This window comes from Rhea pennata, chromosome 28 (genome assembly GCF_028389875.1).
Source record: "Rhea pennata isolate bPtePen1 chromosome 28, bPtePen1.pri, whole genome shotgun sequence".
NCBI classification, from domain to species: Eukaryota; Metazoa; Chordata; class Aves; order Rheiformes; family Rheidae; genus Rhea; species Rhea pennata.
The window spans coordinates 4,811,396-4,880,038 of NC_084690.1; the positions used below are offsets into that span (position 1 = coordinate 4,811,396).

Here is a 68,643-nt window from a genome sequence, read left to right on the forward strand (position 1 = left end):
AGGTTGCACGTACAGTTGGATACATAGCAACTGGATGGGGAAAAAAAATACATGCAGAAAAGAAAGAAGAGATGAAAAAAAAAAAACCTTTTATATCTCCAGGCTGCCTTCAGCAACAGCATTCCTAAATAGGAGAGGTTAAATATATTGCTGCCATTACACTCTACAAGGAACACATTCCATAAAAACGAAGGTGCCGTAAATTATACAAATATGATGCTAACAAGCCAGGAAATGCACTGCTAATGAGGTCAGCTATAGAACTCCCGCAGTGCTGCAAATCATGTGCCAATCCGGCGCAGGAGGTACAGGAGCAGCCCTGGGTCAGCATTTTCTGAGCGCATTTGTAACCCGCTGTTCAGCGAATAGTTTTACAGGTAGATAAAAATCCTCCCCCTCTCCTTGTTTATGTGTCAAATAACCAAGGCACCAGACAATCACGCTTTGCGTTAATGCACCTTGCTATTATGCCTATTGTTTGGTGGCACGGAGTGGAGAATTAGTCACTTGGATGTGCAAATATTGGTTACAGTTTGGAAGCATGCATGCTTTTGTGTTCCTATCAGGCTTGCTCCTAGAGGAATTATACATGCTGGCACCAGGGTTTTTCTTTTCCTTGTACGTACTGTATTTGCTAAAGCTCTTAAAAAAAATCACATAAACATGTTCACAGCGGCTGAGTTATTAGCTCATTCAGCCTTCCTCCCCTGTTAGGCGGTGGGACAATAAACACATTGAAATGTGGCATTTAGGAACCAAAACAAGAAACCTGCCTAAAGCCTGTGAGCTAGAGAAAGCAAGCGCAGAAGCTGTGGACCGTTTCACCCCAGAAGTGGTGGAGAAGCCCCCCGGCCGAAGCGCTGGCAGTGCGGTGCCGGCTCGGAGCAGGAGGAGCCGCGGGCGTGCGGCAGCCTGGACGCGCACCTGCAGCAGCGACCTTCCCACCGCAGCGACCCTCTCGATCGGAGCAGGGCAGGCACCGAGACGAGGCAGTTCTGCAGGTGCTGCAAAGCTCTGCTGCAAAGCCAGCAAAGAGCCTCGGGGCTGCCGAAAAGGTGGCAGAGCGGGTCCGGCCTGCAGAGCTCCTGCATGCCGTGAGTCCCTGCAGCATCTATCCCGGCTCCAGCCCCGCACTGAGCCCCTCCACGGCCTCAGGGCTCGTGGCCCAACGCCTTTCACATCGCAAAATGCCCAGAAATAGCATCTGTCTGTGCAGACCAAGCCCAGAGCAAGGTTATACCCACCGCCCTTGCACTAGCAAACCCTGCTGCGTCTCCTCAGGCGTTGCCTCTTTTTTCACACAATTCTGCTGGGAAGCAATATAGGGATTTGGTGCTTTTGTCCAGGACCTGGGGTGTCCCTGCACCACCCAAGTAGATGTGTTTCCTTGTGAGAAATTGGAAATAGCAATGCTGCAGGCTGAGCTGCTAAGCCCCTCGGCGCCCTGTCATTTCCCATGTGCTGCTGAAGTCTTCAAAAGGCCGTTGAATGGGTAAGAGCAGCCTCAGATGTGTCCCGTCCCCGCCGACAGCCGTGTGGTCCTGGAGCCAGCAGGAGATCGGCTGTTTGATGGCCAAAGGTGGAGGATCCTGAGCTGCAGGTTCAGCTCAGGCGAAGGGTGAAATAGGTGTTTTTGCCTTGTGTTTCTGTATGGTTTCTGTGGGTCCTCAATGCAGAAACTACAGCAAAAACCTTGTCCAAAAGCCTCCCAGCTTGGCAGAGTTATTTTCAAGTTTAGGAAGAAGGAGGCTCCTCAGCTCCTGGCCCAGGAAGAGGCTCTTAGCTCTGCGAGGCACCAGGCGAAGCGGCAGCTCGAGCGCGGCGAGGGTCCCCATCGCGGCCAGTAAAGACGGCAAAATCCCCAGTGCCGAGACGAGCTCCGTGGCAGAACGGCCTTTTCGGGTGGGCGTTTGGCTGTCGGAGAGCTGCCGCCCTACCCCCTGCTCCGCTCCTCGTGCGGACCCTGGAGCGGTGCCGGGAGTGGGCAGGATGACCCCGGACCGCTGCTCCGTACGGCCGCCGGCAGATCCTGCCCGAGCGAGCGGCACGCCGGCGCTGCCCGGAGCGCCGGCGCTCCCGAGGCAGGGGAGAGCTGAAAGCTGTTCTCTTGCTGCTCTTTCTTCTCATGCAAATAACTATTGCAACTCAAAATGCATTTCTATATTTAATAAGCTGGATATTTACGTTAACTAAATAGCAGCTAATTATGAAAACATACTTAAGAGTCTGAGCAATTAAGCAATAATATATTACATAGTTATTAAGCCTCCAATACACATGTCCTTAATAATCAAAATATTAATATGCAGCTACTCTTCTATTATACAGCAACTCTACTATTATACAGAGAGTGTCCTATTACTGCCAAATTAAATGCATAGTTAAGCGAATTTAGGACACTTAATTTAATGTGTTCCCAGGAGTTCGCTGTGGCTGGTTCTATGAGACAGGCCTCTGCCTAGGTAGCACGGGGCTCCTGCAACTGCTCCTCGCTCCGGAGCCGCCGGGGCTCCGTTAACCCCTGCTCGGCAGCAGCTCGCCGGGAACCAGCCGCTCCCCGGGGCCACGCTGCTAGCTACCGACTGAAGCTACCGACGTCGAGAACGAAAGAGCCGCATCGCCGTGGGTTTGCCGCCTTTCTAATGGACTGCAGTGGGAGTGAAATGAAGAGATGTTGTGAAGCAGAGCTAGAGAAGGTGTTCGGTGGAGAAAAAGCCAGTTGCAAGCAGGGAAGACAGTGGGCTGATGTCTATCTTGTCCAAAAAACATAGTTTCCATTTATCAGGCCATTGTCATGCCCAGTCCAGGAATTAAACTGATGGACACCCGCAATGCCATAGACTTGTGCTCTGTTTCTCCCCCTATAGAGACTATCAAGCTTTATCTGGACATACACTCATGGTAGGGTGAGTGGGCAGTAAATGCATATTTAAATTGTTATTGTTTAAAGACATGGGGGATATTTCCCCCTTGCACCTCCTGCTCTTTGCTCCATGGGAGCTGCTGTGTCCGTATGCTGGAGGGAGGGGGCGGCTGCCGGGTGCACGGAGCCCCTTGGGTGCCCTGCACCAGCACAGCACCAGATATTGCGTTTTTTTGTAAGGCTTTGTAATGAAAACCCACTACAATAGGCCTCATTCTTCATGACTTGACACATTTTCTGTTGTGGAAAGTGGGTGTGAAATGTAAACAGGGTTATTTGGTATCAATTTACACCTCATTGTGCATAAAAATAAATAAGGCAGGAAAGCAGAGCAATGGGAAAAGGTTTGAGGCATGCTGCATTTCCTTTAGCACTGCAACAGAGGGGGCAAGAAAGGAACGTGGGTTCCTTGACTGCGAGCCCCTTTTGGCTAAAATATCTCCAGCTTTAACACGTGAGCTTACCGAAATAATTCCCTTTAAAATATCTATAGCTACGTGGATGCGCCGCTGGCATTTAAGTCCCTGAGAGCTGGTGGGGGCTGCGGCGGGCGGGCTGGGCTGCCCCCGGCCCCGCCGCTGCTTTTAGGGTCTCATCTGCCGCGCCGCTCCCGGGGCGGATGGTTTGCGGGCTGAGGACGGCGTCCTGGTAAATCTGACGGGGTACGAGCAGCCCGATCGAGGCGGCCCTAGTGCAAACCGCCGGCACCGCGGCGCGGGGCGCTGGGCACGGCCGCCGCGGCCGCAGCTTCACCGCTGCGCGGCCCGCGCGAGCCCCCCTCGGAGGGGAGGCGAGGGGAGCGGAGCGGCACGGGCCCGGCGCGGCGTTGGGAATGCCCCTCGCCAAGCTGGCGTTGCTGCAGAGCCACGGGCCTTTCCGTGAAGCGGGGCAGCGCCCGGCCCTGTCCTGGCAGCAGGCTGGGGCCAGCGCTTCCCTGCTCGCTGCTGCCCCGGCACCCTCGTCTCCGCCCCCGCTGGGGAGTGAAAAAAAATAATAAATTTAAGAAAAGAAAAAGGGAGCAGCTATAAAATCTAGATACTAATAAAATGTTCCAGGAAGATGAATTCTTCCGGCATAATGGTGATCCCTGGTACTGAAATGTTCCACAAATACATTTTCATAGCCCCACTTGGTATTATTTGTAGATCTTTTTGCAACCCTTGTCAACAAATTCCTGATAAAAAGGAGACACTTTGCTGTGTGCTAAAGCTATGAATTTAAGAAGTGTCAACTGGTCCTTATTTATGGCGCAATCTTTGGCTTTCTCATTTTACTGATGTGGTTTGGTGCAGGCTCCCAGCTTGGGACGTGAACACCGGGGCTGTCGTGGGAGAGCGGCGACATCATGCTCCGCGGGGCTCGGAGCCGAGGGCCGTCGCTCCGTCCTGCGTGCATAAAGGCGGCTCTGTAAAGCCGGGGGTCTTGGGAAAACCTTTTTCCGGTACAAATCCGTGTACAGATCAACGACAGATTATGCAGTGTTCACGGCTGGAGGGGTGGGGACAGGAGCCACTAACCGAGCAAGTGCTCCGTCGGCTTGCGGGATGCTCCGGGGTGGCCGAGGGGGATGGCCGCGGCGCGGGGACGGGACGGGCGGGTTGGCATCGGCTCTGCAGCCTGTTCCGGCGCCTCGCGGAGGGGGATCGGGCTCTTCTGTCGATCGCTTTAGTGGCGAGACCCGTTTGGTCGAAATCCACGCTTTTCGAAAACGCCTCTAATCCGACAGAGTTTTGCTCCAGGGGAGAAGCGTTTTGCCCGGGCGCGGTGCCTTCGCGGCAGGAGCATCACCCGCGCCCTGCCGTGCTCCTCGCCCTTCCCCGAAAGGCGACGGGCTCTCGCGGTCTGCTGGGCCCCGGGGTGGGGGTCCACGCTCCTCCGGTCCCCCAGGGACCCGGGCAGCCCTGGACCCGGCCAGCGCGGCCCCCTTCCCCCTGCGCCTACGGGGACGCTTAGCTGTGCTGGGGGCAATTAGCTCCCAGTTTGCAGATCCTGTTCTAACTTTGGCACGTGTTGATAATTTAAGCTCTTTGCAGTGGCGCTTGGTTAACGCTGGAGCCTGCTCCCCACTGCCCGTACCTTTTGTTTGGGTGATTTACTGTTCCTCTGTGCCCCTCTGCCCCCTGAAATTCATAACAGCTTTCACGCAGCCATAGAGAGCTCGTAATTACAGCCGTGCCTGGTAGTGCCATTGGAGCTAAAGGGCCTGCTGGCACTTTCCTTTAACGGGAATCCAGCTCCCAGCTGGAAAGAAATTTGCCCTGTTGACGGGGTCTTTTTATTAGTTTGTTTGAGGCCTTATTAAAAAAATACTCTAGTTTTTGGCAGCGATGGTCCAGCGTACTCTACCTTTGAGTCTCCTGTTCTCGGAGTCTGAGTTTTCAAAGGAGTCTGGGGAGTTTGGTTCAGCGAGACCCGGACACTTCACCCCGCCAGAAAGCGCTGCCCTTGGGCTGTTACTGCACAGGACAGTGGTCCCATTTGTTTATTTTTTTTATAAGACTTATTTTTAATTATTCAAAGTTGCCCAGGCAAACGTGCAAGAAATCAGGTATAACCCAATAAAAGCAGTGCTGTTTGTGCTTGGCGATCCGCAGGGCTCTCTATCCACACCGCCGCCTTCTCTTTAGCTGCTTTTGTGTTTCTCAAAAAGACGTATTCTGCCTTTTCCAGTGGCCGATCGTGCTGGAGCGGCAGAAGCCTGGGGACCAGCGTCCCCGGCCAGCAGGATCTTGCAAAAAGCCCGGCGCAGCTGAGGGTTTCTCGGCTCTGGCTGGGCTGGGGGGAGGCAGCCAGCTGCCAGGCTGGACCCTCGGCTCTCGAAGTCCTGCAAAATCTGGAGGGGTCTCACCATGCCTCTGGGGCCTGGCAGGGCAAGGGGCACCCCTGCGGTCCCAGGGCAAACTGGGGATACTGGCAAGCAGAGGGGGTGCCAGAGAGGGAAGGGAGAGGAGGAAGTCAGGATAGAAAGGAAAGAAGAGTGGGAAAGCAGGCAACAAGGTGTTCCCGGAGCAGATGAAAGAGGTAGAGCTTGCGAAAACCTGCAGACTTTGTTTCCAGGCTCCCATTTCTGTCTGGGGACCTCGGTTGGCACTTGGGCAGCTCTTGGCGTCCATCAGGGGTGACGTGTCCCAAGCCCTGGAGAGCCCAAGGGGGCCGGGCAGCGGGGCTGCTCTACGACGAGCCTTCAGAGAAGCTCAGACGCCGTCGTGCTCAAAAAACTGTGTGTAATCTTTTGATTTTCATATGATGTTTTCCCTCAAGCAGAGAGAGAAGGAAGAGTATATGCTTTTAGTGAAGAAGAGCGGGGGAGAGATGAGCCGGGCTGGTTGGCGAACCTGACCCTTTCTCATCTCGTTGCAGCCAGGACCGGGGCCGTCGGCGTTCGGGCGCTCTCCGGTGACCCGAGTCTGCCTGCCTCCCTCGCAGTCCCGCTGCCAGCCGGGGGTTGCAGGCTCATGGGCCGAGGAACCCCTCCCAGTGAAAGCCCAAAGGGTTAACAGTAACTCTGGAGACACCGAGCCAGGGGACATGGAGGATCCAATTACCGGGAAGGATATGGAACCATGAGACAATTTCCAAAAATAGAGAGAAAGCCTGAAATAGTGGGTCATGAATCTCAAATGCAGAAAGCAGGTCCAGGATCACAGCAGGGGGACACATGCTTTTGATGTGCCAACTATGTTACAGTCAACCAGAGGAGCTCAAAATACAACGTGCAGATGGACTGTAATTCCCCTCATGTTCTGCATTGAGTTTCAAGGTGTAAATTCCCATCAAGAAACTGTCTGAAAGGAGAAGCTTGTCATTTGATCTCTGCACAACAAATTTACAAGAAGGAATTGCATAGGCATGGTGGCATCACCGTCACTGAGTCCGGAGAATTTCTTGGTAGCAGGTGACAGGCGAGAGCTCCTCTCCTCAGCGTGCGTTTGCATTGCAAAACGCGAGGGTGGATTTTAGCAGCGTGAGCCACGTTTCCTGGAAGTTTCACTGGACGAAGGCCGAGGGGACAGCGCCCGGGAGCTCCTTCGTGCCGTCTCACGTTCTTGGGCCGAAGCGAGCGCGGTGCCCTGACGGCAGCGAAGAGCGGCCTGTGCGGGCTTGCCTGTCCCCAGGATAGCGGGAGGCCGTGACCTGCTTGTGAGAACATCCCTCCTTCAACCAGCCCTGAGCACGCGACGGAAGTTGCTTCCCGGTGGCTCGGCAAAGTGTTGGTAACCGTGCGGGCAAGAGCCCACACGCAGGTCTAAGTTGCACGAGACACAAGCGCTCAGGAAATTTTCTAAGGAATCCTGTTCAATCCTGCTAGAGGTTTCATAGGCAGAGTCCTAAAGCGCCATGTAATTTAGGTTAAATAAGATGCAATATTTCCAGTAAAAACTAGCTACTGAGCTGATTTAGACTCTAATTCCAGGCAAGGCCAGATACGGTCTGCTCTGCAAAACAGATGATGAGGCTGCTGCAGTGTTTCTGTTAATTTTGCGTCAGTATTTTGTTTAAGCTGGGTAATGATCCTGCAGCATTTTGGGACGAGGTATGATTCAAAGCCTGATTCTAACCCCACTGCAGTCAATGGAAAGGATCTCTCGGACTCTGCTTTCCCCGTGTCTATGTGCATGCCAGTAAGATGAAGGGGGCTGTAGTATCTTTTACTTCTTACATTACCACTTCTGCTTGTGATTCCTTTTTGGTTTCTTCTTATTGCTCATTTTTTCCTCGTTTTTCATCTTTGTTTCTTTGAACTTCATGAGGAGGAGTCCTGCACAATGAGGAAACAGCCTGGTTCTTACCCCAGCAGGCCCAGGAGATCTGGTCTCTGTGGGGTCCTTCACGGTATGGACACATCTCCCAAACACTCTGGCATTCAGCTTTCCAGCTGCAGGCTGCAAATCATGGTGATTTCTTGCCTGTTTAGATTGCAAAGGCTTTGGGGATGATGTCTTGCTATGCATGTGTGCGCAGCACGGTGTGGTGTCTGGGCACTGTGCAATAAAACTAATCTATGATAAGTTTAGCATCCAGAGTCCCAGCTGGTGGATTACTTTAGCCCATCCCCACCTCTTTTTCAGGAGGAAAGAAATTAATAAAGGGAGACTTTTTGTCTATCTCTTTTGCACAAAAACTGAGTGTGTGCTCGCAAGGGAATGCGAGCTCCCGAATGGCTTTGTCCATCTGAAACTTCCCACTTAGGCTCCTGCTTCTGCAGCCTGTGACGGTCCCGGACTGCCCACTGGGCTGCTCCCTGCCTACCGGGCAGTACCTGGGCAGCCCAGAGCCCCCTTTCCTCGCCCGGCGGGGTTCGCCCTGTCAGCTCCGTCTGCCGCTGTCCCGCTCGGGGCATCTGTTAGAGCCATTCCTGACTTGGTGCATCAGGTTTCCTTTCTTTGGAAATGATGATGCAAGGGAGAAATGGTGAACACCCAACCTGGGGTTAGAAGACTGCCAGGGCTCACATCCAGACCTCGGGGCTGGAACGCTTTCCCTTGAGCCACGCTATATATATATATATATAAAATCAGATTTGTCTTCACGGGCCCCCAGGGTTTAGGAGCACACCAGCTGTGAGCCTGGTCCACGGCCAGGAATGGCTGTCCTGGAGCCCGGGGGTCCGCAGCGAGCTGGCAGAGGCCGGGATCGCCCGCTGCCCTACTCCACCGTGCCCTCCCGCTTCCCGGGGCGGTGCTGCCGGCGAGGCGCCGAGGGGAGAGCCAGCCCCGGGCCGCAGCCGCGGGAGGTGCTGCGGTCCAGCTGAAGCACCGGTTTGCAGAGCGGATGCAGGAGGTGAAGCTTTTGCCTCTGCAGAAACGGCAGCGAGCCCGGGGCCCTCTCCTCCCCGGAGGAGGTTTCGGTGGGATTTAGGCGCTGCTGCTCCCCGCGCTGCTGGTCCAGACACGGCAGTTACCTCAGCAGCCCAATTCCTGGGAACTGTAGTCCTGAATTACGCTCAAGGGTGCTATCTCACAACATTTGTAATACAGGTTTGAGACCGAAAGACCGTTCACTGGTGCTACCAGAGGGTTCTTTAGCCAAAATGCTTTGCTATTAAGATCTTGATCCTCTAAAAGGGTCAAATCTTCTCAACTTTGTCTATGTAGGTTGAGGAAAAACTGTTGAGATTAATGGTTTTGTGAATTCCTCTTTTGTTTGGAAATGTTGGTCTTTGTCAGTACTTGCAGTTCAAGGCGGTCTCTATGTGCTCAGTGTGGACTAAAGTATTTATTTACCTCTGCAGGGTTTTATTACTTCCACACACACATTCTTTATGGATTGGGACATCCTGAAAGCGAAGCTCCGCCTGTGCCAGAGCTAAACGCCCCATCCGACCAGCCGAGCTCGCAAGGTTTTCCCACTCCGGTAGCGGCCTCGGGGTCAGCTCACAAAAGAAGGTCACTGGAAAGACAAGCGATGTTTAGAAACTGATAACCACCCGGTTCTGCTGAAAGGGATTTGATTTCCCCATCTAAAAGGAGATCTTTGATTAGTGACTGATGGGGCAACTTCAAAAGCTAACGGGGTCTGGCCGAGATAAGCTTCAAACCCGGGCTGCTCCTCCCCAAAGCCTCTTTGATCTGGAATTAAAGCTAGAAATCTTGCAGGCTTTAGTGTGAGGTTTCCCGTGTTTTCAGTGACGTACCAGGCACAAGAGGATCCACCTGGCTTTCCTGTGGTCGAAGCGGGCGGGTTTCTGGAGGAGGCTCTCGTCCCTGGGCAGATGGTGCCCCTCGTGCAGCCCTGACCCCACCTGCAGACCCGTCGTTGAGGTGATGCAAACAGCAAACCCCCAGCTTGCCCCAAGCGGGGCCTGATCCTGCCCACGGCTCCTTCACGCGTGCACGGATGCCCTGGGCTCTGCGGGGCGGCTGGCCCTGCCCAGCCCACGTCGGACGGCAAATCTCACCGGCCTCCTCCGAGGTGCTACCCCAGGGCACCGGCGGACCCCCAGCAAGGAGCCCGGGCCGCTCCGCCGGCCGCGGCGCGTGGAGCAGCGAGCTGCCGGGGCCGCGAGCTGCGCGCCGGGCTCTGCGCTCGCGCCGCAAAGCGAGCCGGAGCGCGCGAGCACGCGGTAGCAGCACGCGCGCCGGGCGGGTGGGACGTGTCTCTGCTCATACCCACCCAGAAAGCAACCGCTGACAGGGGAATGCTAGTCCCCTCCTTGTTTTTAACCATAAAATCTGTCACACCTGGAAGTAATTAGAATGAACTTTTACTAATTCATAGCTAATTGCACAATTACTCTTCTATGAAAGATTCGGCTCTTGAAGACACTTCAACACATGAAATAAGTTTCTCCAAACCTGGCTGCGAGAAACAGTACGAAAACATTCGCCTGGATCCAAAACATTATTTTCTTTTCAAACTAAGTAATTCTTTCCGAATATATTTCAAAGTGCTCAGGTCTGACAGGGACGGTAATTTCCGCAGCAGAGCGCTGAGAAGGCCTGTGCTAATCCAGCTCAGCAGAAGCTTTTCCCTCGCGCGGCGCGAAGCCCCGGGGCAGCCCCTCGCTCGCCGGGCGCGGGGCGGAAGGCTGCACGCGCTGCCGCGCGCTCGGCGCTGCTCCTCCTCGGCGCGCCCTGGGCGCTTCTGCAGCGAAGGGGCTGCTCGGGCCGGCGCGGTCCCCCCCGCGGGATGAGCTCCCGCGGGCGGGCGGGAGGGCGCGGGGGGCGAAGGCCTCGCCGGCTTGCTGCCTCCCGCCCCGCCGGCGCGCTCCCACGGCCCCCTCGACGCCGTGCCTGCACCTCCTGCGTGCTTGCAAATGATGTTTACTATTTAATAAGATGTGATGAGACTGTTCTGATACTTCAAAGGCAGCTGACAGTTTTGTTAGAGATAATCAAGGAACTTTTGGACAATTACGGCGAAGGCTTTGACAGCGAGAAAACGCACAAGCCTTGTAACTGTAACCAGCACCAAAGTCAGAGAGTCTTCCCTGAAAACAACTTGAATATTCATTTTATCCGTTAAGCGTCACTTTTTTTATTTATTTATTTTCATTTCATGCTTTTTTGTGTCAGCTGTCTGCTTCCTTCGCGCCCAGGAGAGCTCTGCTCCTGCTACGAGCCGCGGATGCCTGCACCTGGCTGCGCTGCGGGCCCCGGGGTTCCCGGCGCCCGTCCGCACCCCGAGCTCTCCCGGGGCCGCGGGAAGCGGCGAGGGAGGGAGCGGCCCCATCTCCCAGCCTGGCGAGGCCTCGGGGGCAGAGGAGACGAAGGTCCAGCCTCTCAGGGCTTTGCCTCCAGCAGGGAGGAGTTTTGCTCCCCAGTGCCCCATGTCCTGCCTCAGTTTCCTTTTATTTATTGTTTTTAATGAGCCTGAGGAATTTGGTTCACATCAGTGCGTGCTCCTACAGCCACAGAAGAAGGACGGCGGGTTTGGCCGAGTCAGCAGAAAAATTCCCGCTAGGGAACTTCCTAGGGACTGGGCCGGACCCGGAGCGCGAAAAGTATCGTGAATTCAGCTCAGAGCTGCAAAACCGAAGCATCCCTTGAAAGGCTGTGACAAGCAGGTGAATCAGAGCGAAACCAGCTGAGCCCTTCCTCCGGGTCATCCGATACGCCGGTTTCCCCCGCGCTGAGTGATGCTTGGCTTCTAGACGCGTTGTCCAGCAGACGCCCGGGGCTCGTTCCCGGCCGACGTTCGGGGAGGAGGGTTTCGTTTAATCACAAACCCTCCATCGCTCGAGCAGGAAATTCGATAACGCGGCTGTAAAGCCAAAGCCGCTGGCGCGCTGAGGGTCCTGCGCGGCGGCGGGTCCCTACCACGGCACCGTGCAAACCTCCGGCGCGAGGAGGCTCCCGCCCCGCAGCCGGCGAAGCCAACGCGGCGGCCGCGCGCGCGGGAGGGAACGTCCCCGCTGCGTCAGCTCGCTCGCGCCGCGGAGGGTCGGGAGGAAGAGGAGGGGGCCGAAGGCCTGGCGGGCGGACGGGGCGAGCTTCCTCCCGCTGGCGCGGCCGCGCTGCCCGGAGGCGGGCGCGGGGGCGGCTGTGCCAGAACGGCTTCCCGAAGCATCCCGCTCCGGGTGTCAGAGAGGACAAGTTTTTTAATCATGTTAAAATGATTTATTTAAACGTCAAGCCGTGTCACCTCACTTCCTTTCATTTTTCAAACTGTTTGTGTTTTTTCTGGATGATAAATTTATCTTCAGACAGCCTCAATATGACTAATTAACTTTGAAATATAAGAACCAGATGTGTGAGCTGGAGAGGTTTCTGAGCGGCTGCCAGGCGGTTTTCTCCTCCCCCTCCTCCTCCTCCTCCTCTTCCTCCTCCTCCTCCTCCTCCTCCTCCTCCTCCTCCTCCTCCCCCCTTGGCATCCCTTCCGCGCTGCTCTGCGGATCCGCGCAGCGCCTGGAAACACCCGGAAAAGGCAGCTGCTAGCTAGGAAGCAGATCCGGCTCCTTTTCCCGCTCCTTCGCCCGCTCCCCGGTGGCTCCTTCGCTCGGACCTGCCCCGAGGCCGTTGCACGCGGACCGTGAGCTGCCCCCGCTCGCCCGCCGCGCGGCAGAAACCCGGGCAGGACGGGGCGCTCCCCTCTCCCGCCGAGGAGAGCCACCGCCAGCCGCTCGGAGAAGTGCAGCGTTTCTGTAGCAATTAATTAAGCAAACTTTCCCAACTTAATTTTTTTTTTTTGTTGGTTTTTTTGTCCCCTTGCCCTGCCGCGGGCTCTGGGGAGCGCAGAAGGGCAACAAAACCCGCTCCCGCCTGCGCCCGCGCGAGGCCCCCGCCGCTCTCGCCGCCGCCCGCTTTCGTGGTGGAAGAATGCACTTTTAATCAAAATTGCTTGTTTTAATTATGCTTTCTGAGCAGTGTTTCAAGACTGAAAAGCCCCGGACGGGAATTGCTGGGCTGGATCGCTGCTTCGCTGTGCGCGTCGCCCGAGCTGCTCCGAAGCGTCCACCGGCCTTGGCTCATTTTCTATAAAAGTTGTCCCAGCTTAAAACCTATTAAAAAAAAAAAAAAAAAGCAGATTTCAGTTTTAAACAATTTTTTATTTCAAATTTTATTTGCACATATATAACAATAAGAATAAAAACACCCACAAAGGTCAAAACTGAAACAAAACAATTGGATTGACCAGTTCTGACTTAGCACAAGGGCTTCTGAGAGCACAGCACGGGCTGAGATTTGCTCTTTTCCGTCCAGTTTAGCAGGGGAACTTTTGTTTTCTTGGAATCCTGAAGAAGGGAGAAGCATTTCCTGCTCAGATCCACATTTTTGGGAAGCTTATCTCAGCAGCGCCAACGGGCCTCCCTTGGGCTCAACCACTGCTGCTTGCGTGAGATCGATCAGATACCAGGGAGCGTTACAGGAAAGTCCTAAAATAGACTGATTAGTCAGAATAGCTTTTTACGGCTGCCGAGCGCCTGTGGAAAAGGGGGAAGAGTCCCGGGGTGGGGGGGACCGGCGCGGCCCCTCGCTCCGCTGCATCCCGGGCCGGCAGGAGAAGGAGGCGGCGGCGCCGGGACGGCACCTGCCGCCGAGCCCTGCCCCGTCCTCTCCGACGGGGAAATCAAAATAAAGCCTTTAAAACTGTGGTTTTTAAGCACCTTTTTTTTTTTTATTTTATTTTTTCATTTGAACAACCCTAAATTTATTCCAGGGAAGATTTCCAAAGTTACTTTGTCCGTGTTTTAAAGCAGAACGGTTGCCACCTTTGAGCAAGTATTCCTCCCCGCGGCGCGCTTGGTTCGCCCTGGCCGCTCCCGGAAACGGCAGGGAAGGGTGACGAGGCCGATTTTTTTAATTGCGGCTCTCCCGGGCTGACGGAGCGGCGTGCTCCCGCGCGCAGGCCGTCAGGAAGGTGCCGCGGGTCGAGCCGCGGTGCCGCCGCTCCGGCTCCGGTGCCGCCGGAGCGCGCGGAGCCCGGGAACGCCGCCCCCCGCCTCCCCCCGCTCCAGAAACCCCTTTCATGCTCCCTCGGCAGACTGACGCTTTGACAAGTTGCCACGAGTGACATCTGATTTGTACAAATTTCAAGACTAATAAATCTACCTGTCAAAGCGGAAACTTTAAAAGGAGCGAAGCCCAGCGGGTATAGTTTAACAGAGCTCAAGCTGATGAAACTGTAGGATGGAGAAATTATATCTGTCACAATCCACCCACATTAGTTCTGTAGCGATGTTGGCAACTGAAACAAACGTCTTTCACAGCCTCGGAAAAAAAATAAAAGGAAAAAAATAAAAGGAGACTGTTAATACTGGGAGTAACAAGTAACAGTTCTATTTGTAAACTAGCAAATTTATTTATTTAATTTCTGACTCGCTCGCAGGCGCGGGTGAGGGAGAGGCCCCCGCCGCTGGCGAGAGCCCCGGGGCCGGCGCGGTGCAGCAGCGGCGGGGACCGTCCCGCTCTCGCTGCCAACGGCTGCGGCGCTTCGCTCGAGCCGTTTCAGCGCGGGCTCTGGAGAGGAGCGATGCACCCGATGCACCCGATGCACCCGGGCAGGGACACAGCTGGATTTCCCAATTTCCCCCCTTTTTTTTTTTTTTTTTTTTTTGCATCTCCCATGAACATCCCACTCGTGCTTGCTTTCGGGGAGAGCAAGCAGCCACGGCTGAGGGCCTGCGGGGAGGTGGGACCGCGGAGGGGACGCGGGAACCAGCCTCGCTTCCAGACCCGCGTTTCAGTCCTGCTCTTGGAGAAGTCAGCTGGAGCTCTCCCATTGTGCAGAGTGGCATTTCCACTGTATGAAGTAATTACTACGCAGCTAGTAAATCCTCCTCCTCATCGCCCCGACCACCGGAGCGTTTTACAGGGCCGTGAATCTCGGGAAGGACGCTGAACCCTCAGCTCTGCAGCAGCCTCCTCCAGCACAGGAGCCGCGGTGAGATCGGCCTGGGCCATCCTTCATTTCAAACCAGTCTTATTTAGAGGTGGGCTTCCGGAGAGAACCAGTCAAGATATTTGTTTTCCCTTAGACACAGAGCTGCAGAAGCAAGTCGCGCGGCTTGCTTTCAGCGAGTTTGCAGAGAGTTTGGCCAAGCCAGTGAAGCTTGACGCTCCGGCCGGAGAAGGGCCCGTCCCGCGCCGGCGCGGGAGCCCGCGGCTCGGCCGCCCTCGGGGGCCGGCAAGGACGCGGCGGCCGGCGGCTCATCGGCTGCCCGAGACTCGCGGCCTCCGCTCGCCCCTGTGCGTTTCTCCCCGGCGCAGAGGGCTGCACCTGAACACAGCACTGCCCCGGCCGGCCCGGCCCGCGGGCACCTGCTCCCGGCAAGGGCCGCGTGGTTTAGAGGGGCCCGCTCGCCCCCGCACTCATCGCTGCAGACAAACGGCCTGCGCGCTTAATGATTTCAAGGTAAAGCTCTTTTATTGAGACAACACGGGGAACTTTTTTCAACCACAGCTGACATCACTGTAATAAATCACCATCATGTCTTGTGGGATTGAAAAAGCCAAAATACTGTCAGAACTGATTTTTCTGGCTACTCATGCCTCCAGAGCAAACCATGTGTTTTTAATCAACAAATCTTTGTTTTGCATTTCTAAGACCCTAGCACTCTTTAAATAGTTAGCATTTACCAGAGGGATATTTTGAATTCAGCATGCTGCTTCCTTACTGAAGAGATTAGGAAACAAGACACCGCGTTACAGACTCCCCGGGCTCGTCCGGGGCCTTCGGAAATTCGCTTTCGTTACGTCCGTGCCGCGCGGAGCAGCGCTCCCGCCTCGGTTAGACCTTTGCATCCCCCGGGATCGGGGCGCGGGGCAGCTCGGGGGCTGCTCCCGGGCTCGGCCGTCTCGCCGGCGGCCTCCGGGGCCGGGCGGCGGGGGGTTCCCACGCCGCGGCCCCCGCCCCGGCGCGCGCGGGCTCGTCCCGGCCTCGGCCCTGCCTTCGCAGTGACAGTAACAGCTGTAAAACTTTGCAGCCTGCTAAGACTGAAGTAGCCAGATAAAAGTCTGTGAGCTACCGACCCGCTGCTGGGGAGAGGCGGTTATCTAAATAAGACTTTTTTTTTAAAAAACCCATGATAATAATGATAATGCTAATAATAATAGCAAAAATATCTCTTTTCAGTCTGCTTCAAGATTCAGATCTTATCCCAAGCAAGAAAATAAATCTGAGCCCTGGAGAATGCACTGAAAATTAATATTGATTATTAGGAGTGATGGTGCCACCAGGAACAGCACTGCGACGTCTAGGGAGAGGATCCCTCCGGGCCAGGTATCAACCGCAACCGTGTTTAGGGTTCGTCCTGCGCTTTCTATCTCCAGAGCACGTTAACCTCTTCAGTACTAGCTTAACTAGTTAACTAGCTTAACCGGCAGCTTGGTCAGAGGCGAGCAGCGATGCCGCCGAGCTGCGTCACGCCGCGAAAACTCTCCTGCTGGCAGAGTCACGGGCCGGGTGCCGCCGCCGAGGGTCCCGCCGGGTCCCGCGACGCCGGGTCCCGCCGCCCCGCGGGCTGCGCCGGGCTCTCCGGGAGGCTGCGCCGAGTGCCCGACGTGCCGCTTAGCGCAGCGCAATGAAGTGCTGAAAGGGCTTTCAAAACTCACCGTGCTGAGGCAGAAATCTGTGGAAGATGTTTAATACTAATTCTATTAGGCATCTGAGTTAATGAATCACAACTGCAAGAAATCATGATAATCCAGAAGGCATTAGTGACAGATTAGCTTCAAAGCTACCATAAAAGTGCCATAATGCTTACCTAGTGGCGTGATTAATGCCGGCAGCGCATAATGGCATTAGGAGCGCGGGGCCGCGCGGCTCCAGCCCCAGCTCCGGCCGGAGCCCGGGGCGCCGGCACCGTGCCCTGCTGTGCCGTGCCATGCCGTGCTGTGCCACACCATGCCCTGCCGTGCTGTGCCACGCCGTGCACCCATGGGTGCTGCTCCAGCCTGGCGCCTCCCTACAGCCCCGGCCCCGGGGGAGCGCCGCTCCTCTCCCTCGCTTCCCTTCCCGGCCCTCCCCCCACTTTAATTTTAAGGTGTTGCCAAACCTCATGCAGACAGGCTCAAAAAACATGACTCCTGAAAGCTTCGAAACTGGAAGGTAAATGAAAATAGCCCTAAAGTTAATTGCGCGCTTAGCAAGCCAGGATTTTTCCGCTGAAGGCCGTCTCGTTCCTTGTGGGGGTCTTTGCCCGACTCCAAGCACCAGCAGGTGCCAATAGCGTCTCACGTCCCCTGGCCACCCGCGTCCCCCCAGGCCCCATGCACCCCCCTGGCTTCTTGCATCCCCACAGCCCCCCGGATGCCCCCAGCCCCCCATTAACAACATGAGCAGGCGATGCCATCCCACCAGGGAAAAAAAAATTAGAAAGAAAAGAAAGGGGGAACTTTTATTTTTTCTTAATGCGTTAAAAAAGAAGGGGAAGCCGGCGGCGGCGGCAAGAGCTGCTGAGCTGGGTCACGGGGCTGGGGGCGAGCGCTGCGCCGCCGTCCGGCCCCTCTGCGCCGCGGCCGCTGCTCGCGCCGACCCCGCGGCTCCCGCTTACGCGGCCCGGCACAAGCCGCCCGCTTTTCCACTGCCGGGAAACACACGCTGACGGGAAACAAACTCGCGCTCCCCACGGCTTGGCACGCCGCGGGGCCTTCCCCGTGTTTAATCAACGGGGAGCTAAACACGTTCAGTCTGTGATGGCTCGTTTGGAGAGGGAGCTTTGGGCCCTCGGTAGGTGCCAGATATAATAACTCTCCCCTTTTCTTTTCCGAGGCCTACTTTTATAATTTTGCTATTTTTCAATGTCAGACCCATCTTTTGAAGAAATTTTATTAGATTTCCTGCTAGACTTCAGCAAGGATTTTTCTTTCTTTGGCAGAAATATCAAGCAGAACCGGGGAAAAACTCAATCATAACCTTGGAACGAGGATTATTATTAGTTCGGATTTCTTTGTCCATCTGCGCAAACGCGTTATTCACGTGGCCGGCGGGTCGGCGGGCCCCTGGCCCCGGCAGAGCCGCTCTCGGGACGGCGGCCTCGGCGCGCGGCCGGATGCGGCGTGGAAGACGGGTAGAGGCGGCCGCGCTGCCCCCGGCGCTTCTCGGCGCTGCGAACGTCTCTCGCCCGCCCCGGCTCTGCGGCCACGCGCCCGCGCCGAGTCTCGAGCCGCGCGAAGCCGCCCGGCGGCCCCGGGCTCGGTGCCTCCCCGCCGAGCCCCGAGCAGGCGGCGGCCGCCCGGCTCGCAGCGCGGCTCTCGCCGCCGCGAGGCTTTTCGGGGCTCTCAGGGCTTTCCTTCTTCTTTCTTTCAGTGTTTGAGGTTAAGAAGTGTTGCTACAGTATTCAATAAATCGCTTGGCACGGCGTATGACAAAACAAGAAAATGTAATTCAGATTAAAGTCACCCTCTGGCTAAAATGATAGTTTATTAAATAAACTGCAGCACTGCCAATCAACTCTGCTGGCAAGCAATCCTTCGACATTAATCTCTTCTGATGTGATTTAGGGTACACCTGGGCCTTTGTAGAGTATCTCCCATAATTTCTTTCCCATCTCTCTGGATCAAGCTGCTGTGCTTGGCTCCGTTGACAAATTCCCCAAGTAATCCCTCAAAAGATTGGAGAAATGCTCCAAACGCTCCATTAAATTTATTTTCCGTGCTTTAAGAGCCCCAAAACTATGTCCAATAAATAAGTGTTCGCTGTGATTTATTGAAATGCTTCTCTGATTTAAAGTTATAGGAGGGGGAAATATGTCACCCCTGGGAACTTGAAGACCAGCCTTGCAAGTGAGACCAGATGTGCTGCCTCTGCGCCGGGCGGGAGCGGAGCCAAATGGGTAGAGGCTTCGGAGTGACAGTGCCTGAACCCGGCTTCCAAACCTGAACGCAAAAGCTCCCCAGCTGGGCTTTCCTTCCCCAAAAATTTATCGTGGGCGTAGTTATTGGGGGAACCATCAAAAGAGTAATTCTGGCCCTTGTTTTTGCCCAGGCCTTTTGATAAATATGATACTTAGAAATATGCCTCCCACAAGACAGAAAAGCCATAGAGTTAAAATGAAGTAATCTGTCAGTAAACTTGCTGGAATCAAAGCCAAAATGAAACCTGTAAAAGCAAAAGGAGAGGTGGGGAGGAAGAAAGCCTCTGCTCAGAAGCGTTTCGGGCGAGCTGGGGAGAAGGCAGAGCAAGGGCTGTCCTCCCTGCAGGTATTTTTATCTGCAGAGCTAAAAGCGACGATTTATTTTTAAAAGGGGCCCTATCCACGTTCGCTCCCCGGTGCAGGCGCGGGCTCCTCCTGCCCCGCTGAAGTCTCCGGCGGAGCGAGGTGGCTCCTTTCCGGCCCCTTTCCCACCGTTTTCCGGGGACCTCGGCCTCCGCCACCACGTCCCCGTCACCGGCGGCCGCGGCGGGTGTGCGCTCGGACGCACTTTGGCCGGAGGACGAGACTCGAAGCCGCATCTCCAGGAAGACTCAGGCCTTGCAGCACGTGCTGGGGGTCCCTGCGTGCTCTCCAGCACCCAAATCCAAAGAGAAAGCAAAGAATTCTGCAAAATTGAAACCTCCCGGTTTTGCAAAGGGCAGAAGTTGTGCGGTTTGGCCAGATGCAGCGAGTCTCGAGGCCTTTCCCAGGCCTCTGCCGGAGGTCGGAAAGCACCTGCGGGAAGCCGAGCGGCTGGCAAGCCCCCCGAGCTCCCCCGGGACGCCGGGCGGCACGACCTGCCTCGCGCCAAGCGGTCGGTCCTGCTACGCACGGAGGAGGTCGGGGGACGGGAGTGCCGAGTACCCCCGCAGCGCCGGGTACCGCCGTGGTAGGAGCACCGGGAACACGGGGCTGGCGCCGGCGGGACCCGCTGCGCCCAGCAGCCTGGAGCCTTTGCAGGAGGACGCGGGAGAAGCGCAGAACGCGGGAGAAGCTGGAGAACTGCTTTGCGGGCGGCGCGGGAGCATCCGCGCCCGCCCGGCGCAGCCGTGCCCGCGCACGGCGGCGGGAGCGCGGCGGCCCCCGGCGCCCGCAGGAGCGGCCCCGGGCCCTTTCCCGCGGCGGCAGCGGCGAGGAAAGGCGCGCGCGAGCGTGCATGTGCGCGGCTGTGACGAGAAACAGGATTCATGGTAATTTCCTGCCAGATGCCTGAGCTTCTCCAGCAGGCAGACATTTCACATGCTAAATATCAAAGCGTTCCCAGTAACAAATGTACTTCCTGCAGCTCCTCAGATCTGCCTCGGTGCCAGCAAGGCAGCGGCGGGACGCCGGGGCGAGCGGTGCGCCCGCTGCCGCCGCTCCGCTTCCCGGGCCGGCGGGCGCCGGAGCGGATCCGTGCGGCGGGACCCGGCGGGACGTCCTACCGGAGCGGCGGCAGCAGCGCCCGGCCGTGCCCCGACGGCGATCACCCCTGCCCCAGGCCCTATATGTACATATATATGTATATATATATGTGTGTATATATATATATATATATACACATTGAAGCGTGCAGGCTGTGTACCGGCATCCTCTCCTGGAGCCTGCTTGGGTTTTTTTACAGTTTTCCTTGCAATTCTTTTTAATGTTTTACAAAGTTGGTTCAAAATCTCAGCACATATAAAATCCCCCCAAACGGTGTGTTTGATTCGGTGCTGTCTTTCAAGCCGTTCTACGTGGCTTGCTAGTAGGGAAGTGGTGAAGTTCACTTGATTTAACATTTTTAGCATGTTTTAAGATCTGCGAGATGATCCCAGAGCTCTCCAAGTGGTCAGGAGCCATTGCCAGGCAGCGTGGTAACTCGCTCCTCATGTTCTTTACAAGGTATTTTTAACCTTGCAGCAAATCTCTCTCTCCCTCCTGTTCACGTCTTGTGGTGATAACAAATGCGGGAGCCTTGCAGGCTGACAGTTACTTTGCATGTGAGAAAATCATGCAAAGGACCCAAATAATCATAAATCAATATCAGCTGCACGTTGCCTATTATTTTCTATTTATTGTCTATTGGCCAAACAAGTGAATATTGACTTAGTCGGCGCAAAATGCCGATAACCGCAGACCTTGAAGGTCACAAGGACTGATACTGCTGAGGCGCAGGCTGCCGGGGCGCAGTTGTGCCCGAGGGTTTTGCAAGCCGGGACTCCAAACCGCCAGGCACCGGGGAAGGCCGTCGTCCTTGCAAACTTTTGCACGATGCCTCGTGCCGCGGCGCATCCCCAGTGCGGCGCATCCCCAACGCGGCGCATCCCGCATCGGCGGGGCGGGAGGAAGAGCGGGCACAGGCTGGCGCTTCGCCCCGGAGACCCCCCCGGCGGCCGGGGGCGGCTCTGCCGGCAGCGGCGGTGTCGCTCCGCGAGCCGGCCAGCTCCCGGTCACGGCTGTCGCTTCTCGTTAGAGCCCGCCGGCAGCCTAACGCGACTCAACTGACGCAGTCGGGGGTGACACACCAGCAGAAAGGCGCTGCAGAAACTTTACACCGTGTGGTTTCCTGCGCTGCGCCCGCTCCAGCTCTTTCCTGGAACTTTCGGGAGGCACAGCCGGCACACGAGTCAGGCCCCGAGGTGCTGAGCGGGGTCTGGGCTCGGGCTGGCGCCCTGCGCAGCACCGATGGGCTCGCGGGGCTTCTTCCGTGCGCGCGTGGCGGAGCCGGCGGGCGTCCGGGTGCAAACGCGCCGCAGCGGTCAAGCCAGCACCGGTGCAGCCAGGTGAATTTGAACCTTCACGTTTTCCAGGACACCGGGCGAGGAATGAAAACACAAGTTGCTGGCATTAACCTTAGGGATCTAAAGTGACGCTAAGAGCAATAATAACAGCCATCGCGTCCGGCGCTCTGCAAAGCAAGGTGCCGCGGGGACGCCGGCCCCTCGCCGGGGCCCTGGGCACGCGGCACCGGCGCTCGGCTCGGAGCCTCCGGTAGCGAGGACGGAGCAGCGCTGCCACTAAATCCCCAGTCTTTCTGGATCAATTTCTGTGGTATGTTTGTTGTTTTATTCGCCAAAAATACTTTCTAACTGCAAGTGTCGTAGGTAACGAGTGAGCACATCCGGCACTTTGGGGAGATCAATATCTTTGTGGTTGTAAATATCCCGGGAAATCGATGGGGGATGTAAAATGCATTCTGTCTATTTTCACTTTTAACATCTCTTTGTAATAAAAATGCTATTTTAATAAATGAAAATGGGGAGCTTCACTGCTGAGCCGCGCGTGCCTGGCCGTGGTGCGGCTTTTAGTCCCCGCCAGCCGCCAGCTCCCAGGGCGCAAGGAGCCGGGAAGAGGCCGAGCTGTCGCCATTCCCGGCTCCCGCTGCCAGGAGAAGCCGAGCGCATCCCACCGCTTCGGCGCCCCGGAGCCCTCGGCTGCGCGACTCGAACCTCCGCCTGGCTGCGGCGGCCGCGCAATGCCGAATCCCAGCACCCGGGTAACTGCAGGCAGAGCATCTCCTTCCCCGCTGACGAGGGCAACGTGTAAGGAAGAAACCACCAGAAGAGCAAATAAATAAAGAGCGCAGCTTTAATAACGGGGAAATTACCCAGCTTAAGTACACAATCGTCTCGCATTTTGCTAAACTTTATGACACACGATGACAAGTTAATAAATGAGATGTCTTACCAGCAGTAAAACAGCTGTTACCAGCCACCTTGTACGTCTGGGTAGCCCAGAGCCAAAGAACCCACCGAGCCAACTGCAAAGAAACTGGTTATTTCTGTTTGTCGAAATAGCCCGCGTAATAAATCACCGTTAATGATGCTGTCACTTATCAAAGGGAAAGCTCTTGTTGCAAAAGCCTTTGAAGTCCCGGCACCTATAATTTCCTACCTGTTCAAAGGTGCCTTTGTGGACGTGTCAGGCCTGGGGCTGGCGGGAGCCGGGAGGAACCGGGGGCTTCGTCACCGGCCCGCGGGGACGGGGAAGCGGCGGGCGCCCGCGCGCCCTGCACGGCCGCGGCTGAGCCGCTGGCCCGAGCTCGGCGCCCGGCGAGGACGACCTCGGCGCGAAGAGCAGCCGCGCACGGGCCCGCGGCGAGGCTGGGCGCAGCGGTCGCTGCCCGGGGCCCCATCCGTCTAGGAGGAACGTGTTTCTTTTCCGCAGACCTAGAGGGTTTCCCCCCCCCTTCTTATTGCCTCTTGAAAGAGGCAGCTCCTGCGCAGCTTTGTCGTTTCTCCCCCGCTGAAGACACTTTCTCCTTTCTTCTCATCCGCGGAGGCACCTCACCCGCCTCAGAGCGGCTGCTGCAGGAAGTCTTCACCTGTCACCTCTCCCCAAGTGACTGCAGAAAACAGCACGGAAAAGCTATAAATAATTAAGCCCCATCCAACACTGGTGCAGTGACTAAATATCAAAACCGCTTGAGCACTGCTAGCACCCGCTTGATAGCCGGGTGGAAAACTCGCCCGGCGCGGGAGGAGGGCGCGCGCGGCGAGGGACGCGGGCTGGGGCCGGGGCTCCCGGCCGGGCCCTGCCCCACCGCGCCGCACGAGCCCCCACGGCCCCGGCCCCGGCCCCGGCCCCAGCAGGCCCCCGAGGAGCGGGCCGGGCTGGCCGCTCGGAGCCCCGGCCGGGCGCCCGGCGCGTCGGCGGCACGGGAGGAACCTCGCGCGCTCCCATCGCTTCTCCCTATTAACATGCATGATCTGCTGATCAAATCCCACCGCTGTCTCGGGGCTTGTAAGAAGTTAACATCAAAGCCGTGCAAGGGAGGGAAAGGCAAGTGCTGGAGAGAGATGTCACATTAGTGTCTGGCTCTCCGAGAGCTTCTGCATTTCAAACCTTGTTCGTCAAGACTTCAACTTCATCGCCCCGCTTCCCCGGAGAAGAAAACACGCCACGGGCGCACGCAGAGACGCGTCGGAGGCCCGGATGGCGCCGGGAAGCTCCCGCCCCGGGGGGGGGGGTTGCAGCCCCCACCGAGCCGGGGCCGTGGGCGCTGCCCCGCAGCTGCTCCGGCTCCTCCGTTGCCAGCAGCGGAGCGGCGCAAGCTGACGGCAAAAATCCTGCCGCTGTCGGGGCATCGGCCTGGCTGACAGGGGTGAGATAGAAACTCTCCCCCTGGGCAGCTCCGTAATTGCTCGGGAGGGCGTCAGCTCAACGCGGCGTGATTAAATTCCCAAGCGAGCAACCGGGAAGATAATTAACTTTTGGAACAACTCACCTGCGAGAGGGAGTATCCAGCACTGAAGGTCTCGGTGGAGCGAGCGATACGGCTAAAAGCCGCGCTCCTGCTCCGGGAGGTGACCCCGGAGCGCGCGTGCCGGGAAGGGTCCTCGTGGGATTGCAAAGTGCTGATTTCCCTGAATCCAAGCGATCTGCAGGGGCACTCTGGGCTCCAGCTTTCCACAGAAGGCGCTGCCAGCCCCCCCGGCGCTCCCGGGGCGCTCGGAGCCGGGGCGGCTTTGCAGCACTTCGGGGGCCGCCCGCAGGCTCCCGGCCCTCCCTGGCCCCCGCTCCCGGGGCACCTGCCAGCCCGGGTGGCTGCTTTTATCAGCCCGGTCCCGGGGGGATTTACGGCCACGCGCCTTTGACACAGGCCTCTGATAAGCATGGGGAATATTTCCGTTCCAAGGCGCTGCGAGCCCCGAACGAAGAGGGTTTACGGGCAGCAGCGCTCCTGGGAGCGGCTGCTAAAACAAGACCGTAACCCTGCGCTGGAAGGCGCTGTAGACGCAGGGGAGCAGCGGGGAATATTTCCACTTCAGTCAGGGGCATCTCTGGGAGAGAACGCAGCCAGGGCTGTGCAGAATTTGTCAGAGGATTAGCTGGGCAGAGAGAGAGCGCAGGATTTTTCCCCTTCGTGCTCCCTCGGCTGTTATTCCAAATTAGGCTGTTCGTGTTCGGCTCGCAGGAGGGTAATGAAAACCAGAAGGGAGCAGCAGCAGGAGCCTGCCTGGGGGCAGGGGATGGGGACCGGGCGGCGGAAAACTCCTGGTGTGCGCCCGGCCGGCCAAGGGGCGCGGGACGCGCAGGGCGCCCACGGTTCCCGTGCCCCGCAGCGCCCGCGCCACGCACCCCGCTGCCCGGCCCGGCCCCCGGCTGCATCCCGCCGCATCCCGCCGCTGCATCCCGCAGCCTGGGGCTCGCAGGATGGCGCAGCACAGGGCCCATCTCAGCCCTGTGCCGGGGGCTCCCACGCCGGCTGGCCGGGGTCCTGGCTCCGGAGCAGCCGCCAAGGCCTGGCGCTCTCCCTGCAGCAGCCTCTGCTCACTGTCAACTGTTTCCAGCGTGATTTATTTGAGGTTTACGCTCCGATCTGTAATGCGAAACCGCCGAGCGCATTTCTTCCTCCTTGTAATTAAAGCCCCTGATGCTGAAGCGCACACCTGGTATAAACAACCATAAAAAAGAAAAGTGCGTGTGCAGCGCCAGCTCCGCTTTTAGGCACTGGGAACACAGCCTGACACTGGCGTGCCCTTCCTCGAGGCGGGCACCGGGCACCCTCAGGGAGGAAACGCCGGGAATCAGGCTCGGCAGAGCTGCCAGGGCCGAGCTGTGCTTTTCTTGAGATTTTTTGGGTGCTGTTTGGGCAGGAACGGGGTCCACGGCAGGAGGCCAGGGCTGCGCCGGCTGGCGAGCCGGTGCCGCGGCATGCAGCGCCGCGCCACCGCCGGAAGAGCGCGATTCCAGGGCTGAGCTCCAGGCTTTAAAGAAAAATGATTAAAAACTGGTGGGTCTGCACTTCCCAGCGGTTTGCAGAGTTATATAGCAATGGTTTTCCTGAACTTTATTCAAATGCCACGGGATGAAGCCAGAGCGAATTTGCAAACACGCTGGCGGCTGCTGGCGGGGGCGGGCGAGCTAAGCAGCGTGCGTTTCCCGCGGCAGGCGGGCGCCGCGAGCGTGCGGAGCTGGGCCTGCTCCCCGCTCCGCGCCGCCGGATCAGGCCCCGTCTCGCAGGAGCAGGCGGCTCTTTGCCCTCGTTTCCCTGCCCCGGAGGCTCCAGCAGAACCTCGTTCCCCTGGTGATTTTAAGCTTTCTTCTAATTTCCAGCCTGACTCTTCTTCGTGGCTAATTTATTCCCTTTGTCCTTGTGCCAACGTCGTCCTTTAACTTGCACAGCTCATCCCCCTGCCCGGCGCTCACCCCCCGCGGGTTTATAAAGAGCAGTCATTTCCCTGCTCAGCCGCTGCGTTTTCAGATAAACAGGCCAAATTCAGCAGGTTTTGGGGTCTCTTTCCCAGCAGCCGTGCTCCTGCCCCTCCGCTGCCTGTGCGACCGGCCGGCGCAAAGCCGGGCAGGAACGAGCTTGGACTACCCATGCGCTGAGCATGGGAAAGCCGCTGGCCTCCCCGCGCAGGCAGAAAGGCAGGATAAACAGGTTTGGGGGTGGCAGGGAGAGGGAAACGGGCACGTCGGCCCGGCCCGGCTCCGCGCGCTGCGGCACCGGGCAAAGCCCGGGTCCCGGGACTCGCCACAAGCCCTCCCGGGCTGCCCGAGCGCAGGCGAGAGCCCAGCCGCTGCCGCCCCCGCTCCATATTTCACCCGAGCGCTGATAACCGTTGGCCATGTCACCGTGGAAAGCCAAGAACTCAAAGCAATTTTAAATGAACTTTCAAAATGATGAACAAAGAGCCCTTGTCCATGTTATACTGCAAATAAATCACACCAAAATGATAGTTGTAATTCCCAAAAGTACACAGAGAATTGATTTTCCTATGACATTTATCATGATAAACCGGTGCAGCAGCATGCAGGCACATCTTAAGTTGCAGCTGGTCGACTCCCTCCCATTTATCTCCCGGCCCATCTTCCCCGGCCGCGTTTGCACGGTTGCACAAGCAATCATCGCTGCTAAGGACGACGGGCCGCGGGCTGCTTCCCGCTCGCCCTGGCGCGAAGCTCGCGCCAGGCTCGTCTCCTCGCGGCTGCAAGGCTCGACCTGCTGTCGTTGCTCACCTGGACTCCACGGGCACGGGCCGGGCTTCCCGAGCCGCCGGCGTGTGCCAGGGCGCCCAGATGCACCTGGATGTGACCAGTGGGTTCCTCTGCATCCCACAGCCTCGCTGCCCACTGCTGCCTTCGTTTCACCTCGGACCTCACTGCAAAGCCCAGAAACGGCCCCGATTCCCACGTGCGCCGACGGAGCAGCGGGAGCGCTGCGCTCCCGGGGAGAGCCGCGGGCGCACCGGGATGCTTTGGCACCGACCAACCCCCCTCCCGCAGCAGTTACGTGGGGCCAACGGTGCTTTCGAGTTGCAGTCGGGTTTCTCGGGCGCACCGCCGGGCGCCTGCGCGCTCGCCGCCCTCGTCCCGGCGTCACCTTCCCTCCTGTATTTGTCTTGCTGCTGCTGCTGCAGCGAAAATGTATTGGCTTTGCAGTTAGCGATTACACATCATCACATACCCAATTTATAACACCATACCCCAAAGAACAGATGTAATAAAGCCAGGCCAGGAAGCAGCGATGTTATAAAACAGAGCAGTCAGCTCAGAGGTCCTCGCCGGCGCGCGGGGAGACAAATCCCGCAGGCGCTGGGGCCGGTGGCCGGGGGCTCGGCCGCGCGCCGCACCGGGCGCCAGGCGCCGGCACTGCTCCGAGCAGCCCTCGGCGCCAGCACCGCCCTTCGAAAGGGCAAAACTCACGTTCAGGACGGCCTGAACGCAGGGTAATTAGAGGCCCTGGTGCGTCCGAAGGAGGCCGAGGATTCCCGGCACCCGGGGCTGAGCCGCTCGGGAGGGCTCTTGGCAGCGGTCGCCCCTCCGGGAGGCATTCGCTAGTAAAACGCTCCTGCAAAATGAATGGAAATAATGATACAGAAATGGCACCGGCCTTGAAATGTGTATTAGTGTAACATTAAACTGCTGTTACGGATTGAAGCATAAATCAGCACGAGGCCGGAGCCGGAGCCCGATGCTCCAGCAGGGCTGGAGCCGCCGGGGAGCGGAGCAGCCGGCCCTCAGCGCCGGGACGCCGCGTCCCCCTGGGGCCCGTCCGGCTCGCGAAGGGTCCGCGGAGGGGCCGGGTGCAGGGCATGTCCCACGTCCACGGCGAGGTGGGTGCCGGCTGCTCCGCGGCAGGGCCGAATCCCGGGATCCAGCTCCCATCTCCGGCTGGCTGCTCCTGCTCGGCAGCCCCGGTCCCTTCCCGAGCCGTGGCCTAAAGTCCCCGGCCGTTTTCCGAGGGTTTCTTACAGCAGGTCGCCTTGCTCCGCCGCGGCTCCGGGAGAGCTGCTGCCCTGCTGCAGCCGAGAGCTGGCCGGAACGGCTCGGTTCCACTTGGATCGGCTCGGCTCGGCTCGGCTCGGCTCGGCTCGGCGGGAGAAGCCGGGAGCGGGCGCCGGAGCCGAGCACCCCCAGCCGCTCCGGGCCCTCCGGCTCGCCCCAGCTGGCCGCAGCGCTGTCACTCCAGCTGCTGCGGAGCGGCGCGTTCCCGTTGCCAAGATATGGATTTGGTTTTAATAACAGTTAGTGCAAACATTGTAAATTTACTGCTGCTGGAGAGAGTTTTTGAAAACGTCCAGCTCTGGCTATAATTTTTCAATCGCACCAGCTGTTTGTGCTCTGTTCATACCTGACACACTGCTTTGAAATAGCAATCACTGTATTTATAAGAAGGGAAGGACTCATAAATATGTCAAGAGTGGAATATACAACGCCATATTTCACCATTTTCTATTTTAAAATTGTGAGTTATGGCTACAGAAATGTGGTCCCATTAAAGGTGATATGATGTATTTTGTGTCTTGCTCAGGAGCCCATCCATCACCGAGACAATAAAGAAAACCGCACTTACTTTTTTTCTCTGTCGTCTGTAATTTATGATGCCCAAAAAGCTGTAACCTTTTGGCAGGCTTTGCAGAAACTGCTGCACTGTTAGCAACTAAATAACCTTTTATAAGGTTTTAAATGTGTTGCTACAGTCTCAATGCACTTGCTGTATCGATTCAGAAGATCCTGCAAAAAAGGGGAAAGGAACATGATCTATAACAGGATCGATAACAGTATATAGATTGTTGAAAGATGCTTCTAATGATTTTTGCCAGCCGTCATCTTTCAGCGCGCTGCTCCCCATCTTTTAGGCTTGGGTCCTCGCTCAAATTAATGAACCTCGCCGGGCGCCTGGGAGCGCCGCGCCGGCGGCCGCCGGCCCCGGGTGCAGCCTGGCCGCGGGGCCCTGGGGGGCCGCGCGCGGAGATCCCCCCGCTCCGGCCGGGCGCCCGCCGCTGCCAGCTCTCCCCGCTTCAGCAAACGGCCCTTTTTTCCCCAAAATTGAGGGCTGGGTCCCGGCAGGGCACCTGGCCCTGGGGCGGCGGCGCCCTTGAAACGCCTCTCCCGGCTCCGACTCTCTGTCCCTATGTCCCCCCCCCAGAACAGCCGCCGAGCCGCTATTAACGTTAGACGTGAAACGAGAGGGCGAGTTATTAAACGTAAAATATGCGGAGCCCTGCTAGAACTGGCTGCGCAGTTCATAAACACGACGGCTTAATTTCATCCGCACCGCAACCGGCTGACGGAGCGTTACGCGGCGCGCTGCTAATTGCGGTTGTTAACGGAGCCGGAGAGCGGGCGGATTACGGAAGGGCTTTTACGGAAAGGCAGAGCCGCCTGCAAAGGGCAGCGCCGCCGCCGCCGCAAAACCCCTTCCAGCCGGGGCCGCGTCCCGGCTCCCGCCGGAGCAGCTGGGACCGCGCTGCGCGCCGCGCGCGGCGGCACCGCTTCAGCGCTGCGCCCTTTTCCTGGAGCACACGTGCTTTTTCCACCCAGCGTGTTATCCGGGAGTCACCGCGGTTATCTGGAGCGCGTCGCTCGCGCGCAGCAAATGCAGATTAATGTAGTCTTCACGTTGCGCCGGGGCACGAACGGGGAACGCTGACATCAGCCTGCAAGTGGAATTAGCTTTTGCATTATGTGGGGTGAGACCGAGGTGTTGAAACGCGCGGACGAGGCTTTCCAAGCTGCAGAGAACCGTCCTGGCAGCAGTGCAAAAACGCTGCCGGCCTCCAGAAGCCGGAGGGAAGCCGAGCGGGGCCTCGGCTCGCGCCGCCCTCCACAGCCCTGCCGTTCTGCCTCGCGCCGCCCCGCTTGCTGCAAGCTCATCTCGTCCGGAGGGGCGAAGGGCTGCTCCCCTCGCGCCGCCGCCCCACCACCGCGCAGCCCCCGGGGCGGCGGAGGCAGCGCCGGGGGGCGGCACCGGGCCCCGCTCCGCCACGGTTTGGGCCGAGAGGGTCGTGAATGAGGACGAAGGGAAAACAAATGATGCCAGAAGCAGGTGAAGGAAGTGTAGGAGCATTATGTATAATATTAAATTTAATGCTATTCCATTTTCCATCTCAGTTATTAAATTAACTGAGAACTATGCTTGCACTTAAAAGATTCCTGTCATATTTTATGCACACGACGATCTCAGAGTAATGCATGCTAGAAATATGTCATGTTAAATTACAGATACCAATAAACCTGACTTAAACTCAGCATTGATCATGTGTGGCGGATAAACTCCGCCGGGCCGGGTTCCCCCAGGGCCTCGCGCCCCGGGGAGGTGCTGCTCCCCGGAGCAGACGCCGCTGGGTCGGCAGCGGGTCCCCGTGCCCCGGGGTGGGCGTCGCGGCCGGGGGGGCTGGCGGCCGGCTGCGCTCGCGCTGCGGGCGGTGGTACGGCGCGCCGAGCTCCCCGGGGCTCCCCGCTTGCACCCACGACGTGCGCTGATGCGTTTTGGCTCCGGCGCTCAGGGGATTCCTCTTCCCGCCGCGCCCCCGTCGCTGGAGCAGAGCGGAGGAGCCGCGAGCCGGGGCTGCACAGGCGCCGAAACACGGCTGCGGGCAAAGCTGCTCCCCACCCGCCCCCCTCCCCGTGCGCACCCCGGCGGGAGCATCCCCGCTGCCCCCGGCTGCACGGGGCAACTTCGCCGAGGGTCTCCCGAGCGCCCGTGGGGCTCGCGAGGCCCCGCAGCGGTGCGACGCGAGGAACCGGGGTGCATGCCCCACGCCCCGCGCCCCACGCCCCACGCCCCACGCCCCACATCCTGCACCCCACGTCCCACACCCCACGTCCCGCGCCCTGCACCCCACGCCCCACGTCCCGCGCCCCACATCCCACGCCCCGCGCCCCGTGCCCCACGCCCTGCGTCCCGCACCCTGCGCCCCGCGCCCCCCGTCCCGCGCCCTGCACCCCACGCCCCGTGCCCCACATCCCACGCCCCGTGCCCCCCGTCCCGCGCCGAGTGGGGCGCCCCGGGCAGCAACGGGGCGCAGGCGCGCGTGCCGCGGGGCCGCTTCCTCCTGCTCCAGGTGGCCGCGATCCAGCGCGGGATTTACGGTGCCCTGACCCGGCGCTGTCGGAGGGAACAGGCAGATTAATGGGGTGGGCGGGCTGGTGCAATAATCGTTTGTTTGATGTGACAGGGCTGATCGGCGCTGATTTACTTACAGACTGATAGGCTTTTAATTGAGCACCTCCGTCTCCGTCACATCAAAGGCAGAGGCTGACAAGGGGCCCCTTTTACCAAAAGCTCCCGGTGACTGACAGATCCTGGATGCTAATTCTGCTGGGGAGGGGGGGTCCTGCTTTTTTTCTGTTTTTCTTCCTTTTTTTTTTTTTTTTTTTCCTTTCTTTTCCCCTCAGCATTGGCCAAGGCAGGCACGGAAAAGGCCCCTTTGCTGCAGGCGGGAGCCCCTCGCCGCCCCCTCCAGCACGGCCAAAGGCTCCCGCGCGCTGCTTCGCCAGCGGCGGTTTTTTGCAAAAAGTGGCCTTTTCGCAAAGCAGCGTTTCTGCGATTTTTGGGGCGCCCCGGCCGTCGCCGCGGCCGGGCTCCTGGCGGGCGCAGACGGCCTGGCCGAGCCCCGGCAGAGGCACCGCTGCTGCCACGCGCGCCAATACCCACCTCTAGTTCCCAGGTTCAAATTTTTCCAAGTTTAACCAAACCCTATTTCTGGTCCTGTCCGTATCAGCTAATGAACAGGAGATGGTTTGAACGACGCAGAAAGTGGGAGGCAGAGGCCAGCGCGGGGTTGCCTTATTGCTGGCTTTTTTTGGTGTACCAGGGCCCCGAGCCCCTCCGACTCCTTGTGAAAGACTTATGGGAGATTATATTCTTAATGGGAAATTTAAGAAAGTGGATATAAATCACAGTGCTTTTACCTAACCTGTGGTGCAATGCTCGCCTGAGCCTTTGGGTTGGATTAGTTATGTATATTTATGTTTTAAAGTCTGATGTGTTTTTCAGTATCTAAATATAAATTATTTTTACTGTATCAATGATTAAATATTTTTCTTTGAGATCATAGAGTCCAAAAAAATAAATGTTTCTGAAAAGGCATTCAAAAAATTTAAAAGAAGGAAAAAAAATCCCTCTGAAAACCCCTTTTGTCATTTGCAACCAATAAAAATGCCTATTGTTATGAAAGGCTCATAAATAATCTGATTTTGGCATGCTTTCATACCATACAGAAAATGAATAAATTAAACTTGATTTACAGCCTTTTTCATTTTTATTAGAGCCGCTCCAAACATTTTATGTAACGTACGTGCCAGATGAGCTACTCCAAATGGTTTGAGGCTCCAGTACCGATATTATATAAATTAAGTTGTTTTAATTTACATAGTGTAATTAACTAAGACTGGCAAAGAAAGAAAGAAAACCGGAGGTAATGGTGGGTTTTTTCACTCCTTTGGCGGCTGGGCGAAGCCCTGGGGCCGAGCGGCGGCCGGAGGCAGCAGAGGCTTCCCGGGGCCAACCCGCCTTGCTAGAAAGTGCGTTTTTGAAGATAAACAGGCAAAAACCCCCTCTCCAGTGATGCCGCAGTGGCGCCGGCGCGCTGCGACGTGCCGCCCGGCCCCGCAGCGTAGCGGGAGCTTTTTCCCTCCAAAGCGCTTGGCAAGCGCGCGGTTCTCCTCCCCCTCGCGATTTATCCTGTAGAATTTCACACCGGGAAACAGCTTCATTACATCAACAACAGGAAGACCCCACTGATTTGTCACGTAGAAAACCAGCTGTTAGTCGCACATCAAGGGAATAGCGGAGGGGAAAAAAAAAAAATCTCACCTTTTTTGCCTTCGCTGCTCACGCGGCTCCTTAGCGCCGGTCGCTCTGCAGAGGGAAGTGAGCCACGGGGCTACTCCGTAAGTAACCATCACCCAGCGAGTATCAGCTAATATCTAAGCGTCTTCCCGCATTTCCTGCCACGTGACTGCTTGGGGAAGAAAGATTAATTCCAACTTTCGAAAAGAAAACACTACTTTTATCATTGCCAGAAGTCTATATGGGTTTTAAAAAGAAAAAGTGCTTGCTTGTCATTTTACATCTTGCAGTTTTGTCAGTTGTTTTAAAACATGTCTCCTGTAATAAATAGGATCATTTTTACGCCCTGGTGCTGCGGTCAGAGGGGAGGCCGTGGCCGTGCGGCGCCGGCGGCGGGCGATTTCCCTCCGCAATAGCAGGGGTGCAGCAAGCGGCGGCACGCGAGCGTCGGAGAAGGGATGCCCGAGCCCGGAGCCCGTGTAAGTCTGTGCCGCAGCCGGCAAAACTCGTGACGCTGAGCGCGACCTGCCGCCTAGCCACAGCGCTGGGGCGTCTTGCAGAACTGGACAGGGATGTTTTTCTTTTCTTTTTTTGTATTAACAAAAACCAGGGTGTAGAAACGCCTCTTCCGAGGACGACCCAACGGCGAGCCGTGCACCCCGGGTCCCCAGGTAAAGGAACGCGCTGGACTCCCGGGAAACCCCTTTCAGTGCGATTTAATATCTGTTTATTTAATACCACAGTTTGTACATCGGCTACCTCGGTAAGTGCTTCTCTGGCGGCGGCATCATCGCTGTCCTGCCCACCACGAGCGGCTCGCCTCCTGCGCCAGCGGCTCTGCCGGCAGGCCGGTTACCGCGGGGGTTTTTCCTGTGGTCCCTGCACGCCGCTCGTTTCCTCCTTTGCTTTTTTCCCTTCGCTCTTTAAAAATACCTGATGTGTCATGTGTGCCTTCCTCTGGAAAGCACCTTTCCGCAGCGCCTAGGCGGGACGAGGCCGGAAGCGCGCGCCTGGAGCGACGGACACCCTGGTTTTCCGAGCAAGGAAGCCTCGGCAAAGAGCCGTCGCGAGCCGCTGGAAGAGCCTGAGCGCGAAAGGGAAACCAAACTGCCGGCTCAGCGTGGAGGCTCCGCCGCTTGTGCAGACGGAGCCGCGCGGGGAGACGCTGCTCCGCGCTGCCGCGGTGGGAATTGGTAGGGTCGCAAGCAGCAAGCTTCGCCGGCGCCTCCGGAGAGCCCGGCCCCGCAGACGCTCGCACATACCTTCACTCTCAAGCATTTTTTTTAGGTCACGTCCTCCCGTGAAAACCACGTGCATAAGGTTAAGCTCGTGTTTAGGCGCTCGCTGGCGTAACGGTAGTCGCGCCGGGGCCCCCGTCCCAGCAGGACCCCCGGTGCCACGCTCGCACGACCGCCGGACGACACGGAGGCTCGATTTCCAGAAGCGATTTTATGCCTCCTTTGAGCAGCAAAACCTCCTTAGCAGCAGCCCAGGTTGGGCAGTCCTTGATTTAGGGAGCAAAAATATCATCAGTCATGCGGCCTAAGCTTTTTTGACTTTACTTTTTTTTTTTTTTTTTGCAAAAAGTTTTGCTCATCGTTTAGTGCTCTGTGATATTTTTACGCGGCAAGGGGGCTCACACTTTGCTGGAACATCCTTGTAGAGGACGAGGTGACTTGTCGCAGGGCTGAGCCGGAGGCAGAAGTCTGATTTTCTCTGCCTCTGGTTCCCGGGCTCCTTGATGAGGAAGGACCGTCCGAGACTCGGTGGTGAGCGCTGCAGCCAGAGCCCGTCACAGCACAGCGCTGAAGAGGCTCCTCGCGGCTCTGAGGGTCTCTTGGAGAAGTTTTGGTGCCACAAACACATGCTGAATCTGGAATTTTTATTTGCAGCATGCTGGTAGCAGCACCGGCTTATTCCTGCCGCTGCCCGCCAGCTCCGGGCTGCTTCGGCTCCGGACAGTGCTGCGTCGAAGGAGAACAGCCCGAGCGGGCAGCCGGCACCGCCGGCGCTCCGGCTCCGCAGGAGCACGGGCGGCCGCCGGGGTGCAGTTGCTGTCCCACGCTTTTCCCCCCTTATTCTGCTTTATTTATTAATTTTAGCTATTTTTATTAGTGCAGCATTGCCGTACCACTGGAATTGCTTTGGGGAAAGGGCTTTTTTCCCATTTCCTTCCGACTGGAATGGCTCCCTTGAAATGCAGCCCTCTCCTGTTGCACCGCCGCTGTCCGGATTGAATCAATCTTGTGGTCAGCTTTGGGGAAGGCGGGGGGGAAATGGGGAAAAAAAGGGCTCACAAAGCGGCCAAGCAGGTCTGACAACCGCCGCAATTGCCAGTGCCTGCAGAAGCAGGTCCTGAAGCCCGGCCACACCAGCGCGATGCCGGCGCGGCAGGGAAATCCAGCGCGGCTCGCTTTCCCGGAGCCCGGAGCGCGCCGGCTCCGTAGCGGGTGGCCGTAGGAACTTAATAATAGCAACGCTGTTGTAACATAAAGCATCTGTCAGGATTTAATATGATTAATTATACATGTCTGCCCGCCTGCCTTCCCTCGCCCTCGCCGGGAAGGCAGGAGGAACCGGCGTGCCGAAGGCGCCGCGGCGGAGCTGGGTGCGCCGGGAGCGCGCCGGCCCCGGGACCGGCACCTCGAGGGCTGGCGCTTCCCCGCCGACCCCAGCTTTGCGGCAACCAGCTGCCATGCAGTGCACCGCTGGCAAATTATACGCCTGAAGCCAGGAGGACGTGAAAGAAAACACGAAAATGTCAAACATCCAGAGTTATAAATACGCCCGCGGTACGCCACGCCAGCCAGGGAGCAGGGTTACGGGGGTTTCAATAGGTAATTTGTTCCAGATAAGCCTTGGTCTTAACAGCGCGGCGATGACATCAGGCTTCGCTCTGCAGTCGCGGCGCAGCCCGGCTCGCTCGGCGCCGCACGCAGCGCGCACAGACCGCCTGCACGGGCCTCCTCCGCGCCGTCCCGGCACCGCGGGGCTGCCTGGAGAGCTTAATTCAAGGAAGTCTGGAAAAGGTAACTGGGAATTAGAAAGCGAATTGTCAGGAAGCTCCAGTTCGGTGCCCCATGGTCTGCACCGTCCCTGGAAAACTCTTTGGGCTCTGAAGAGCAAAGAAGGTGGAAGAGGAGGGCGCGTGGGCAGCAAGGCCAGGCTGGGTGGTTCACGGCGTGCCGGTTCACTGGAGGCCGCTCCATGCTTGCCGGCTGCATACGGCCGCTAGCCAGTGCTCGCTCCTTTAGCACCAAAAAATGGTCTGCGACAGCCAAGAGCTCCTGCTCTTCAAAATAATATAAATGGCGGTGATTACAAAACGTGCAAAGTAAAAATGTCCGTACGCAAACTGCGTTGTCCCCTGTGTATAGCCCACTATCCCAACAGTAACCCCATCGCAGCCCCAGTTGGCATACAGAAGGACATCTCTGGGGCCAGCAGACCTGGCTACATGAGAAAAACGTTAAAAGTTGGTGAAAACATTGGATTTTTTGGGGGCTGGTGCATTGCACAGGGGCTGGTGCGTTGCACAGGGGCTGGTGCGGGCAGAGGGGCTGGTGCATTGCACTGGGGCTGGTGCAATGCACAGGGGCTGATGTGGGCACAGGGGCTGGTGCAGGCACAGAGGCTCGTGTGGGCCCCGGGGCTGGTGCATTGCACTGTGGCTGGTACATTGCACAGGGCCTGGTGTTGGCACAGGGGCTGGTGCGAGCACAGGGGCTGGTGTGGGCACAGGGGCTGGTGCGTTGCACAGGGGCTGGTGCAGGCAGAGGGGCTGATGTGGGTGCAGGGGCTGGTGCATTGCACTGTGGCTGGTGCATTGCACAGGGGCTGGTGCGTTGCACAGGGGCAGGTGTGGGCGCAGGGGCTGGGAGCACAGCACAGGCTCTGGGTGCAGGGCACCGGCGCCGGGCACCGCGGCTGGGCGCCCGGGCGGGCGCCGAGCGGAGCCGAGCGGAGCCGAGCCGAGCCGAGCCGAGCCGAGCCGAGCCGAGCCGAGCCGAGCCGAGCCCCGGCGGCGGCGGCGGCGGCGGCGGCGAGCCCCCCCCACCGGCGGCTCTCCCCGCCCCGGGGGCCCGGCCGGGCGCGGATTGGTGCGCGGCGCCGGCCCCCTCGGAGCGCGGCCGCCATCGGGGCTATTTGACGTGTCGGTGGGGAAGGGGAAGGGTTTTGTCTCGCCGGGGCCGCCGCCGCCGCCGCTCCGCCGCCCGCCCGGCCCGGCCCGGCCCCGCGGAGCCCGGCGCGCCCGCCGCCGCCGCCCGCCCCAAATGAGCGGTGCCCCCGGCGGGCCCCGGCCGAGGACCCCGCCGAGCCGCGCCGCCGCCTCCGCCGCGGGCGCCCCGTCGCCCCGGCCGCCCCCCGCCGACCCGCTGCGCCAGGCCAGCCGGCTGCCCATCCGCGTCCTGAAGATGCTCAGCGCCCACAGCGGCCACCTCCTGCACCCCGAGTACCTCCAGCCGCTCTCCTCCACGCCCGTCAGCCCCATCGAGGTGAGCGCCCGGCGCCCCCCGGCCCGGCGCCCCCCCGGCCGGCTCCGCCGAGCCGCGGCGGCTCGCGGCTCCGCCGCCGCCCGCCCAGCGCCCTGGCCCGGCGCCGCTGCGCTGCGCGGCGGCGGTGGGGAGGGAGGGAGGGAGAGAGGGAGGAGGTCGGGGAGAGGGGGGGTGTCGGGGGGCGGGGGGAGGTTGGGGGGCTCGGGGGCGCCGTCGGGGCCCCCCGCCCTGACCGGCGCTGCGCTCCGCTCCGCCCGCAGCTGGACGCCAAGAAGAGCCCGCTGGCGCTGCTGGCGCAGACGTGCTCGCAGATCGGCAAGCCGGACCCGCCGCCCGCCTCCAAGCTCAACGCCGTGGCCGCCGCCGGGCTGCCCGCCGCCGACAAGGAGCCCCCGGCCCGGCCCGCCGCCCCCAAGCCGCCGGGCGCTGCCGACGCGCCCCCCGAGGACAAGTCCAGCTTCAAGCCGTACGCCAAGGGCGGCGGGGAGCCGCGCAAGGAGGGCGGCGCGGACAAGGCCGGTTTTCGGGTGCCCAGCGCCGCCTGCGCCCCGTTCCCCCCGCACGCCGCCGCCGTCGCCTCGCCCGGCGGCTCCCGCGGCGCCTCGCCGCAGCACGCCGACCCCAAGGGCGCCGAGGAGAAGAAGGAGCCCGAGGCGGGCAAGGCCAGCCCCGAGGGGGCGGGCGGGGGGCGCGGGGCCGCCGAGCCCGGGGCGCACGGCGAGCCCGCCTCGGGCCGCAAGTCGGAGCCGCCCGCCCTGCCGCCCGCCGGCCACGTGGCCCCCGTCTCGCCCTACAAGCCGGGCCACTCCGTCTTCCCCCTGCCGCCCTCCAGCATCGGCTACCACGGCTCCATCGTGGGCGCCTACGCCGGCTACCCCTCGCAGTTCGTGCCCGCGCTGGACCCCACCAAGCCGGGGCTGGTGGGCAGCCAGCTGCCGGGGGCGCTGGGGCTGCCGGGCAAGGCGCCCAGCTCCAGCCCGCTGACGGGCGCCTCGCCGCCCTCCTTCATGCAGGGATTATGCAGGGACCCGTATTGCCTGAGCTACCACAGCGCCTCGCACCTGGGCACCGGCAACTGCTCCAGCTGCGTGCACGACCCCGGCAGCCTGAAAAGCGGATACCCCTTGGTGTACCCCACGCACCCGCTGCACTCGGTGCACACCACGCTCTCCTCCAGCGCCACCCCCAGCCTGCCCGGCCACCCGCTCTACACCTACGGCTTCATGCTCCAGAACGACCCCCTGCCCCACATATGCAACTGGGTGTCTGCCAGCGGACCCTGCGACAAGAGGTTTGCCACCTCGGAGGAGCTGCTCACCCACCTACGGACCCACACGGCCCTGCCGGGGGCCGAGAAACTCTTGGCGGGCTACCCTGCCTCGGGGCTGGGCTCGGCCGCCTCGTGCCACCTGCACCTCCCGCCCGCCGCCCCCGGCAGCCCCACCACGCTCCCCGGATCCCTGTCCTTGCGGAGTCCACACACTTTGGGACTAAACAGGTACCACCCGTACGGCAAGAGCCATTTGCCCGCCGCCGGCGCCCTGCCGGTGCCCTCCTTGCCCGCCGCCGGACCTTACTACTCCCCCTACGCGCTCTACGGCCAAAGACTAACTTCAGCTTCTGCACTCGGATATCAGTAACTACCGCAGCCCCAGCCCCTTCTCCAGCCTCCCCCGGCCCCCTCCACCCTCCTGGGACTGTGTATTTATTTACTGTATGTTAGCTTAAAGCTGGGAATATAAGTGCATTAATACACCAATGAATCAATGGTATGCAAAAAGTCTGTGTCCAAAAAAAAAAAAAAGAAAAAAGAAAAAAATCTTTACTTTGCAGGTGTGGGGCTTTTATTTTTCCCTTCTGTTTCTTTTGAGTTTTTTTTCCCCCTTTAATTTCCCCCCCCCCCCCGAGAAATTCTTGCATGACTCTCGACAAACAAAAAGAACCATTTCTTCCTCCTCCTCCTCCTCCTCGCTTATCATTTTGGAATTCCGTTTCTCTTCATTTGTAAACTTGACAGATGTAATTTTTTTTTAATGTGTTTTGGGGATGGGGGTGGCTCCGGGAGGAAGGAAAGGGCGAAGGCCGTGCCGTGCCGTGCCGTGCCGTGCCGGCCCGGCAGCTCTCTCCGTGCCGGAGCGCGGCGGCGGCCGTGCCGCGGCCTCGGGGCTCCCGGGCGCCGCGGGAAGGAGGACGAGGCCGGCGGCGGGGCGAGCCCGGGCCGCGCGCGGCTCCGCACCGGCCCCGGCCCCGGCCCCGGCCCCGGCCCCGGCCCCGGCCCCGGCCCCTCTCCGGGCTGCAGCGCGGGGGCTGAAGCCGGCCCGGCTCGGCGGGAAGCGGCGACCCTCGAGGAGGGAGCAGCGAGGGGCGCGAGCCCGCGCCGCCTACGGCTCCGGCTTGGTAAGTCTTATTTTGTTAATAAATGAATTCTTGGCTATATTCCGGCTGTGCTGTGTGCTCTCTTCCGGGCTCGCCCCGCGCTGCGCTCCCGCGGGGCGCGGGGTGCCGCGGCCGGGGGACGGCGGGCTCCGAGCACCATCTAGTGGCAGCGGGGGCCGGGGCGCGGGGCCCCGCCGGGGCCGGGGCCGGGGCCGCGGAGCCCCGGCCGGGGCGCGGGGTCCCGCCGGGGCCGGGGGCGCGGAGCCCCGGCCGGGGCGCGGCGGCGGGCGCGGGGCCGCGGCGGCGGAGAGGCGCGTCCGACGCCTCGGCCCCGGCTCGGTGGCCTCGGCGCTCCCGCGGCAGGACCGCGCCGGTGGTGTCGTGCGGAGGGAAGGTTCGGGAAGGCGTTTGAGCCCAGACGGCTGCAAGGAGCCCGCGTTCCCCCGGGACGCGCTCGGGAGCCCGGCGCTGTCCCTCTCCGCCCCGGGAAAAGGCGTGAGGTTTTGTGGCTGGAGTTGCAACGCCAGCGGGATCCCGGGGCTGTTGCCGAGCCGTGTGCGCGGCCGCCCGGCACGGCGCGGCCCCGGGAAAGGCCTGCTCCGGAGCCGGGCTGCGGCCGCGGGAGCGCGGGACGGCTGCCCGCTCCCTCCCAGCTCGCCGCGCGCCGCGCCGGGTGCTTTGCTCCTGCTGCGTTTCGGGCGAGTCGTGCAGTCGGTCCTAGCTCGCCGCCTTCCTTATATCGCCCCGCGCCCCGGGCTTTGATTCCTTTGTGTCCTTTGAGCGGGGAAAACGCCACACTCGCAGCGGGGCCGTGTTTTGCCGATGTGATTTCTGTTTTGCTGCGGCTCCTTCTGTCGCGGGCGCATGCCCCAGGCTGCTCGGTGCGTCCCCAAGCCCGTCGGGGCCCGCGGCGCTTCGTCAGCCGGGAGGTGGGGAGAGGAGAGGCCGACGCGAGGTCCTGCACACTCGCCGCTCCTCCGAGGGGTCTGCGCATCCGTCTGTGCCTCGCGCGCCGGGAAGGCGAGCGGAGCCCGGCCCTCCGCGCGCGCAGCTCCCGCGGGAACGGTTTTCCCCTCCCTGAAGACTGCAGCGCCGGGACCAGGATGTGCAAACCCTGCAAAGTGTCACCCGCCACCAGCCAACACGCTGGGACTTTATCTGCTAGGAAATGTGTGTTGCCAATATATTAAATACCTCCGAGCTAATGTATGCCCGGGTTACTGCGGAATTCATTTTATAAGAAGAGCACTGGGATGCACTTTATTAATCATTCTGTCTAACAACCTGCACTCCACAGTTTCGGTTTGATTTGATTCAACCCTGTCTCTCTGCAAAATATATGCCTGAGTGGGTCGGATAATGTATGGCTTAATTTAGAGTTGTATGGGTTTGAATTACCATTTTCATAATGTGCTCTGCGTTAATGTGTTGCATCATTTATACAGGGGAAAAAAAAGTGCAACATTTCAAACCTCTCCAGGAAGCAAAAGTCACCTAAAGGGAACACGGAGCAACAAAACCCGGGTTTTCCAGGGCCGCTGGCGGGGGTCCTTCCCGGGGGGGGCGGGAAGGGAGCGGGCCGGCGCCCGGGCAGCGCGGGCGGCTGCTGGCACGCGGGAACGCGCGCCGGCGGCCGGCGGCTCCCCTCCTTATTGCATAACAACAACTTTTGCAGGCAGCGCCGAATCGCCGGAGACCTCCAGCGGTTGACTCTCGGGTGACCCTGGTCCCAGCGCTCTCCCGCGGACGGCTATAATAACAGCAGCTGTCAGTTACGGCGGCTCTGACCGAGGAGGAAAAAGCACTGATTATCCAAATACAGTCATTAAAGGGGAAATGTGTTTTTAGGACTGTCAGAGTGATTAATGAGGGTTAGCAATCCTTGCAAATGCACTTGTTTAGTCTAACTGGCAGCCTCTATTTTCCTATTGATTTATTGCAGCAGCCGCGGAGGCCTCAGCGCGCGCGCGAGGGGCCGGGACACTCGGCCACTGTGCGCCGCTCCGGCGGGAAGGGTGCCGCGCCGGGGGGGCCGGCGGCAGCCCCCGCGGCCCGCGCCGCCGGACAAAGGCGGCGTTATCCCCGCGCCGGGCCGTCCGCGCCCCGGCCGGCTGCCCCCGCCTAGTAAACCAGGGAATGGAAGAGCGAGGCCGTCGGGGATCGCTCGCTTCCCTTCCTCCGCTGCGCGCGGCTCCCCGCTGGACGAGCTCGCTCGGGTGCCGCGCCGGGCCCAGCGCAGCGAGGCCGGGCGCTGAGCAGCTCCTTGGTGGCACCAACGGCTTTTCCTGCCACGTTCAGCCAGGCAGAGGCCCAGGAGAATAGGGGCTCTGCGGGTATTCCCAGAGGGGCAGCACGGCAGGCACCTCCCGGCAGGAGAGGCTCGGATCAGGACCAGGATCAGGAACGTGCAGCTGACTGGCGGGGTGATGCTCCGAGCAGGATCCGTGGGAGCGACCTGCTGCGGTGATGTCAGGGACGGGCACGATGCTCCGAGCGGGACCACGGGAGCGACCTGCTGTGGTGACACCAGGGATGGATACGATGCTCTGAGCAGGATCTGTGGGAGCGACCTGCTGCGGTGATGTCAGGGACAGGCACGATACTCCGAGCGGGACCACGGGAGCGACCTGCTGCAGTGATGCCAGGGATGGATACGATGCTCCGAGTGGGATCCATGGGAGTGACCTGCTGTGGTGACACCAGGGATGGGCACGATGCTCCGAGCGGGACCGCAGGAGCGACCTGCTGCGGTGACGCCAGGGATGGGCACGATGCTCCGAGTGGGACCACGGGAGCGACCTGCTGTGGCAATACTGGGCAATGGGCACGATGCAGGAGGACTGCAAGGGCCCTGGGGAAGAGCAAAGACCTCGCGATGCTCCTCGGCTCTGAAGCCGAAGCACGTGGGCCGGTGCCGACCAGGATGCTGCATTTGGGACGAGGGCTTCACATGGCTTTAAGCTACTGCCGAGGAGCTACTAGCACTGTTTCCCTGGCTGGGAGTCGACACGGGGTGCGCCTGCCCACTGGCATCACCCTCACCGAAAGAGCCCCTCAAGCTGGGGGGACCTCCAGAGTCACCGGACGGGCGGCGCTGGCCACACTGGGCCCCCGTTTCCCCGGGGCGCGAGCGAGCAGTACAGTACCCTCCCTTCCCGTGACGCCTCTCGGTTTATTATCGTGGGGATTAACTGAGGAGTCGCAATTCCGCAGGCACGGGCGTTTCGGCCGAGCGCTGCTGGGAACGTGCCCCCGGCACTGGAGCTGCATGGCAGCTGGGAATCAGGAGGCGGGCGCAGGCGGCGGCGGCACGCGGGGAGTCCCGGAGCTGCTGAGCAGCCACGGCAGCTCCGGCCGGCGTCACCGCCACCTCCCGCGCCGCTCGCCGGGACGGCAGGCCGGCCCGGGCGGGAAGGCCGGGCTGCTGCGTCGGGGGAAGCAGCAGAGCAGAGGCAGGTGAGGCTCCATTTCTGCATTTTCCTCTTTCTTCGCCCTCTTGCCAAATCCAGCCCGTTGCCGCGCTCCTCGCCGGCTCGCTCCCGCCGCCGGGCTCGGTCCTGCTGCGGCTGCTTCGGTTGTGACTGAATTTTCCATTAGGAGCAACTGCTCCAGGACGTCTGCCCGGTGCGCGTCCCCCCGGCTCCTCCAGCTGCAGGAATGCGTCATGCCCTTGCCTGCTGCTTCAATAACTCCCGAACTTGTGCGGCTTAAGCAAACCGGCGCGGCATCGGCACGCGGCCGGGGGGAGCCTGCTGCATGCACTGATCGATTCACGCGCCCAGCGCCGCCGTCATGCGACTCTGCTGCTCGGCTGATAAATCTCCCTTCCGCTCCCTGGCTTCTCCATGGAGCACGAAGCAAAGAGCAGATCCTGGCTGGGCTGAGGCTCCTTCGGGGTTTTCCTCCAGGGAAAACTGCAAGGAAAGCACCAGGTTATGGCAAGGTGGGCAGCCAGCTGCTTTGCAAAAGCCCTGGCTCCGGGAGTCCCATTACCTTGCTTGACGTCCGTCCTGCAGCTGGAGAAGGAGCTCGCAGCCCTTGCAGCCAGAGCGCACGCAGCAGCGTCGGGCCTGCCGTGTTATCCTGCTGCTCGAGTGCCCGAGGCTGGCAGGCAGCTGCGGCGGGTGGCCGCGGCTCGCACCGGCCGCAGGGACGCCCTCGTGCTGGGGCAGGCACGTCCCCGCTGCCACAGGGCTGCGAGCCCGGCGGCAGAGATGGGCCTGCAGGGCGCGCGGGGCGGCGAGGGCACGGGGCGGGCACGGGGCGCTGCACGGGCGGCACAGCTCCCTGCCGGGGTCCCGCCTGCCCCCCCGCTCCATCCTCCCACGGCCTCTGCTCCTGCTCTGCACGCCGCTCGCACCGTGCCCCGTCTCCCGTGCTGCACGTTGCTGGTATGATGCTTCTCCTGCACCACCTCCCGTGCTGCTCGCACGCTGCTCACACCATGCACACTGCATGCAGCTCACACCATGCTCGCCCTGCACGGGTGCCCACGCTGCACGCCGTGTGCATGCTGCTCTCCTTGCACGGGTGCCCATGTTGCATGCCACGTGCACATCTCTCTCCCCACGTGCTTTCCCACGGTGCATGCTACGTGCACGCTGCTCTCCGTGCTCTGTCTCCCACGCAGCGTCCCCCCCGTCACCCATGCCCCCTGCCCGTTGCCTTCCCGGGGTGCTCGTCCCTGCACGCTGCCCACGGCCCCTTCATCCACGCGATCGGAGCCGTCGGAGCGCCGCGGGCCGCGTGCACGTAGCAGCCTTGCGTGGCAGAGCCCTGTGACGGCCAGATGGACGAGGCGCTGCAAGAGGGGCCCGGCGCGCTTGCAATGCTATTTTGGGTGAAAACGTTTCTTGCAGGATCTCGAAAGGAGCTGGCAGTCCGGTGGCGCGGATGATGAATGAGGGCTGGCTCCGGCGGCGGAGGCCCGCGCCGCCCCCGCCTTCCCGGGAGCGGCCCCGCGCCGCGGGCCCCAGATGGGAAAAGTTAAATGGAAATTACTGCTGAAAGAGGCCGGCCTGCGCCGACTTAGTTAAAGATGTTTATGGATTCAGAAACACGGGCCTGCATATGTATTTAAAGATGACAAATGTGATTCAATAAGTAAGGAATTTCTCCGTGGGCCGCGGCAGGACACGGGGCAGCGCCGGCGCTCGGAGGGGCTCGCCGCCGCTCCGGGAGGCTCTTTCTCCCCGCTCCGGGCAGCGCTGGGTTCATTCTTGGTTTTTTCCAGGATGTGGCCAAGCTGTTCCCCGTGCCGGCGGGGACCTCTCCGAGCACCGCGTCGGGGGCGAAGGCCGGGAAGCTGCCGCGAGCCGGAGCCTCAGCCCGGCTGCTCCGGCTGCTCCGGCTGCTCCGGCTGCAGGAGCGCGCGGGGGGCACCGCCGGGCACATTCCTTCGCCCTGCTTTTATTCCTTAGCAGCACTTGGCTGGGACACAGAGACGGCTAATGAGGGACTGAGTTTATTGCAGTTTGATTTTTCTATTAAAACAATACAATAAAATAAATGCACTTGGAAATCTGGTATGTGTTTGTACATGGTAGATTTATTGCTCTGGAGGCTTCCAGAGAGACGCAGCCTTTCATTCCCTTCCTTACCGGAGCAGATCGTGTTGCAGAGCTTAAAGGGCTCTGGAGCTGTGATTTATTTGAAGGGAGAAACCAGGGAAATCCAACTATCTGTTCTCTGGCTCAGACCGTGCCGTGCCTCTCCGGCCAAGGGAATGCATCAGCACCTCCCCCACGGATTTTTCCTGTCGTTCGTGTTATCCCGCTCTAAATACTCCCCCGTGGCGCGGCTGCCTCCCGCCCCGGGCTGCGGCACCTCGCCGCGGCTGCCCGGCCCGGCGCGGCAGCCCGGGGACGAGCCCGCTGCTCAGCGCCGTGCCGGAGCACGCCGGCGTCGCGGTGGCTCCGGTTTTGGTCTCGGGGACCAGGCTGTAAATCCCCGCCACCGGCCTCGGGGTCGGGATCGCTGCTCGGGGTCGGGATCGCCGCACGGGGTTGGGATCAGCGCTCGGGGTCAGGATTGCAGCACAGGGTCAGGGTCGCGGCATGGGATCGGGATCACTGCATGGAGTCGGGGTCACTGCTCGGGGTCGGGATCACTGCACGGAGTCGGGATCACTGCATGGAGTCGGGATCACTGCACAGGGTTGGGATCAGCACTCGGGGTCAGGATTGCAGCACAGGGTCAGGGTCGCGGCATGAGATCGGGATCACTGCGTGGAGTCGGGATCACTGCACAGGGTTGGGGTCGCTGCACGGGGTTGGGATCACTGCACGGAGTCGGGATCACTGCACGGGGTTGGGGTCGCTGCACGGGGTTGGGATCACTGCACAGAGTTGGGATCACTGCACGTGATTGGGATCACCACTCGGGGTCGGGACTGCTGCACAGGGTCGGGATCACGGCGCCAAACCCGGCGTTGGGGCCGGGTGGGGGGAGAGGCCGGCGTGGTGCCGGCACTCTGGGGGCACCGGGCGCCTTTCCCCGCGGCTGCGGTTCCCGCGTCCCGTCCCGTCCCGTCCCCACGTCCCACCGCGCCGCGCCGCGCCGGGTTTTTCCTTTCTTCCTTTCCCCGCTCCCCGGAGCTGTCAGGCGGTGATTAATGGCCAGCAGGCCCGGAATTGCCGGCACCGCCGGCTCGGCATCGTTGCCGGCGGCAGTTAATGAGGGCAGACAGAGTTTCACACCGCGGGGCCCGGGTTTGCCTCCCGCAGTCCGTGCATCCGTGCATCCGTCCGTCCGTCCGGGCGGCCGCAGCCCCGGCTGCCGCAGGGAGATGCGAAAGCTTTCACGTGCTGGACAGGCGTGGAGGTAATAAACCATTTGTTAATGCAAAAAAAGTCCTCGCTGGTGAAAAGCAGAGAGTCGCAGCACAGACACCGCCTAATGTTCCTGGCCCGAGGTCTGAAAGTAATGATTCTTTGACTATTTTTTTTCCAGGATTATTACAAATAATATTTACCTTTGTGCTAGCTCACATCTTGATGCTGTTAAACACGTGGCCACAGATGGTTTCCCACTCAGGGTAATGACACAGCTCCAACGTTATGAAGCAAAACCCGGCCTGCAAGCCAGAACACCCCACACTTAAAAAATCTATTACTTTTCAATATTATACGAATGTATTTTGCCTCAGCTCAAAGCAATTTCCTAGTTTACCCTTATTAAACTGAGAGGGCGCTGAGCAGAGGTTCTTGATTTATGAAACACATACTAGATTCATTAAAACCTTTAAAGATTTAATACATTTTATCAAGGCCTTAAATCTGGGCAAGCATTTTTTTTAAAAAAAAATCTAATACCGAGTGTATTTCATCTCTGGCGCCCTTTTGCGCTTATTTAAGAGCTGTAAAATTTGGATTGACAAATATTGCTGATATTTCATTCTTTATTTCTAAGCGGTGCTGAATCCTTCTGACAGGCTTGTTATATATAACCCTAGGAGATCTATCAAGTGTAAAGATCAAATTAGTCTATATTGACATTTTATATGTCTCTCCTATGTTTTTAAGTCCCCTTCAACAATTATAGATGCAGAAGATTTAATATATTTTTGCATGGTCTGTCACTTTTCCGATTACTGCTCCTCTGTCTGGGCCAAACACACATCCAAATAGGGAACAGATTTCTCAAATCGCCGGCAGCCCCGTTGAGCCAGGAGGAGAGGCCGTGGTGGAGCACGGCAACCGGTCCCCGCACCCGGGGCCGGGGCATCCCGCGGAGCACAGCGTGGGGGTGCGAGCGAGGGGGCAGCGCAGGGGAGAACCGGGCATGCGGGGCACATCTGGGGGTGCCGGGGATGGGACCTGGTGGCCTGTCTTTGCACCCAGGGCCAGGACACCCTGTGGGGCATGGGACATGGTGCCTGTGTGCGAGCGAGAGGGCAGCGCAGGGGAGAACTGGGCTGCAGGGCACATCACAAGGGCACCGGGGATGGGGCCTGGTGGCCTGTCCTTGCACCCAGGGCCAGGACACCCCGTGGGGCATGGGACATGGTTCCTGTGTGCGAGCGAGAGGGCAGCACAGGGGAGAACCGGGCTGCAGGGCACATCACAAGGGCACCGGGGATGGGGCCTGGTGGCCTGTCCTTGCACCCAGGGCCAGGACACCCCGTGGGGCATGGGACATGGTTCCTGTGTGCGAGCGAGAGGGCAGCACAGGGGAGAACCGGGCTGCAGGGCACATCACAAGGGCACCGGGGATGGGGCCTGGTGGCCTGTCCTTGCACCCAGGGCCAGGACACCCCGTGGGGCATGGGACATGGTTCCTGTGTGCGAGCGAGAGGGCAGCGCAGGGGAGAACCGGGCATGCGGGGCACATCTGGGGGCGCCGGGGATGGGGCCTGGTGGCCTGTCTTTGCACCCAGGGCCAGGACACCCTGTGGGGCATGGGACATGGTGCCTGTGTGCGAGCGAGAGGGCAGCGCAGGGGAGAACCGGGCTGCGGGGCACATCTGGGGGCGCCGGGGATGGGGTGAAGTGGCCAGCGATGGGGAGCCGGGCCCGCACGAGGGACCCGGGCGTGCAGGCCTGCGCAGGAAGAGCCGCCCAGGCACCCCGGCTGCCCGGGGCGCAGCGCCGGGGCGGCAGTCGGGCCGCGTTCCCGATGGGCCCCCGCGCGCCGGGCGGCGGCCGGTCTCGAACCCGCGGCCCCGCAGCGGCACCAACCCCCCCCCCCAACCCCCGCCCCGAGCCGGCTCTGGCGCCCCCTGGCGGCGCGGCGGAAGCGGCGGAAGCGGCGGAAGCGGCGCGGCGCGCGGCGATGTCGTCACGGCGGCGCCGGGCGGAAGCGGCGCGCGGGGCGCGCGGGAGGCGGCGAGCGGAGCGCGTTGCCCGGGCGACGCGCGGGGCCGCCGCGGCGCCATGGCGCAGCTGGGCGCCATCGCGGCGCTGGCGCTCAGCTTCCTGGCCGCCGCCTTCCTCTCGGCCATCCACAAGATCGAGGAGGGGCACATCGGCGTCTACTACCGGTGAGCGCCCCCGCCCCGTCCCCGCCCGTCCCCGGCGGGCCGCGCCGCCGCCTCACGCTCTCCGTTTCCCTCCGCAGCGGCGGGGCGCTGCTGACCTCCACCAGCGGCCCCGGCTTCCACCTCATGCTGCCCTTCATCACCTCCTACAAGTCGGTGCAGGTGCTGCTGCGCGGCCGGGGCACGGGGCCTTGGGGGAGTCTGGGGGGGCTCCGGGGCCTCGGGGAGGGGGGGCCGGGCCGGGGCCTGGGGGGGCTCCAGGGGGCTCCGGGTCCTTGAGGAGGCTCTGGAGGGCTCCGGGGCCTTGGAGGGGGCTCCGGGGCCTTGGACGGGGGTGCTCCAGCACCGGGGTTCCCCCGGCCGGGGGGAGGGGGCTGGCGGCCACCCCTGCAGGGCTTTGCCGGGGCTGGGGGCTCCCATGCGTGCGGAGAGGCCGGTGCTGTGGAAATCGAGGCTCCTGAGCCCTTTCTGAAATCTTTCTCTGCTCAGACCACGCTGCAGACAGACGAGGTGAAAAATGTCCCCTGCGGCACCAGGTGAGCTCAGCTCTTCCCCCCTGCTGCCATAGCCCTTCATCCCTGGAGGAAGCTGTCTGGGCCTTCCCCTCAGTTATACACTCTAGCGTGCTTTAAATTGCATAGATTTGATCCAGCAGACTTGATTTCCCACCTCAGCTCCAAGTGAAAGTGGTGAAACCTACTCTCTGTTCGTCCATGCCCAAGCAAATGAGTCCTGCTGAGCCTGTGCAGGCGCCTTAATGTCTCTGCACTGCTTTCTCCTGTGCTTCTGCCTTTGGAGTTAGTGTAGATGATGCTGGCAGGAGTCTCTGTAATCTCATTCTTGATTTAGTTAAGTTTCTGCTGGGAACGGATTCAGCTGGCTTCAGAGCATTTTCCAAGTCTGACCTTTCCTTACGTGCATGAATCTAATACTCTGAAACTTGCGTTCTGTCTGTAAAGAAGTTACTTCTGCTTTGCTAGGCTGAAAAACGAAGCATGAGAAGGAAGTGAAAGTTTTGCTGTCACAGGAGAGCTGGAACTGGGAAAAGGATTTAGGATTTTGTTTTTCTGTGTTGTAGCCACTAGAAATTGGTCTTTCCAAACCTGGCCCGCATGTTGTAATATAGTTCCTAAAGGACACTTGTAGCTAAAACCAGGAGGCTGGGCTCCGAGTGGGGCGTGGACTTTGCTCTGTTGTCGCAGGGTGCTGCACCCAGGGCTGTAAATGTTGCATTCAGCCCACTAGAGGGAAGTGTCCTCTATTCAGCAGCCATCTGGCTGCACAGGCAGAGCATTTGGACACTAGTAAACTACTTTATTTTTCTTGTTCCTTTTTACCTTCTTTTTGCAGTGGCGGAGTGATGATTTATTTTGATAGAATTGAGGTGGTGAATTTTCTGATCCAAAGTGCAGGTGAGTTTCTCCCTTTGACCCTGCAAGTCCTTGCACCCAGCATCCATGTGACTTTGCTCTCCCAGAGTTCTTTGTGCTCCTGCTAGGGCAAGATGAGATCAGGAGTCTGTGCGTGCTTGTGCTTTGACTGATTTGGGGCTAGGGAGTACTGCTGAAAATCCTCTGTAAACCTCGTAAAGCCCCTGGCAGGGGGAGTAAACCTTTTAACTAGCTCTCTCAGACACTTGTGCGTTTATTATTTCTTGCACATACTTGTTCTGTGTTACTAATAGCTTCATTAATACCTGAATGTCATCTATCACTTTTATGTGTGTTATTACAGCCCCACTGGGCTTTGTGCCTCAATGAAGAGCTTCTGTTTTGAGTAATGAGACGTGCAAGCAGTAGGGGAGATGGGGAGCCTGTGAGCAGAAGACTGGCATCTGAGACACAAAGGGAATGACCCATGCAGCCTTTTCTTTGTCGGACTCTTTTCTTTTTAACATCCTGTTGTTTACAAGTATGGTATTATTTCTGGACTCATCAGTGTCCTGCTTTGAGACCTCTGTCATACTCCAGCTTCAGGATCCCCTCCCCCTGCTGTGTGCAGGCCCCGCGGTCGCTATATTCTGCTCTTCAGATACAATCCACGTGTGCCATGTTCCTGACAGACATATGCAGAGAGGGCTAGTGTGACTGAGATGTCATTCTGTTCACTAAGCACGTGACAACAATGGTTAGTGTGTGATGTACCACTGGCAATAATTAAAACTCCCTTGTCAGCATACATGAATGAAGTATGCAGTGCAGGCCTCTCTTCTCTGCTGAGTGCTTCCCTGTTTCACTGATTGGCATTGCATTTCTTGCTGTTGCTGGTGTGACCAAGCCATAAGCTTTCCATTGCAAGTGTTTGTCTTCCCACCTGAGATATCTCTCACCCCAGCTGTTAACACTGATTTCACTCCTTCTTTTATAGTGTATGACATAGTGAAGAACTACACCGCTGACTATGACAAAGCTCTCATCTTCAATAAGATTCACCATGAGCTGAACCAGTTCTGCAGTGTCCACACACTGCAGGAGGTCTACATTGAGCTGTTCGGTAAGCTGCATCCCAGACCTCTGACACTAACTCTGCAGGGTCAGTGCTGGGTTGAAGGTTCCTTGAATGATGCTTCTTATAGCTATCTGCTACCCTGTAACCACTGGGCTCTTACATATTAATCATATCTTCTCTGTTTTGAAACAAGATTGTTAACCAGTGGTCGTTATTTACTTCTCATTACCTTCCAGTGCTGAGGGCTTCAGTATATTGTAACAAAAAAAAAGTGTCAGAAGTAGCAAGGAGTTTGAGAGAAGCAAATAGAAATTCTGCTGTGTGATTTCTGTGTTTAGGTAATGTGACTTGTTGAATCAGTCACAGGATTTGTTAGTTCAGATGTAAAAAAAACAGTCCTCTTTCTTTGCTGTCACAGAAAGTATGAACTTGTGCGCACTGGCCTACGGATTTGATTAGCTTTGTGATGTGCCTATTGCTGCAGCGCCTGGGCATGCTGAACGAGTGTTAGAAAACAGCATTGCTTGGCAAGGGCCCGCTGACCTATTCCTCTCTTCAGACCCCTGGGAAATCAGGCAGTACAGACACTTGGAGAGCACGTTTTAAGCCACAGTCCAAAACGGAGTAGTGGTTTCTTGGTAGAAATAAACAGACTGCTGCCAGCACTTTGTTTGTTGCTTTGGAGTGACGAGAAATCCCTTCCAGTATTTGGGTGGTATAACAGTGCCGACTGTCGGCAAAGTGTTGCTGTGAACAGTTTGGACCCCAAATGGACTGAGTTTATGGCTGGGATTTTTTGATGCCAAGTCCTTGAGAGAACACAGGGAGGCTGCTTGCAAACTATTCCTCTAATCAAACAGGGCTTTCCAAGAAGCTTAGCTATCCCCTTTCTGACTAGGTGTCTGCACAAAATTTAGAAGTGGAACTCAGTTCCCCTCTTGTTCCTTTATGGAACTCTTGGCAAATGTACTGGCTCTTTGCTAATGGAGTCTCCAGATGTCAGCAGCTGCTGACGACAACTGCTTAAAATGACTCAAGGCCACTGACTTGCACAGAAGGAACTTGTATAAACTCCTGTGTAACTCCTTTGGTGTGAGCTGAATATTTCCTGGCTTGTGAACTATGAATGGGGCACGACCCATTTCAAACAGACTTATGTCATGATTTTCTGCCCCTACATCTGTAGGCAGGTGCAGGAAAATGATAACAGCTGTTTCCTAAACTCCTGGCTGAACTGTATGTATTACAAATGTGAGTTCCAGACAGCTAAACTGAGACCAAAGCAAATAATAAAGGAGTGAGATGTGATCACTTTCAAGGCTATTACATTTTTATTTTCCCTTTGCATTTCTCAGTGGGCCCCAACTGGAAACATTGCTATCCTTAGAGCTTTTCACTGCAGTGGGGTTTTGTTTTGTATTTCTTCTTGAAATTTTGTAGCTATTCTGAAGCTAATTTTTATCCATTGAGCCAAACAGATCTTGCTGATGAAATTTTTGTAGTCTATTAAAATAACTAATGCAGCCATTTTACGTTTCTGCCTTTCCAATTGCTTTGTCTCCTGCTGGAACAGATGCAGTTCTTAATCAATCGTGATCTAGCTGGACCACATCTACTTGAGGATCCAGCTGGGAAGATATCACTGGAGAAGTGGAGTTGAGCATAGATCTTTTTATAATTAAATAATAAAAAAATCTCTGACTCAAAAAGATCCTAAACTGCAGATTGCTGGCAGATGGAGAGAGTTTCATTTTATGCCTGCCATGTTTCTGTAGTCTTTCCCAAGTGTTTCCACTGAGTACTCGTTTATTGTTTTCTATGAAAAGAGCTTTTGTGCTGTGGATGTGTGGCCTGTCAGGAAGGACTTGATCTCTGAATCTGTACAGCATATAGACCACATCCCTGGCAGCCACAAGTTTCCATCTGACATATATTGTGTATGTGACTTTGTCCCGGATCAAATTCTCCAAGAAGACTCTTCAATAGTCCATGAGTTCTGTAGCTTAGACCCGTGATATGCTTCATGCCCCCACGGCCACCCAGGCAGTGGGTAGGTGGCTCAGTTGTGACAGTGATGTTGCCTCTCAGGATGCTTTAGAAAAGGCACTACCTTCTCTGAGCCTTCTGCCATGATCAGCCCCTGTTGGTACAGTGGTCAGAGTGACGTTGGTATGGCTGTTTCTAATGGATTTGCACATGCAGCTGACTTTCCACTCAGTACTTGGGTTCTTTGCGTGATGAATCTATGAGGAATTTAAGTCTTCTAGAAGCCTCCAGAGAAGAGAGAGTGTTAGAAGCTTCTAAACAGAAGAGAGGAAGGTCCAGATTGCCCAGCTGCCAAGAGATACGTGAAAATTGTTGGGTCTTTAATGCTTTGAAATGCTGCTTGATGTGCTGAGAGAGATGGGAACCTGCCTTTAGCTCAGAGATGTTTTTTCTCAGCACAGCATCTTTATATCAAACTTATATTTGTATTTGCTTTCCAGGAGTAAGAAATCTGAGCCCATTCCAGCTGATTCAGTACCTGTTGAGAGCAAGCTGCCTTTTGGGATTTTTAGTTACTCTTTTTTTTTTTTTTTTTCCCCAATTAGATCAGATTGATGAAAACCTTAAACTGGCCTTGCAGCAAGATCTAACTACAATGGCCCCGGGATTAATTATACAGGTAATTAGGGTTCCACTTTGAAATGTCTAAGATGCAGATCATAGGGAGGGGTAAGAGCTGAAAGGAAATAGGAAGCTGTGAAAAGTTTTTAGAAAAATTGCTTTATAATACAGTCTTTGTTTAACTCCTCGAGGAACGAGAACAGTATCCTTCCTGTTCCCTCTTAACTTTGCTGTGTTGGGTTTCTCTTGGTGTTATCCTGGATACTTGTTTAGCCAGGATGTAGTCTGCTGTCATGTCAGGAGATCATTAAAGCTTACATTCGCTCTGCGGAGTCTGGAGCTGGTCACAGTTCCTGCAGTATGTAAAAGCTTTGTCTGGCAGAGCATGCTCTAAGTGTTAGCTCCCCCACCCTCTGCAGCCTCAGGGGCCATTTGCCTTTTGATTGTTGGCTGCTTGCCTACGGTTTTTTTCATTCTCTTTCCAGGCAGTTCGAGTTACAAAGCCAAACATCCCTGAAACGATCCGGAGGAATTATGAGCTGATGTAAGTGCCCGAGACCTGCACCTTTGTGTTACCAAAGCGAATCGGTCATCCAGATTAATGTGTTTTCACAGCATGCAGTGATCAGAGTGCCCTCTGCCAGGCACGCTCTCAGCCTTGTGCTGCCTTGCTATCATCCAGGAAGGGTGTAGTGAGGCTGCACTGGATAAGGTTGTGTCTGCCACTGTAAGTGACTGCCAGGTCACTGTGAGTTGGAAGGTATTTCTCAGTTTTGCACATTTGGGCTCAGAAATCATTTCCCTCAGGAGCTTGTTCCCCTTGCCACTGTCCCTATTTAAAAAAGGCCTTCCAGAGCATGTCAGTGAGTGGCAGGCAGACAGCGTCCACCACTAATCCTGCTGTTTGACTAGGTTTCAGAAATTGTTGATACAACAGGCTGAAGACTTGCAAAGCTTAGAAATAACTTTCTTTCTTTAATAGCACTTGACATCCTGATCCCTTTTCAACACTGAGCCAGCAGCCTTGTCATGCACTTGATCATTCAGAAATGCTTATTTTCTCTGAGCTCTGAGCACTCTGCCAGCAGAGTCTGCATAGGCCAGAATAAGGCCAGAATAATTTTTCCTACCCTAGCATTTGCTCTGACCTTTCGGTATCATGGTAAGTTGTTTGTACTATGGTCATGATGCATAGAATCCCAAATCAGCCTACTCTTATTTGTTGCCATAAATGCAGCAGGGTATATGTTTCAAGAGAGTTGTTTTTGGCTCCAACTCCTCTTTCCTGATTGGAGGGAATATTAAAAAATAAATTACTTTCTTCTGAAACTTTTTTTTCTGAGTACAGAACAATAAGATAGAAAAGACTTAAGCCATGTAAAATGCATGGAGCCATTTTGCTAATAAAGGATGATTTCAAATCCTGGTTACTTGCAAATGAAGAAAAATGAACTTTCATGTGAGAAAGAGAAATTAACCATCTGTGGTGAAGGTGAGGCTTTTGTAAGATTTTAATTTTCTACTTTGTTTTAGTAATTTCCTGATTAATGGTAACACAGAAAACTTACTATATGTATCATCAAGATGTACTTCTGTGACCTGCCCCTGCTAGAAGGCATTATGGGAGTCAGCAGAAAGTAGCAGGGCACGTTTCACACTGACCTTAGTGAAAAGAGTTCTTGCTATGGAGGAAAGAAACAGACACTTCAGACTAGAAAAAGGCTGTGTGTGTACATGTACACGCACTCACTTTACTGGTTGCTGGCTGTCCTAAACGCATGCTCAAAGGAAGGCTGAGCCAGCATCATATTCTGGAGATAATGGTAGGTCAAGCTGCTTCAGTAAGCTTGCGTTTTATAACTGCCTTCCTCTGGCTTACTAGGGAGAGTGAGAAGACAAAGTTGCTGATTGCAGCACAGAAACAGAAGGTGGTGGAGAAGGAAGCAGAGACGGAAAGGAAGAAGGCCCTCATTGGTTTGTATACCTTTGGCTGAAGGCAGAAACCGTATGGGGTATGTGGTGTGGTAGGCAGCAAAAAGAGGGAACTCAAACATCTGTGAGGGAAAGTGTCCATTTTGGTTCCTCATTGGGTCTGAATGCCTTGCTGCAGTTTGAAAGCATCTGTGAGAGTGTGACCGTTAACTTTAGCTCTTACCTTTCCTACTACAACACCTGGTTGATGCTATTTGAGTTATCAGAAGTTTTAGACACCCTCTGATTTGTCCTGGGTCTCTCCCAAGCCTGCAGCAGGAATGCTTGTGTCTAAAGGTGCTGTGAATGTCTCTGAAACAAGACATTCCTTACATATTCTCTGCTGTAAGCCTGTGTGTTTGAATCAGACCTGCAAAATTCTGAGTCCTTGGTCTTCTTTACCTTAAGAGGGAACTGTGTGGCTTTCTTGTGTGGTTGGAGTATCTTTGTCCAGTTCTAGCTCTTATTGCAGTTAAGAGCATATTACAAATGCATGGTGATCTCTCTGACTGCATCTGTTTGCTGCTGATCTAAAATTCTTCCAAAGAACTCAAGATTTTTTCAGGTGTTTTCCAGCCTTGCCCATACAGACTGACCCTTTCTGAGGGCTTAGACTATTTGCCTACCATGTATTTTTACCAGAAGAGGGTGGTAAGGATTTCCAGGAGTGAAGTTGCTTCTGACATTAGGAAGACTGTCATGACAGTATGGACTTTTCTCTTTTCCACCTCAGAGGCAGAAAAAATTGCACAAGTTGCTGAAATAACTTACGGACAGAAAGTGATGGAAAAGGAAACAGAGAAGCGAATTTCAGAGATTGAAGGTGAGTGGTGAACTTTCCAATAAGTAAATACCCTGTAGTGGCTTTTTTCTAAAGATCTCAAGGCAGCTCACAATGGAGTTAAGTGGTTCTTGCATCAGTGCAACAAAGTGTGAGTATTGACTGTGGTCCTTAATCTAATCTGACACTCACAAGAGTGCAGTTACTTGTCCAAAGTCATTCCGTCTGAATCCTTGTGGTTCGTAACATTGCATGGTATCTTATGTAATGTTTTGTGATTCTGAATACAAGTGTCTGAATGCTGAAATTCTCCTACTATTTTCACCACTTATTTTACAATTGAGGTTTTAGGTGGTCACATTAGGGCAGATAGCAGAAAGCATTCAGCCTTCTTGGACAATGGCAAAATTTGAGATTCTCAGCTCCAGATTCTCAGGTGCCTCTTCATATAACCTGAGTGCAGGAAGTATAATTGTCAACAAGTGTAGTGGAAGGGAACAGGAGGCTGGCATCTTCCTACAGGAAGCTCTGCCAGGCTTTGGATAATGGCAGCAAACCCTTGCAGAGAAATGGAAGCATCCTAAAATGTTACCATGAAATCTTGGTGATGCAGTCACATCTCTTGAATATCTGAAATAGGGTAGGGTTGTAGAAGCTTTTTATCCTTTTCTTGCTTAGTGATTCTTCTAAAACCGGGGCAGATATCTTTATTTTTGAGAGTGAAGAAAAGGGATTCAAATGTAGCTTTAGTTTTTCCAGTGTAGTATGAAATATTTGGAAGACAAAATTCGACTACCCATTCTGGAAAAGCAAGGATCTGTTATGTAGCTTCTAAGTTCTAAAAGTCAAGAAAAGGTGAGGGGGAGCTTTAGTATTTTGTTTTAACTGATAAATCCTGTAATCTGTCTTCTAGCTGGTGTTTTTACTAAAAAGCATCCTCCTCTTGTGTTGCAGTTAGTTGTTCTTAGGAACCAGGATTGGCCAGAGGCAGGAACAGGGCTGTTTCTTTGCAGAGTGTGCTTCTTGATACTCTTTTTCTAAGATGATCTTTCTAGGAGATTGTGCTGTTAAGAAGGTGTCCCCATACAGCGACTTGTCAGGCAAATTCCAGGACATGACAAAGGGTCTATATTTCCAGCTTGTAGGGGCAAGGCCTTATTTTCGATTACATTCATTATAGGCTCTGTCAAGCTTTGTGGAAGCCCACTAGGAGCCAATTAGAGCTTTACAGATCAGTAGCTTCTCATTAAGAAGTTCTTTGCAGAAATGCAAAGGTTTTTATTTTGTATAAATACATGTCATCAGGTGTCAGGCCTTCAATTTAGCTCCACCCAGGCAGACTATTTGGCTCTCCCTCATTCTTTTTAGTACATCTGACTGAGACCACTCTGGTTACTAGCCAAAAGAAGGGAAGTCTAAAGGCACAGCCACACAGTTGCTGTTGTGATTTTTAAATGTAGTTGTTCACAGGACTCCCTGCTAGTCTAGGCAAGCAAGTGGTTTGTCCAGCTGTTCAACTCACAAAACCAGACTAATATGTATTATAAATGTGTGTTGCTCCCTGTTTTAGAGGGAATGTCAAAAGATTGCATTGAACCAGTCAGATAAGCTTGTTTTAGCCTTAACAGGATGCCCTGATACAGCATCGGTATTATCAGATAAATAAAAAGTCAGAGGAAAAAAAAAAAAAGGAATGCTATGCAGAAAGGGGAAGTATTTCTTTCCTTAAATGTCTTTGTTTTTTCCTTGCCTATGCTTTTACTGTCGGAGTCAAGGAGGTTCAGTATCCTGCAGGATCAGACTCTTGCACAATTGTTGATATTGCAGAGAAACAGCTCTCTGACATCTCTCCAAGGGGCTGAGTCTGTAAAGGTTAAAATTTCCTGGCTCTACATGCCAGACTCTTAACCTCAATATCCCAGACAAAATCCCATCTGGGGAATTGCATTCACTGCCATAGACTTCATCTGTAGATTAGTTTGACGTGCTGTTGTAGTCCTGTGCAAATGTCGTGGGTAAATACTACTTTTGTAATGAAACAGTTGCTCTGTTTTTAGCACAAGAGTTTAGTGGCTGGCTAGAGAAGAGTATTCAGCCTGTATGACAACAGCAGTAACAAATCTATTTTTATAAAATGCTTTGAGATTTTTTCAGTCACAGATACAACTTATTTTATAATATCCTGCAACATTTTAGGAAGGAAAAGTAAAGAAAGATCCCATTTCTGGGTTTCCCATTTTCTTCCCCTTTCCCCTTGTTGTATGTTTCCTTTACAGCTTAGCTGTGGTACTTACCAGGTTAAAACTTTCTGGCTGCAAATGATACTACTGTGGCTGGAAATAAGAATCTGAGTGTGGGAGCCTGTGGTGTTTTTTCTCCTTTTTTTTCCCAGATGCTGCATTTCTTGCAAGAGAGAAGGCAAGAGCTGATGCTGAGTGCTATACGGCTATGAAAGTAGCTGAGGCTAACAAGGTACTGATATTTCCTTATGCTGTGGCTGAAGCAGGGCTCTTTACATTAGGCTATACAGAAGCACTTAGCAAAAGGGCAGTCTGTGTTTATTATTTGCTTATTGTGTCTGATTGTTCAAGTCAAAAAGCAAAACAAAGTTAGCGCCTGTCAGAATGAAGTAACAAAGCTATTCATACTTGCAAATTCATTTTCTTTTCTAGATAAACTTATGTCAGGATACATGAAATATCTGGTCATCTCAGGAAACAGCTCTGCTAGATGCTAATGGGGCCATGGCTCCCTCTGTAGATAGAATATCAGTTTCAGTGTTGCCCTTTCACCTTGTCATCAGAAATGTTGATCTGTTTCAATCTGCAAGCCAGCGAGCAATCAAAAGCAAGGAGATCTCTAGAGTAGCAGATACATTTAGAGTAGACAAGTGTTCAGCAATGAACAAACGGGGCTCCTTTAATCTGTCAAACTAATTAGCCTGGCAAAGCCTTGTTCCTGCTGAAAAGAAAAAAAAATAGAAATAGAGAAATTACATGGATAGAACTGTCAGGCTTGTCCTGGGAACTTGCTGCAGGCAATAACATCCTGGCAGGCAGACTTTTTGTTTTGTAAGGGTCAATGAGAATGAACAGAAGTCAGATGTTTGTACACAAGTTTTGTTCCAGTTATTCCATTCTTTCTGTTACAATGTCATTATCTTGAAAGAAATAGCTCTGCTCTCCAAAACAGACTCTTCAGCCTGCTCGAAAGGGGTGGAGACAGTTGTATTTTTCTTTCCAGTAGCTTGCATTGCAAGAGCTCTCTGAGAGTTATGTGCTTTAGAGCATCTCCATCTGTGGTACATTTGGATTTAATGTTCCCTCAGTTACTTCCATCACTTTCTGATTTTGCCATTTAGTCACAGGGATTTAGAGCTGGGCTTATATTGGCTTGAAAGAGAACCTTCTAGATAACTCCATCTTTTCATTTGGAAAAAGTATAAGCATGACTGCTAGTGCTAGTCCTTGTATGCTTATGACAGAAACTTGGTTTCAAATAAATCTGAGCTGTTGGTGATCTCTTTTATTTTTGTGCAGCTGAAGTTAACTCCTGAGTATTTGCAACTGATGAAATATAAGGCTATTGCAGCTAACAGCAAGATATATTTTGGCAAAGATATTCCCAACATGTTCATGGACCATGCAGGAAGCCAGATCAAACTTGCAGATGGACTAGCAGAAGGAATCCAAGATGAAGATGGGGCAGGAACCAGTGAGGATACAAAACTGCCTCATAACATCGACTGATCTTGCAAGATTTATATTTGTTTTATATCAAAAGAAACAAGAAATGGGAAGTTACTTTTGTTTCCCCCTTCCTGTACTGAAAGAGATGAATCAGACTTAATCCTGTCAATCTTTTTATGACAATTAGATGCAAGGACTTTGGTATTTACGGGGTGTTTTTTCTGGTGACTTCTAAGCAATCAGCTCCAAATATGTACTCTAGATGCACCTCTCCCTGCTGATGGACAAATGGACCAATTATTCTGGAGAGGCTAGATGGAAGACATCTTTGGACAGTCTGTTCTGCAGCCAGCTTAGCTAGGTACTTAATTTGGAGTGAGGTGGTTAGTAGCAATTGGAAGTAAAGAGGGTTTGGGGTCCTGGAGGGAGGGGGAGTTGCTGCTACAATTTTCTTTCTTGTTGGAAATTTCTAATACTTTATTTCAAATCCCTTTTAAAAAAAGGTGCTAGACTTTTGTACACTACACATGTCTGTGTGAAAGCCCAGACACTGTCAAAATGGCAAGTTATTGCCTGTTGAATGGGGCACTTTAACTTTCCTAACAGTCTGTGTATATGCTCTGGGCCCATCCTGAGTGTGAGGTGTAACAAATGCATGAAACCATCTTTTACTGAGGTTTAAGCCAATGTGTTTTGCCTCATTAGGGCAGCTAAGAGCATGTGCACAGTGAGTTATGGAAGTTCAGCTGAAATACTGCAGGTTACCTAGTTATCATGGGAGGGTAGTGGGAATCTAAGCCTTAGACCAGGTGCCACAGAGATAGTGGCCCGAACTATTCATTTGCTGCATCTTAACACTGATTTGTTTTCCATTTGTCATATTTGGGGAGCATTATAGGGGCATCTGTATTCTGTAGTTCCTGCTGCTGTTTATCTGCAAGGTCAGGGGTCCAGGTATATTGATGGGCTGGACTTAACTTTCCAGTGAAATCAGACTGGGAACACGGTACTTCTCTCAGCCTTCATATTTAGGGAAAAACTAGAAAGGAAAGGATTTTTGTGTGATAGACCCTGATTTTGCAAATAGCCATGCTGGCAAGTAACTGCTTGAATGACTAGTCCTGCAGTCATGTCATGTCATTACATTACATTAACCGCCTGTTGGCAAGACCAGCTGGATTTCTGTGTTCACAGTGTCTTATTAGAAAGATGATGTTCAGGGAAGCTGAAAAGAACGGAACTGAATTACTGTTTTTTTCAGAATAGACCTTGAGAGAGGAAGATCTAGTAGTAGTAAAGGACAGAAAACATCATACTGAAAAGTCACAGGGCAAAGGCAGGAACTTATTTCTGGACTATTCAAAGAGAAAATTTCCGTTTTTGTTCAGAACAATTCTATACAGTATACCTTTCACACTGATTAATTATTCATGTACCAGATGCAGAGGGATTAAATAGATTTTTTGTTTGTTTGTTTTATATGTATGCAAAACTGAAGAAAAAAGCTCAGGGCTAGAACGAACATCTGTTTGTTTGGGTTTTTTTTAATTTTTTACTCTCCACCTCTGCCCGCAATCCGTCTGGCAGGAGAGCCTCTTCAGGAATTCCTATTTTAATTTGCAGCCCATATACTAATATAAAATGATACAACTGTCAGTACTAACTTAGTTGTCCGGGACCAGTCTATTGCATTTAAAATCTGTTGCCGCAAAGCTTGCTATCTACTGTACTTGGTGTCACTTTTCAGTGTTTTAAATATGCATTAGCTTTTTAAAAAGAAGGCAAGCATAGTAAGGTAGAAATCTGATGAATTTCTAGTGCTGGTTCCAGTATTTTCACTTTTTTAAAATTATTTTTGAGATGATGATTATTCATATCTGAAAATTCAAAATAAGATGTTATCAGTTACTGCTGGAGAAAAGTCCCATCTCCTATAGATATTCTTTGTGTCTGTTGAAAAACCTGAGCTCCATAATGAAAGTTTCATCTCCAAACCTACAGGGGACCAGACAGCAGTCAAAAAGTTGCATCAACAGGTGCATAGGCAATATTACTCAGTTCTTATAAATAAGTTTCTGCAGAAGATTATGAAGAGGGAGTAGCAAAATTTAGGCATGAGGTAATAGTACCTAACGCTTTTGAGGGTAATCTAGTTTGTTTGGGGTTGTTCTATGTTCACGTTAAGATTTCCATTTAGTAACTAATATCTACTTTAGTCAAGTATTTTCACAAATGAAAGACCCAAATAAACCAAAGTGGTATTATAAAGTATGCTTTTGTATAACTTTACAGTAAAGCAACAGTTTGGAATAGGTAGGTCTTCAGGTTTTTTTTCTGTTTTATTGAAAATATTGTTATCAAAGTATTCCTTTGGGGGGTGTACAGAAAAAGGAGTAACCAGTATTATTAATTTCAAATGCAGATTTTAAAAACATAATGGGAACCTTTATGATTCTTCATGATTGAAAATTAACTACTACAGTAAGTGAGCGAACAACATGGAATCCTGTAACTTAAGCAAACCGTAGTAAGAATTTAAAGAAAAACGTTGAAATCATACAATTTTTTTTTACAAGCCGAAATTCATTGTTGCTTTTTTGTTGAGATTCTTCATAACATGTTTAATTTCTTTTAACCTCCCAGAATAAATTTCTCACTGCGCGTAGATGTTTTTTCCATGCATCTCTCTAACTAACACTCAACGTTTCCAGCGGGCCGGTCCGAGGCGAGGCCGCCGAGCCGGCCCCGGCAGGCCCCGACCTTCCCAACATGGCGGCGCCGCGCTCCGCCCTGCCCCGTAGAGACCCCCGCTGCCATTGGCCCGGGACCCTCGGCGGCGCGTCCTCATTGGTCGCCTGGCAGGGCGGAAGCGGAGGGAAGGAGAGCGGCGCGGCGCGCGCGCGTGTGTGTGGCGGAAGGCGGCGCGGCCCGCCGGGGGATGTGGAGAGCAGGCATGGCAGCCGGGGAAGGGCTGGGCCCGGCGCTGCGGGCCGTCACCGAGCGGGTGCAGCAGGCGGCAGCCCGGAGGCCGCAGGTGAGGGGCGCCGCGCGGGGGCGGGGGGAAGGTGAGGGGTGGGCTGCAGCGGAGATAGCTCTTGTCTCCGTGGCGGCAGGGCCCTTCCCGCCATGGCGGCGGGTCCTCCATCACCATGGAGATCCCCCACCATAGAGACAGCCCTCGCCACACCACGGAGACGGATTTCCCCCCGCAGGCGTCATGGATGTCAGCCTCCCAGAATGAGGGCAGCCCGCCGAGGTAAAGACAGGCTTTCCCTACACACACACAGCATAGAGGCGGCCCCCCCAAGGCCATGGAGACAGGTCCCCCCGCATCATAGAGACGGCCCTCCAAGACCATAGAGACAGCCCCCCCCCAAGGCCATAGAGGCGGCCCCCCAAGACCATGGAGACAGGTTCCCCCGGACCATAGAGACAGCCCCCCCAAGACCATGGAGACAGGTCCCCCCGCATCATAGAGACGGCCCTCCAAGACCATAGAGACAGCCCCCCCCCAAGGCCATAGAGGCGGCCCCCCAAGACCATGGAGACAGGTTCCCCCGGACCATAGAGGCGGCCCCCCCGAGACCATGGAGACAGGTCCCCCCGCATCATAGAGACGGCCCTCCAAGACCATAGAGACAGCCCCCCCCCAAGGCCATGGAGACAGGTCCCCCCGCATCATAGAGACGGCCCTCCAAGACCATAGAGACAGCCCCCCCAAGGCCATGGAGACAGGACCCCCCGCATCATAGAGACAGGCCTCCCGCTATGCAGACAGGCCCCTCGTGCCCCCGGTGGCCCCCAGGGTGGCAGCACAAGGCTCCGGGGCAGCCTGGCACAGAGGTGGCCGAGCTGGGGCTGGGCGCCGCCCCTGGGAGCCCTCCCTGACCGCTGAGTGCTCCCCACAGGGGCTCCCAGCCGTGCAGCCCCGGCTGGTGGCCGTCAGCAAGACGAAGCCGGCGGAGATGGTGATAGAGGCGTACAACCACGGGCAGCGCAGCTTCGGCGAAAATTACGTGAGTTCTCGCCGGACCCGCGGGCGAGTGGGGCCGCGTGTGGACGCCGGCAGCCTGCGCCACGCAGCCGGCCTCCGAGAGCCGCCTGCTCCCCGCCGCGCGGTGCGGGCGCAGTTCGGCTTGTCCGTAGCACAAGGGCCCATGCCTGTCATTGCTCGGGTCTGCACGGGTCCCAGGAACACCAGTTCCAGAGATATGGTACTTATGGTGTGACCATGTCGTGACATAGCTTTAACAAAACACCATCTTGAATTCCTTTAGGTTCAAGAGTTGCTAGAAAAGGCATCAGACTCGAGAGTAAGTACGTGATTTACTGTATGTTCTCTTTCCTTGCGTATCTGTGTTCAGAGGTGTATTCAGCAAAAGCGCTGTTCTGTGTTAGAGACTTGGTGATGGAGGCTGTATGATCTACTACAGAAAAAACTTCTTGTTTCTCCAGATAAATGGTGGGGATCAGCCCTAGCTTTTTGCCTATTCTCCCTTCCCCCTCCTTGCCTTGCTCGCTCCAGAGGAACGTGTAGACACGTGTGCCTTAGTCACAGAGCATCTGTCTGATGCTTTGCTTCTTGTGCTTTCTGTGTAGGAGATACACAATCCTCATTTAAACAAGCAGTAATGACTCAATTTGGGGCTGGGGGAAAAGAATCATTTCATGATTCTTCAATTATAAAAGAACTTTGCCTTCCCCATCCACTGTGTAATGTTCTGCTGCTGCAGTGCTATCTCTCTCCAGACTGTGAAGCAATCTCAGTACACACCACTAGCACTACCTGTGCTGTGTCTTTCAGGGTAAACAAAAGAAGGCTGGGTGTCTGAAATTCTATTTGTAGGCAAACTAAGAGCTGAGTAATGTTTGAGGGAAGAGGGAATTATCATTCAGACCTGATTAACTGTTCCTTTCTGTTTTCAGATTCTGTCGTCTTGTCCAGAGATTAAGTGGCATTTTATTGGCCATCTGCAGAAAAATAACGTCAACAAGTTGATCGGTAAACTCTATTTAACTTCATGTGCCGTGACCTGCGGGCAATAGTCTTCCAATATTCACACAAATAATAACTTCTTTTATCCATTTATATTGTTGATTACAAATCTGAAAGAAATCTGATTAGCAAATGGAAGAACATGATACTGCCCCATTTTTCTGTCCTAGCTCAGTCTGTTTGTTTTCTCTTGCCATAGTCTGCTGCTAACTGTGCAAATATATTTGTGCTTGTGTTGCTCAGGCAGCAGGAGGCCTCTGATTCAGAGGGTCTGGTTGTCTGTTGTAGTTTTCACAGCCTAAGTTACTCCTGTTTTTGCTCATTTTGCTCATTTCCCTTGAATTACTGGACGAGGTTTGGTCCATTGAATCATGGTGTGCTTTCACTTTGTGATTAGCTTGTTCTGGAAGGTTTTGGTCTTCTTGTGATATGTGGCACTAGGGAGCTGACACCTCACAGTGCAATGGCCTGTTCTCTTTTCTCTCTCATGCACTTCTGTATATGAGCATGAATATCACTCTCTACTCGTGCAGTTCACTAGGTTATTGGGAAGCTATATGAAATTTCTTGCTTAGTTGCTATATTGTTTTGCCTTCCTAACAAAGATGCTAATCCACAGGTTTTCCCCATCTCTCGCCAAAAGGATGTGTGCACAGAGCCATTACAGAGAGAATTATTAACCAAGTGCTATCGTTGGGGAAATAAACGCTGTTGAAGTACCTTAGTTGCAAGGTTAAGAACAGGCAGAGGACTTTTGTAGTTAACTCACCAATGTCTGTCTTTGAGCAGGCTGAGTTCTAGATACTGTGATTTTTGTTCCAGCATAATTGCCCTCACCTTGTCTTTTCTCCCTAGCTGTCCCTAACCTGTTCATGTTGGAAACAGTGGATTCTGTGAAACTGGCAGACAGAGTCAACAGCTCGTGGCAGAAAAAAGGGTCAACTCAAAAACTAAAAGTCATGGTGCAAGTTAACACTAGCGGAGAAGACAGTAAGTGGTGGGACACTTTTTCTGATGATGTGCAATTTTTCCTGCTGACTTGATAGGTGTTTTGCACTCTGTAAGAGCTCCTTTAAGCTAGAGAGAAACTCAGGTTACTCTCAAGAGCAAGAGGAGAAATGCTTCTAAATAAGGTAGAACCACCAATGCAGAAAAATGAAGTGAAAAGTAAATGCTAGAGGATTTGCAGTCATCACTTCGTTCATTTTATTTTATATAGTCCCACCTCAACCAAAACGTTTCAATTGCCACCAAGCATGTGAGGCTGGAGGGCACTTGTAAAGGAAGGTTTTTAATGCTATTTTAGCAAAACTAAGGTGTAAACATGGTCTTATGTTTAAAAGTACAGAGCGCAGAAGAAAGGGGAAAGCTGAATAAATGGAGACTGTCCATTTATTTCAGGGTTATTTGTTTGTCTTTTAGTCTCAGTGTTTCTAAACACAGCTTGTGGTTGGCAGACTGTTCTCCTCACAAGGCAGTGCTATGGTCAGAGTTGTCAGCGCTGAGTATCACAGCAGGACTCTAACAGTGACAGCTCCTCTGTTCGTGCTTTGGGTCAATAACAAGCCACTGGGGGTTCTTTCACTTGATGCCCCTTCCAAGGGAGCCCAGACTGGCTCAGTGGTCTTTTTTGCATGTGTGGAGAGGAGTTTTGATGAAAAGACTTAATGATAAATCCGATCCTCTTCTGTCTGGCTGTGGGGAGGGGAGTTTTCTGGCAGAGCTTGGCACACATCACCCTTTTTATTTTATTTTATTTTATTGGCCAGGTAAGCACGGCCTGCCTCCTGGAGACACCGCAGCAGCTGTGGAGCATGTCATCAACAAGTGCCCAGGCTTGGAATTTGTGGGACTGATGACAATTGGCAGCATCGGCCATGACCTTAGTAAGGGGCCAAATCCTGATTTCCAGGTAAGAGTTTCTAGAAGGAAGCTGTGTGCAGAGGGCTGCATCAAGCAGAGGAATTGGGTCTGTGTTCTTTGTCTGTCATGCTGGTGTGATAATCGGATATCTTCAGAAGATGCATAGACTTGTAAGTATATGTATTGTCAATAATGCAGCCTGTAATGGGAAGCCTCCAGGCATTCTCACGGTGCTGTAGAGCAAGCATCAGCAGGACGTGTGGGAATTTCCCATTCTGTGTAAATAAGACTCCAAAGAAAAGAAGAAATCTCAGTCTGTGAAACGTTGATAATGAGCTGCTGTGGTTGTTGTAGAATGTGTGATCCTCTCTTCTTTCCTCCCTTCTAGATGTTGCTGTCTTTGCGGCAGGAAGTGTGTGAAAAGCTGAACCTCCCCATTGAGAAGGTGGAGCTGAGTATGGGCATGTCCACAGACTTCCAGCACGCAGTAAGTCTGGTCTCGCTCTGCCACCCTTTCTGTCAGGAGCCAAACGTACCAGCAGCAGCAGGCCCCCAGAAGTGCAGCCCAGGCATTATCCGAACAGGCCTTGTAGGCCTCCCCTTGGGTGAAGACCCTGATAGTGCTGTTCTGTGAAGAGCAGTTCTCCTGGCCCTGGGATACAGTTCTGGGAATCAAAATAGACCCTTGACGTAGCTGCAGGTGGCAAGTACATGGAAAAGTGTCCCTCTGTGACAAGCATCTAGACTGTTTTTGGCAAGTGGGTGGTAGCTATGTATTGAACTATGTCTTTCTGTCTCCTCTTCATAGATAGAGGTTGGATCCACAAATGTCAGGATTGGAAGCACAATTTTTGGAGAACGAGATTATTCTAATAAAGCCAACGGTGACAAGGCCCTTGCTGAAACCAAAGGTAAAATGGAGGCCTTGACAGTGCAGGGTCATTAAACAGGGAAAAAGTGGCCTCGACGGAAGACAGATGATGGGAGACCTCACTATGCATTCTCACCTCCCTCCATTTTGGCACTCAATCATGATGGTGAGAGGAAGTTCGACATAACAGAACAGAGGTCAGAAATGCCTCATAATTTATTGTGATTATAGAGTACCCATAGAAACTGGAATTTTTGTAGCCAGCAAATGGTAAGAAAAATTGTGGTTGAAAGTGACTTTAGTATCTTAGCTACTTCAGGCTCATTAAGAACAATTATTTTTGGAAAACTAGATTGGAAAAAAATTATTTGTAGGAATGGAGTTGCTAATGAGCAAGATATATGCACAGCAGTGTCAGTTACTGTTTTCACTGAGGAGTAAATTCTTCATTAACAAGTTTTAATCTTGCCAGAGACCTATAAATATTTCCTTTCCTTAAGTGAAAGTTTTGCACGTGATCACAACTGAGTGGTTGCTTAAATAGAAGCTTCTTGTAACACTTACTGGTACTGAAGAGACTATATGTGTTTAAATTGAGGATGAATAACAGGCACATGAGGATGAATAAAGAACAGTTGCCAGCATGAGTTCATACTGTAATGTTTTGGATGCAGATTGCAAGTCACTGCTAACTTGTACCATTGGTGACATGTCTCCTCATATTTTCTGGGATGCTTTCAACCTTTCCAGTCCACTCTTGTGAAGTGTTGTTGGGAGTTATTTTCATCCTGTACACTAGTTCTGGATGCTCATAAGTTGTTTTTGATCAGAGCAAGCTGTTCTTCAGGCTACTTGGACTACC

The 68,643-nt window shown here is 55.5% G+C and overlaps 3 protein-coding genes across 3 annotated transcripts in view; all 3 read left to right on the top strand.

Annotated features, from left to right (window-relative positions):
* The first annotated feature begins 36,980 nt into the window (after positions 1-36,980).
* On the top strand, positions 36,981-39,401 carry ZNF703 (zinc finger protein 703). The gene is made up of 2 exons (XM_062596850.1): positions 36,981-37,202; positions 37,463-39,401. The coding sequence occupies exons 1-2, from the start codon at positions 36,981-36,983 to the stop codon at positions 38,840-38,842; spliced, it is 1,602 nt and encodes a 533-aa protein (XP_062452834.1). The 3' UTR covers positions 38,843-39,401.
* Positions 39,402-48,408: 9,007 nt separating this feature from the next.
* ERLIN2 (ER lipid raft associated 2) lies at positions 48,409-62,716 on the top strand. The gene is made up of 11 exons (XM_062596937.1): positions 48,409-48,558; positions 48,636-48,717; positions 49,045-49,091; positions 49,906-49,967; positions 50,923-51,048; positions 53,595-53,668; positions 54,096-54,154; positions 55,493-55,584; positions 56,315-56,404; positions 58,755-58,834; positions 59,902-62,716. The coding sequence occupies exons 1-11, from the start codon at positions 48,452-48,454 to the stop codon at positions 60,109-60,111; spliced, it is 1,029 nt and encodes a 342-aa protein (XP_062452921.1). The 5' UTR covers positions 48,409-48,451; the 3' UTR covers positions 60,112-62,716.
* A 249-nt stretch (positions 62,717-62,965) lies between these two features.
* Positions 62,966-68,643, top strand: part of PLPBP (pyridoxal phosphate binding protein) — a 6,434-nt gene continuing 756 nt past the window's right edge. Inside the window, exons 1-8 of the mRNA XM_062596979.1 lie at positions 62,966-63,085; positions 63,960-64,067; positions 64,329-64,364; positions 64,978-65,053; positions 65,903-66,037; positions 66,817-66,959; positions 67,299-67,397; positions 67,719-68,643. The exon at positions 67,719-68,643 is cut by the window's right edge and continues 756 nt beyond it. Coding sequence (XP_062452963.1) covers positions 62,990-63,085; positions 63,960-64,067; positions 64,329-64,364; positions 64,978-65,053; positions 65,903-66,037; positions 66,817-66,959; positions 67,299-67,397; positions 67,719-67,856 — 831 coding nt within the window. The 5' untranslated portion in view covers positions 62,966-62,989 and the 3' untranslated portion in view covers positions 67,857-68,643. The remainder of the gene's footprint in view (positions 63,086-63,959; positions 64,068-64,328; positions 64,365-64,977; positions 65,054-65,902; positions 66,038-66,816; positions 66,960-67,298; positions 67,398-67,718) is intronic.

Coding starts and splice junctions, on each gene's coding strand:
- ZNF703 (XM_062596850.1), top strand. CDS start 36,981: ATGAGCGGTGCCCCCGGCGGGCCCCGGCCGAGGACCCCGCCGAGCCGC. Junction 37,203..37,462: donor CGCCCGTCAGCCCCATCGAG/GTGAGCGCCCGG, acceptor CTCCGCCCGCAG/CTGGACGCCAAGAAGAGCCC.
- ERLIN2 (XM_062596937.1), top strand. CDS start 48,452: ATGGCGCAGCTGGGCGCCATCGCGGCGCTGGCGCTCAGCTTCCTGGCC. Junction 51,049..53,594: donor GGTCTACATTGAGCTGTTCG/GTAAGCTGCATC, acceptor TTCCCCAATTAG/ATCAGATTGATGAAAACCTT. Junction 55,585..56,314: donor AAGGAAGAAGGCCCTCATTG/GTTTGTATACCT, acceptor TTTCCACCTCAG/AGGCAGAAAAAATTGCACAA.